Source organism: Elephas maximus, chromosome 10 (assembly GCF_024166365.1).
Source record: "Elephas maximus indicus isolate mEleMax1 chromosome 10, mEleMax1 primary haplotype, whole genome shotgun sequence".
In the NCBI taxonomy this organism is placed as follows: Eukaryota; Metazoa; Chordata; class Mammalia; order Proboscidea; family Elephantidae; genus Elephas; species Elephas maximus.
Window position 1 is genome coordinate 2061071 of NC_064828.1, and position 69123 is coordinate 2130193.

Sequence of the window (69123 nt, forward strand, 5' to 3'; positions counted from 1 at the left end):
GCTAGGATTTCTCTAGGCAGTGTGTTTTCCCTGGGCCTCACTGTAGCAACACTATCTCGCCTGGGCAACACTGCATGGCACTTCCTCTGCCAGGAGAGAGCTGCTGCTTTGTAGTTTGTGCTGGGAAACCTTGCTTTGGCAAGTGCCAATTGACCGCATTCAGGCAGAAAGAAAAGAGAATAGCAAGAGGCCTTTTCTCCCCGGCTGCTCTGCCAAGCCCTTCCAGCTCAAACTATGTCGTTGCTCCTCTGGAAGGATCCCTGCACCGCGGCGTAGTTTCTCAGAAGAAGAAGCCCTGCGTTTGCAAGAGCAAATGAGGAATTCGTGGCAGGAAAGAGGAAGGAAAGAAAGTTTCTCTCCCTCTGCCTGCTTTGCTCAGAGGACTGGATGAAGTCAGGGACTTCTCCCTTTCACTGAGAAACGTGCGGGCTGCTGTTGCCTGGGCGCTCTCTTCTTTGCAAAAGAGTCTGCAGTTCCACGCTTTGAACCGTGGAAAGGCGCCGGGCTCTGCTAAGATTTCCCCGGCGCTTCGTTTGCTCTGGGCCAAAGCGAGCCTTCACAATAGCTGAACCCTAACACTCCATACTCGTTCCACTTCCAGAACCGGGCTACGGCGAGGCAGTTCTCCAGGGGAAAACGGCCCTTCGCGAAGGGCAGATCTGCCGAGCTCCTTGCGGGAAAGCGAAAGCAAAGGACGCTTTTCTCCCTCTAACCGCTTTCGTCAGAGGAACGGGGGAAGTCACAGTGTTCTTCCTCTCCCTGAGATACACACAATCTGACGTTGCCTCTGAGCTCCGTTGCTGGCAAAGAACTGAAAGTGACATACATTCCTGTGGGGAAACACAGGGCTTTGCTAGGATTTCTCTAGGCAGTGTGTTTTCCCTGGGCCTCACTGTAGCAACACTATCTCGCCAGGGCAACACTGCATGGCACTTCCTCTGCCAGGAGAGAGCTGCTGCTTTGTAGTTTGTGCTGGGAAACCTTGCTTTGGCAAGTGCCAATTGACCGCATTCAGGCAGAAAGAAAAGAGAATAGCAAGAGGCCTTTTCTCCCCGGCTGCTCTGCCAAGCCCTTCCAGCTCAAACTATGTCGTTGCTCCTCTGGAAGGATCCCTGCACCGCGGCGTAGTTTCTCAGAAGAAGAAGCCCTGCGTTTGCAAGAGCAAATGAGGAATTCGTGGCAGGAAAGAGGAAGGAAAGAAAGTTTCTCTCCCTCTGCCTGCTTTGCTCAGAGGACTGGATGAAGTCAGGGACTTCTCCCTTTCACTGAGAAACGTGCGGGCTGCTGTTGCCTGGGCGCTCTCTTCTTTGCAAAAGAGTCTGCAGTTCCACGCTTTGAACCGTGGAAAGGCGCCGGGCTCTGCTAAGATTTCCCCCGGCGCTTCGTTTGCCCTGGGCCAAAGCGAGCCTTCACAATAGCTGAACCCTAACACTCCATACTCGTTCCACTTCCAGAACCGGGCTACGGCGAGGCAGTTCTCCGGGGGAAAACGGCCCTTCGCGAAGGGCAGATCTGCCGAGCTCCTTGCGGGAAAGCGAAAGCAAAGGACGCTTTTCTCCCTCTAACCGCTTTCGTCAGAGGAACGGGGGAAGTCACAGTGTTCTTCCTCTCCCTGAGATACACACAATCTGACGTTGCCTCTGAGCTCCGTTGCTGGCAAAGAACTGAAAGTGACATACATTCCTGTGGGGAAACACAGGGCTTTGCTAGGATTTCTCTAGGCAGTGTGTTTTCCCTGGGCCTCACTGTAGCAACACTATCTCGCCTGGGCAACACTGCATGGCACTTCCTCTGCCAGGAGAGAGCTGCTGCTTTGTAGTTTGTGCTGGGAAACCTTGCTTTGGCAAGTGCCAATTGACCGCATTCAGGCAGAAAGAAAAGAGAATAGCAAGAGGCCTTTTCTCCCCGGCTGCTCTGCCAAGCCCTTCCAGCTCAAACTATGTCGTTGCTCCTCTGGAAGGATCCCTGCACCGCGGCGTAGTTTCTCAGAAGAAGAAGCCCTGCGTTTGCAAGAGCAAATGAGGAATTCGTGGCAGGAAAGAGGAAGGAAAGAAAGTTTCTCTCCCTCTGCCTGCTTTGCTCAGAGGACTGGATGAAGTCAGGGACTTCTCCCTTTCACTGAGAAACGTGCGGGCTGCTGTTGCCTGGGCGCTCTCTTCTTTGCAAAAGAGTCTGCAGTTCCACGCTTTGAACCGTGGAAAGGCGCCGGGCTCTGCTAAGATTTCCCCGGCGCTTCGTTTGCTCTGGGCCAAAGCGAGCCTTCACAATAGCTGAACCCTAACACTCCATACTCGTTCCACTTCCAGAACCGGGCTACGGCGAGGCAGTTCTCCAGGGGAAAACGGCCCTTCGCGAAGGGCAGATCTGCCGAGCTCCTTGCGGGAAAGCGAAAGCAAAGGACGCTTTTCTCCCTCTAACCGCTTTCGTCAGAGGAACGGGGGAAGTCACAGTGTTCTTCCTCTCCCTGAGATACACACAATCTGACGTTGCCTCTGAGCTCCGTTGCTGGCAAAGAACTGAAAGTGACATACATTCCTGTGGGGAAACACAGGGCTTTGCTAGGATTTCTCTAGGCAGTGTGTTTTCCCTGGGCCTCACTGTAGCAACACTATCTCGCCAGGGCAACACTGCATGGCACTTCCTCTGCCAGGAGAGAGCTGCTGCTTTGTAGTTTGTGCTGGGAAACCTTGCTTTGGCAAGTGCCAATTGACCGCATTCAGGCAGAAAGAAAAGAGAATAGCAAGAGGCCTTTTCTCCCCGGCTGCTCTGCCAAGCCCTTCCAGCTCAAACTATGTCGTTGCTCCTCTGGAAGGATCCCTGCACCGCGGCGTAGTTTCTCAGAAGAAGAAGCCCTGCGTTTGCAAGAGCAAATGAGGAATTCGTGGCAGGAAAGAGGAAGGAAAGAAAGTTTCTCTCCCTCTGCCTGCTTTGCTCAGAGGACTGGATGAAGTCAGGGACTTCTCCCTTTCACTGAGAAACGTGCGGGCTGCTGTTGCCTGGGCGCTCTCTTCTTTGCAAAAGAGTCTGCAGTTCCACGCTTTGAACCGTGGAAAGGCGCCGGGCTCTGCTAAGATTTCTCCCGGCGCTTCGTTTGCCCTGGGCCAAAGCGAGCCTTCACAATAGCTGAACGCTAACACTGCATACTCGTTCCACTTCCAGAACCGGGCTACGGCGAGGCAGTTCTCTGGGGGAAAATGGCCCTTCGCGAAGGGCAGATCTGCCGAGCTCCTTGCGGGAAAGCGAAAGCAAAGGACGCTTTTCTCCCTCTAACCGCTTTCGTCAGAGGAACGGGGGAAGTCACAGTGTTCTTCCTCTCCCTGAGATACACACAATCTGACGTTGCCTCTGAGCTCCGTTGCTGGCAAAGAACTGAAAGTGACATACATTCCTGTGGGGAAACACAGGGCTTTGCTAGGATTTCTCTAGGCAGTGTGTTTTCCCTGGGCCTCACTGTAGCAACACTATCTCGCCTGGGCAACACTGCATGGCACCTCCTCTGCCAGGAGAGAGCTGCTGCTTTGTAGTTTGTGCTGGGAAACCTTGCTTTGGCAAGTGCCAATTGACCGCATTCAGGCAGAAAGAAAAGAGAATAGCAAGAGGCCTTTTCTCCCCGGCTGCTCTGCCAAGCCCTTCCAGCTCAAACTATGTCGTTGCTCCTCTGGAAGGATCCCTGCACCGCGGCGTAGTTTCTCAGAAGAAGAAGCCCTGCGTTTGCAAGAGCAAATGAGGAATTCGTGGCAGGAAAGAGGAAGGAAAGAAAGTTTCTCTCCCTCTGCCTGCTTTGCTCAGAGGACTGGATGAAGTCAGGGACTTCTCCCTTTCACTGAGAAACGTGCGGGCTGCTGTTGCCTGGGCGCTCTCTTCTTTGCAAAAGAGTCTGCAGTTCCACGCTTTGAACCGTGGAAAGGCGCCGGGCTCTGCTAAGATTTCCCCCGGCGCTTCGTTTGCCCTGGGCCAAAGCGAGCCTTCACAATAGCTGAACCCTAACACTCCATACTCGTTCCACTTCCAGAACCGGGCCACGGCGAGGCCGTTCTCCGGGGGAAAACGGCCCTTCGCGAAGGGCAGATCTGCCGAGCTCCTTGCGGGAAAGCGAAAGCAAAGGACGCTTTTCTCCCTCTAACCGCTTTCGTCAGAGGAACGGGGAAAGTCACAGTGTTCTTCCTCTCCCTGAGATACACACAATCTGACGTTGCCTCTGAGCTCCGTTGCTGGCAAAGAACTGAAAGTGACATACATTCCTGTGGGGAAACACAGGGCTTTGCTAGGATTTCTCTAGACAGTGTGTTTTCCCTGGGCCTCACTGTAGCAACACTATCTCGCCTGGGCAACACTGCATGGCACTTCCTCTGCCAGGAGAGAGCTGCTGCTTTGTAGTTTGTGCTGGGAAACCTTGCTTTGGCAAGTGCCAATTGACCGCATTCAGGCAGAAAGAAAAGAGAATAGCAAGAGGCCTTTTCTCCCCGGCTGCTCTGCCAAGCCCTTCCAGCTCAAACTATGTCGTTGCTCCTCTGGAAGGATCCCTGCACCGCGGCGTAGTTTCTCAGAAGAAGAAGCCCTGCGTTTGCAAGAGCAAATGAGGAATTCGTGGCAGGAAAGAGGAAGGAAAGAAAGTTTCTCTCCCTCTGCCTGCTTTGCTCAGAGGACTGGATGAAGTCAGGGACTTCTCCCTTTCACTGAGAAACGTGCGGGCTGCTGTTGCCTGGGCGCTCTCTTCTTTGCAAAAGAGTCTGCAGTTCCACGCTTTGAACCGTGGAAAGGCGCCGGGCTCTGCTAAGATTTCCCCCGGCGCTTCGTTTGCCCTGGGCCAAAGCGAGCCTTCACAATAGCTGAACCCTAACACTCCATACTCGTTCCACTTCCAGAACCGGGCTACGGCGAGGCAGTTCTCCGGGGGAAAACGGCCCTTCGCGAAGTGCAGATCTGCCGAGCTCCTTGCGGGAAAGCGAAAGCAAAGGACGCTTTTCTCCCTCTAACCGCTTTCGTCAGAGGAACGGGGGAAGTCACAGTGTTCTTCCTCTCCCTGAGATACACACAATCTGACGTTGCCTCTGAGCTCCGTTGCTGGCAAAGAACTGAAAGTGACATACATTCCTGTGGGGAAACACAGGGCTTTGCTAGGATTTCTCTAGGCAGTGTGTTTTCCCTGGGCCTCACTGTAGCAACACTATCTCGCCTGGGCAACACTGCATGGCACTTCCTCTGCCAGGAGAGAGCTGCTGCTTTGTAGTTTGTGCTGGGAAACCTTGCTTTGGCAAGTGCCAATTGACCGCATTCAGGCAGAAAGAAAAGAGAATAGCAAGAGGCCTTTTCTCCCCGGCTGCTCTGCCAAGCCCTTCCAGCTCAAACTATGTCGTTGCTCCTCTGGAAGGATCCCTGCACCGCGGCGTAGTTTCTCAGAAGAAGAAGCCCTGCGTTTGCAAGAGCAAATGAGGAATTCGTGGCAGGAAAGAGGAAGGAAAGAAAGTTTCTCTCCCTCTGCCTGCTTTGCTCAGAGGACTGGATGAAGTCAGGGACTTCTCCCTTTCACTGAGAAACGTGCGGGCTGCTGTTGCCTGGGCGCTCTCTTCTTTGCAAAAGAGTCTGCAGTTCCACGCTTTGAACCGTGGAAAGGCGCCGGGCTCTGCTAAGATTTCTCCCGGCGCTTCGTTTGCCCTGGGCCAAAGCGAGCCTTCACAATAGCTGAACCCTAACACTCCATACTCGTTCCACTTCCAGAACCGGGCTACGGCGAGGCAGTTCTCTGGGGGAAAATGGCCCTTCGCGAAGGGCAGATCTGCCGAGCTCCTTGCGGGAAAGCGAAAGCAAAGGACGCTTTTCTCCCTCTAACCGCTTTCGTCAGAGGAACGGGGGAAGTCACAGTGTTCTTCCTCTCCCTGAGATACACACAATCTGACGTTGCCTCTGAGCTCCGTTGCTGGCAAAGAACTGAAAGTGACATACATTCCTGTGGGGAAACACAGGGCTTTGCTAGGATTTCTCTAGGCAGTGTGTTTTCCCTGGGCCTCACTGTAGCAACACTATCTCGCCTGGGCAACACTGCATGGCACCTCCTCTGCCAGGAGAGAGCTGCTGCTTTGTAGTTTGTGCTGGGAAACCTTGCTTTGGCAAGTGCCAATTGACCGCATTCAGGCAGAAAGAAAAGAGAATAGCAAGAGGCCTTTTCTCCCCGGCTGCTCTGCCAAGCCCTTCCAGCTCAAACTATGTCGTTGCTCCTCTGGAAGGATCCCTGCACCGCGGCGTAGTTTCTCAGAAGAAGAAGCCCTGCGTTTGCAAGAGCAAATGAGGAATTCGTGGCAGGAAAGAGGAAGGAAAGAAAGTTTCTCTCCCTCTGCCTGCTTTGCTCAGAGGACTGGATGAAGTCAGGGACTTCTCCCTTTCACTGAGAAACGTGCGGGCTGCTGTTGCCTGGGCGCTCTCTTCTTTGCAAAAGAGTCTGCAGTTCCACGCTTTGAACCGTGGAAAGGCGCCGGGCTCTGCTAAGATTTCCCCCGGCGCTTCGTTTGCCCTGGGCCAAAGCGAGCCTTCACAATAGCTGAACCCTAACACTCCATACTCGTTCCACTTCCAGAACCGGGCCACGGCGAGGCCGTTCTCCGGGGGAAAACGGCCCTTCGCGAAGGGCAGATCTGCCGAGCTCCTTGCGGGAAAGCGAAAGCAAAGGACGCTTTTCTCCCTCTAACCGCTTTCGTCAGAGGAACGGGGAAAGTCACAGTGTTCTTCCTCTCCCTGAGATACACACAATCTGACGTTGCCTCTGAGCTCCGTTGCTGGCAAAGAACTGAAAGTGACATACATTCCTGTGGGGAAACACAGGGCTTTGCTAGGATTTCTCTAGACAGTGTGTTTTCCCTGGGCCTCACTGTAGCAACACTATCTCGCCTGGGCAACACTGCATGGCACTTCCTCTGCCAGGAGAGAGCTGCTGCTTTGTAGTTTGTGCTGGGAAACCTTGCTTTGGCAAGTGCCAATTGACCGCATTCAGGCAGAAAGAAAAGAGAATAGCAAGAGGCCTTTTCTCCCCGGCTGCTCTGCCAAGCCCTTCCAGCTCAAACTATGTCGTTGCTCCTCTGGAAGGATCCCTGCACCGCGGCGTAGTTTCTCAGAAGAAGAAGCCCTGCGTTTGCAAGAGCAAATGAGGAATTCGTGGCAGGAAAGAGGAAGGAAAGAAAGTTTCTCTCCCTCTGCCTGCTTTGCTCAGAGGACTGGATGAAGTCAGGGACTTCTCCCTTTCACTGAGAAACGTGCGGGCTGCTGTTGCCTGGGCGCTCTCTTCTTTGCAAAAGAGTCTGCAGTTCCACGCTTTGAACCGTGGAAAGGCGCCGGGCTCTGCTAAGATTTCCCCCGGCGCTTCGTTTGCCCTGGGCCAAAGCGAGCCTTCACAATAGCTGAACCCTAACACTCCATACTCGTTCCACTTCCAGAACCGGGCTACGGCGAGGCAGTTCTCCGGGGGAAAACGGCCCTTCGCGAAGGGCAGATCTGCCGAGCTCCTTGCGGGAAAGCGAAAGCAAAGGACGCTTTTCTCCCTCTAACCGCTTTCGTCAGAGGAACGGGGGAAGTCACAGTGTTCTTCCTCTCCCTGAGATACACACAATCTGACGTTGCCTCTGAGCTCCGTTGCTGGCAAAGAACTGAAAGTGACATACATTCCTGTGGGGAAACACAGGGCTTTGCTAGGATTTCTCTAGGCAGTGTGTTTTCCCTGGGCCTCACTGTAGCAACACTATCTCGCCTGGGCAACACTGCATGGCACCTCCTCTGCCAGGAGAGAGCTGCTGCTTTGTAGTTTGTGCTGGGAAACCTTGCTTTGGCAAGTGCCAATTGACCGCATTCAGGCAGAAAGAAAAGAGAATAGCAAGAGGCCTTTTCTCCCCGGCTGCTCTGCCAAGCCCTTCCAGCTCAAACTATGTCGTTGCTCCTCTGGAAGGATCCCTGCACCGCGGCGTAGTTTCTCAGAAGAAGAAGCCCTGCGTTTGCAAGAGCAAATGAGGAATTCGTGGCAGGAAAGAGGAAGGAAAGAAAGTTTCTCTCCCTCTGCCTGCTTTGCTCAGAGGACTGGATGAAGTCAGGGACTTCTCCCTTTCACTGAGAAACGTGCGGGCTGCTGTTGCCTGGGCGCTCTCTTCTTTGCAAAAGAGTCTGCAGTTCCACGCTTTGAACCGTGGAAAGGCGCCGGGCTCTGCTAAGATTTCCCCCGGCGCTTCGTTTGCCCTGGGCCAAAGCGAGCCTTCACAATAGCTGAACCCTAACACTCCATACTCGTTCCACTTCCAGAACCGGGCTACGGCGAGGCCATTCTCCGGGGGAAAACGGCCCTTCGCGAAGGGCAGATCTGCCGAGCTCCTTGCGGGAAAGCGAAAGCAAAGGACGCTTTTCTCCCTCTAACCGCTTTCGTCAGAGGAACGGGGGAAGTCACAGTGTTCTTCCTCTCCCTGAGATACACACAATCTGACGTTGCCTCTGAGCTCCGTTGCTGGCAAAGAACTGAAAGTGACATACATTCCTGTGGGGAAACACAGGGCTTTGCTAGGATTTCTCTAGGCAGTGTGTTTTCCCTGGGCCTCACTGTAGCAACACTATCTCGCCTGGGCAACACTGCATGGCACTTCCTCTGCCAGGAGAGAGCTGCTGCTTTGTAGTTTGTGCTGGGAAACCTTGCTTTGGCAAGTGCCAATTGACCGCATTCAGGCAGAAAGAAAAGAGAATAGCAAGAGGCCTTTTCTCCCCGGCTGCTCTGCCAAGCCCTTCCAGCTCAAACTATGTCGTTGCTCCTCTGGAAGGATCCCTGCACCGCGGCGTAGTTTCTCAGAAGAAGAAGCCCTGCGTTTGCAAGAGCAAATGAGGAATTCGTGGCAGGAAAGAGGAAGGAAAGAAAGTTTCTCTCCCTCTGCCTGCTTTGCTCAGAGGACTGGATGAAGTCAGGGACTTCTCCCTTTCACTGAGAAACGTGCGGGCTGCTGTTGCCTGGGCGCTCTCTTCTTTGCAAAAGAGTCTGCAGTTCCACGCTTTGAACCGTGGAAAGGCGCCGGGCTCTGCTAAGATTTCCCCCGGCGCTTCGTTTGCCCTGGGCCAAAGCGAGCCTTCACAATAGCTGAACCCTAACACTCCATACTCGTTCCACTTCCAGAACCGGGCTACGGCGAGGCAGTTCTCCGGGGGAAAACGGCCCTTCGCGAAGGGCAGATCTGCCGAGCTCCTTGCGGGAAAGCGAAAGCAAAGGACGCTTTTCTCCCTCTAACCGCTTTCGTCAGAGGAACGGGGGAAGTCACAGTGTTCTTCCTCTCCCTGAGATACACACAATCTGACGTTGCCTCTGAGCTCCGTTGCTGGCAAAGAACTGAAAGTGACATACATTCCTGTGGGGAAACACAGGGCTTTGCTAGGATTTCTCTAGGCAGTGTGTTTTCCCTGGGCCTCACTGTAGCAACACTATCTCGCCTGGGCAACACTGCATGGCACCTCCTCTGCCAGGAGAGAGCTGCTGCTTTGTAGTTTGTGCTGGGAAACCTTGCTTTGGCAAGTGCCAATTGACCGCATTCAGGCAGAAAGAAAAGAGAATAGCAAGAGGCCTTTTCTCCCCGGCTGCTCTGCCAAGCCCTTCCAGCTCAAACTATGTCGTTGCTCCTCTGGAAGGATCCCTGCACCGCGGCGTAGTTTCTCAGAAGAAGAAGCCCTGCGTTTGCAAGAGCAAATGAGGAATTCGTGGCAGGAAAGAGGAAGGAAAGAAAGTTTCTCTCCCTCTGCCTGCTTTGCTCAGAGGACTGGATGAAGTCAGGGACTTCTCCCTTTCACTGAGAAACGTGCGGGCTGCTGTTGCCTGGGCGCTCTCTTCTTTGCAAAAGAGTCTGCAGTTCCACGCTTTGAACCGTGGAAAGGCGCCGGGCTCTGCTAAGATTTCCCCGGCGCTTCGTTTGCCCTGGGCCAAAGCGAGCCTTCACAATAGCTGAACCCTAACACTCCATACTCGTTCCACTTCCAGAACCGGGCTACGGCGAGGCAGTTCTCCGGGGGAAAACGGCCCTTCGCGAAGGGCAGATCTGCCGAGCTCCTTGCGGGAAAGCGAAAGCAAAGGACGCTTTTCTCCCTCTAACCGCTTTCGTCAGAGGAACGGGGGAAGTCACAGTGTTCTTCCTCTCCCTGAGATACACACAATCTGACGTTGCCTCTGAGCTCCGTTGCTGGCAAAGAACTGAAAGTGACATACATTCCTGTGGGGAAACACAGGGCTTTGCTAGGATTTCTCTAGGCAGTGTGTTTTCCCTGGGCCTCACTGTAGCAACACTATCTCGCCAGGGCAACACTGCATGGCACTTCCTCTGCCAGGAGAGAGCTGCTGCTTTGTAGTTTGTGCTGGGAAACCTTGCTTTGGCAAGTGCCAATTGACCGCATTCAGGCAGAAAGAAAAGAGAATAGCAAGAGGCCTTTTCTCCCCGGCTGCTCTGCCAAGCCCTTCCAGCTCAAACTATGTCGTTGCTCCTCTGGAAGGATCCCTGCACCGCGGCGTAGTTTCTCAGAAGAAGAAGCCCTGCGTTTGCAAGAGCAAATGAGGAATTCGTGGCAGGAAAGAGGAAGGAAAGAAAGTTTCTCTCCCTCTGCCTGCTTTGCTCAGAGGACTGGATGAAGTCAGGGACTTCTCCCTTTCACTGAGAAACGTGCGGGCTGCTGTTGCCTGGGCGCTCTCTTCTTTGCAAAAGAGTCTGCAGTTCCACGCTTTGAACCGTGGAAAGGCGCCGGGCTCTGCTAAGATTTCCCCCGGCGCTTCGTTTGCCCTGGGCCAAAGCGAGCCTTCACAATAGCTGAACCCTAACACTCCATACTCGTTCCACTTCCAGAACCGGGCTACGGCGAGGCAGTTCTCCGGGGGAAAACGGCCCTTCGCGAAGGGCAGATCTGCCGAGCTCCTTGCGGGAAAGCGAAAGCAAAGGACGCTTTTCTCCCTCTAACCGCTTTCGTCAGAGGAACGGGGGAAGTCACAGTGTTCTTCCTCTCCCTGAGATACACACAATCTGACGTTGCGTCTGAGCTCCGTTGCTGGCAAAGAACTGAAAGTGACATACATTCCTGTGGGGAAACACAGGGCTTTGCTAGGATTTCTCTAGGCAGTGTGTTTTCCCTGGGCCTCACTGTAGCAACACTATCTCGCCTGGGCAACACTGCATGGCACTTCTTCTGCCAGGAGAGAGCTGCTGCTTTGTAGTTTGTGCTGGGAAACCTTGCTTTGGCAAGTGCCAATTGACCGCATTCAGGCAGAAAGAAAAGAGAATAGCAAGAGGCCTTTTCTCCCCGGCTGCTCTGCCAAGCCCTTCCAGCTCAAACTATGTCGTTGCTCCTCTGGAAGGATCCCTGCACCGCGGCGTAGTTTCTCAGAAGAAGAAGCCCTGCGTTTGCAAGAGCAAATGAGGAATTCGTGGCAGGAAAGAGGAAGGAAAGAAAGTTTCTCTCCCTCTGCCTGCTTTGCTCAGAGGACTGGATGAAGTCAGGGACTTCTCCCTTTCACTGAGAAACGTGCGGGCTGCTGTTGCCTGGGCGCTCTCTTCTTTGCAAAAGAGTCTGCAGTTCCACGCTTTGAACCGTGGAAAGGCGCCGGGCTCTGCTAAGATTTCCCCCGGCGCTTCGTTTGCCCTGGGCCAAAGCGAGCCTTCACAATAGCTGAACCCTAACACTCCATACTCGTTCCACTTCCAGAACCGGGCTACGGCGAGGCAGTTCTCCGGGGGAAAACGGCCCTTCGCGAAGGGCAGATCTGCCGAGCTCCTTGCGGGAAAGCGAAAGCAAAGTACGCTTTTCTCCCTCTAACCGCTTTCCTCAGAGGAACGGGGGAAGTCACAGTGTTCTTCCTCTCCCTGAGATACACACAATCTGACGTTGCGTCTGAGCTCCGTTGCTGGCAAAGAACTGAAAGTGACATACATTCCTGTGGGGAAACACAGGGCTTTGCTAGGATTTCTCTAGGCAGTGTGTTTTCCCTGGGCCTCACTGTAGCAACACTATCTCGCCTGGGCAACACTGCATGGCACTTCTTCTGCCAGGAGAGAGCTGCTGCTTTGTAGTTTGTGCTGGGAAACCTTGCTTTGGCAAGTGCCAATTGACCGCATTCAGGCAGAAAGAAAAGAGAATAGCAAGAGGCCTTTTCTCCCCGGCTGCTCTGCCAAGCCCTTCCAGCTCAAACTATGTCGTTGCTCCTCTGGAAGGATCCCTGCACCGCGGCGTAGTTTCTCAGAAGAAGAAGCCCTGCGTTTGCAAGAGCAAATGAGGAATTCGTGGCAGGAAAGAGGAAGGAAAGAAAGTTTCTCTCCCTCTGCCTGCTTTGCTCAGAGGACTGGATGAAGTCAGGGACTTCTCCCTTTCACTGAGAAACGTGCGGGCTGCTGTTGCCTGGGCGCTCTCTTCTTTGCAAAAGAGTCTGCAGTTCCACGCTTTGAACCGTGGAAAGGCGCCGGGCTCTGCTAAGATTTCCCCCGGCGCTTCGTTTGCCCTGGGCCAAAGCGAGCCTTCACAATAGCTGAACCCTAACACTCCATACTCGTTCCACTTCCAGAACCGGGCTACGGCGAGGCAGTTCTCCGGGGGAAAACGGCCCTTCGCGAAGGGCAGATCTGCCGAGCTCCTTGCGGGAAAGCGAAAGCAAAGGACGCTTTTCTCCCTCTAACCGCTTTCGTCAGAGGAACGGGGGAAGTCACAGTGTTCTTTCTCTCACTGAGATACACACAATCTGACGTTGCCTCTGAGCTCCGTTGCTGGCAAAGAACTGAAAGTGACATACATTCCTGTGGGGAAACACAGGGCTTTGCTAGGATTTCTCTAGGCAGTGTGTTTTCCCTGGACCTCTCTGCAGCAACACTATCTCGCCAGGGCAACACTGCGTGGGATTTCCTCTTCCAAGAGAGCTGCTGCTTTGTAGTTTGTGCTGGGAAACCTTGCTTTGGCAAGTGCGAATTCACCGCATTCAGGCAGAAAGAAAAGAGAACAGCAAGAGGCCTTTTTTCCCCGGCTGCTTTCCCAAGCCCTTCCAGCTCAAACTATGTCGTTGCTCCTCTGGAAGGATCCCTGCACCGCGACGTAGTTTCTCAGAAGAAACCCTGCGTTTGCAAGAGCAAAGGAGCAATTCGTTGCAGGAAAGAGGAAGGAAAGAAAGTTTCTCTCCCTCTGCCTGCTTTGCTCAGAGAACTGGATGAAGTCAGGGAGTTCTCCCTTTCACTGAGAAACGTGCGGGCTGCTGTTGCCTGTGCGCTCTCTTCTTTGCAAAAGAGTCTGCAGTTCCACGCTTTGAACCGTGGAAAGGCGCCGGGCTCTGCTAAGACTTCCCCCGGCGCTTCGTTTGCCCTGGGCCAAAGCGAGCCTTCACAATAGCTGAACGCTAACACTGCATACTCGTTCCACTTCCAGAACAGGGCTACCGCGAGGCAGTTCTCCGGGGGAAAACGGCCCTTCGCGAAGGGCAGATCTGCCGAGCTCCTTGCGGGAAAGCAAAAGCAAAGGACGCTTTTCTCCCTCTAACCGCTTTCGTCAGAGGAACGGGGGAAGTCACAGTGTTCTTCCTCTCCCTGAGATACACACAATCTGACGTTGCCTCTGAGCTCCGTTGCTGGCAAAGAACTGAAAGTGACATACATTCCTGTGGGGAAACACAGGGCTTTGCTAGGATTTCTCTAGGCAGTGTGTTTTCCCTGGGCCTCACTGTAGCAACACTATCTCGCCTGGGCAACACTGCATGGCACTTCCTCTGCCAGGAGAGAGCTGCTGCTTTGTAGTTTGTGCTGGGAAACCTTGCTTTGGCAAGTGCCAATTGACCGCATTCAGGCAGAAAGAAAAGAGAATAGCAAGAGGCCTTTTCTCCCCGGCTGCTCTGCCAAGCCCTTCCAGCTCAAACTATGTCGTTGCTCCTCTGGAAGGATCCCTGCACCGCGGCGTAGTTTCTCAGAAGAAGAAGCCCTGCGTTTGCAAGAGCAAATGAGGAATTCGTGGCAGGAAAGAGGAAGGAAAGAAAGTTTCTCTCCCTCTGCCTGCTTTGCTCAGAGGACTGGATGAAGTCAGGGACTTCTCCCTTTCACTGAGAAACGTGCGGGCTGCTGTTGCCTGGGCGCTCTCTTCTTTGCAAAAGAGTCTGCAGTTCCACGCTTTGAACCGTGGAAAGGCGCCGGGCTCTGCTAAGATTTCCCCCGGCGCTTCGTTTGCCCTGGGCCAAAGCGAGCCTTCACAATAGCTGAACCCTAACACTCCATACTCGTTCCACTTCCAGAACCGGGCTACGGCGAGGCAGTTCTCCGGGGGAAAACGGCCCTTCGCGAAGGGCAGATCTGCCGAGCTCCTTGCGGGAAAGCGAAAGCAAAGGACGCTTTTCTCCCTCTAACCGCTTTCGTCAGAGGAACGGGGGAAGTCACAGTGTTCTTCCTCTCCCTGAGATACACACAATCTGACGTTGCCTCTGAGCTCCGTTGCTGGCAAAGAACTGAAAGTGACATACATTCCTGTGGGGAAACACAGGGCTTTGCTAGGATTTCTCTAGGCAGTGTGTTTTCCCTGGGCCTCACTGTAGCAACACTATCTCGCCAGGGCAACACTGCATGGCACTTCCTCTGCCAGGAGAGAGCTGCTGCTTTGTAGTTTGTGCTGGGAAACCTTGCTTTGGCAAGTGCCAATTGACCGCATTCAGGCAGAAAGAAAAGAGAATAGCAAGAGGCCTTTTCTCCCCGGCTGCTCTGCCAAGCCCTTCCAGCTCAAACTATGTCGTTGCTCCTCTGGAAGGATCCCTGCACCGCGGCGTAGTTTCTCAGAAGAAGAAGCCCTGCGTTTGCAAGAGCAAATGAGGAATTCGTGGCAGGAAAGAGGAAGGAAAGAAAGTTTCTCTCCCTCTGCCTGCTTTGCTCAGAGGACTGGATGAAGTCAGGGACTTCTCCCTTTCACTGAGAAACGTGCGGGCTGCTGTTGCCTGGGCGCTCTCTTCTTTGCAAAAGAGTCTGCAGTTCCACGCTTTGAACCGTGGAAAGGCGCCGGGCTCTGCTAAGATTTCCCCCGGCGCTTCGTTTGCCCTGGGCCAAAGCGAGCCTTCACAATAGCTGAACCCTAACACTCCATACTCGTTCCACTTCCAGAACCGGGCTACGGCGAGGCAGTTCTCCGGGGGAAAACGGCCCTTCGCGAAGGGCAGATCTGCCGAGCTCCTTGCGGGAAAGCGAAAGCAAAGGACGCTTTTCTCCCTCTAACCGCTTTCGTCAGAGGAACGGGGGAAGTCACAGTGTTCTTCCTCTCCCTGAGATACACACAATCTGACGTTGCCTCTGAGCTCCGTTGCTGGCAAAGAACTGAAAGTGACATACATTCCTGTGGGGAAACACAGGGCTTTGCTAGGATTTCTCTAGGCAGTGTGTTTTCCCTGGGCCTCACTGTAGCAACACTATCTCGCCTGGGCAACACTGCATGGCACTTCTTCTGCCAGGAGAGAGCTGCTGCTTTGTAGTTTGTGCTGGGAAACCTTGCTTTGGCAAGTGCCAATTGACCGCATTCAGGCAGAAAGAAAAGAGAATAGCAAGAGGCCTTTTCTCCCCGGCTGCTCTGCCAAGCCCTTCCAGCTCAAACTATGTCGTTGCTCCTCTGGAAGGATCCCTGCACCGCGGCGTAGTTTCTCAGAAGAAGAAGCCCTGCGTTTGCAAGAGCAAATGAGGAATTCGTGGCAGGAAAGAGGAAGGAAAGAAAGTTTCTCTCCCTCTGCCTGCTTTGCTCAGAGGACTGGATGAAGTCAGGGACTTCTCCCTTTCACTGAGAAACGTGCGGGCTGCTGTTGCCTGGGCGCTCTCTTCTTTGCAAAAGAGTCTGCAGTTCCACGCTTTGAACCGTGGAAAGGCGCCGGGCTCTGCTAAGATTTCCCCCGGCGCTTCGTTTGCCCTGGGCCAAAGCGAGCCTTCACAATAGCTGAACCCTAACACTCCATACTCGTTCCACTTCCAGAACCGGGCTACGGCGAGGCAGTTCTCCGGGGGAAAACGGCCCTTCGCGAAGGGCAGATCTGCCGAGCTCCTTGCGGGAAAGCGAAAGCAAAGGACGCTTTTCTCCCTCTAACCGCTTTCGTCAGAGGAACGGGGGAAGTCACAGTGTTCTTCCTCTCCCTGAGATACACACAATCTGACGTTGCGTCTGAGCTCCGTTGCTGGCAAAGAACTGAAAGTGACATACATTCCTGTGGGGAAACACAGGGCTTTGCTAGGATTTCTCTAGGCAGTGTGTTTTCCCTGGGCCTCACTGTAGCAACACTATCTCGCCTGGGCAACACTGCATGGCACTTCCTCTGCCAGGAGAGAGCTGCTGCTTTGTAGTTTGTGCTGGGAAACCTTGCTTTGGCAAGTGCCAATTGACCGCATTCAGGCAGAAAGAAAAGAGAATAGCAAGAGGCCTTTTCTCCCCGGCTGCTCTGCCAAGCCCTTCCAGCTCAAACTATGTCGTTGCTCCTCTGGAAGGATCCCTGCACCGCGGCGTAGTTTCTCAGAAGAAGAAGCCCTGCGTTTGCAAGAGCAAATGAGGAATTCGTGGCAGGAAAGAGGAAGGAAAGAAAGTTTCTCTCCCTCTGCCTGCTTTGCTCAGAGGACTGGATGAAGTCAGGGACTTCTCCCTTTCACTGAGAAACGTGCGGGCTGCTGTTGCCTGGGCGCTCTCTTCTTTGCAAAAGTGTCTGCAGTTCCACGCTTTGAACCGTGGAAAGGCGCCGGGCTCTGCTAAGATTTCCCCCGGCGCTTCGTTTGCCCTGGGCCAAAGCGAGCCTTCACAATAGCTGAACCCTAACACTCCATACTCGTTCCACTTCCAGAACCGGGCTACGGCGAGGCAGTTCTACGGGGGAAAACGGCCCTTCGCGAAGGGCAGATCTGCCGAGCTCCTTGCGGGAAAGCGAAAGCAAAGTACGCTTTTCTCCCTCTAACCGCTTTCCTCAGAGGAACGGGGGAAGTCACAGTGTTCTTCCTCTCCCTGAGATACACACAATCTGACGTTGCGTCTGAGCTCCGTTGCTGGCAAAGAACTGAAAGTGACATACATTCCTGTGGGGAAACACAGGGCTTTGCTAGGATTTCTCTAGGCAGTGTGTTTTCCCTGGGCCTCACTGTAGCAACACTATCTCGCCTGGGCAACACTGCATGGCACTTCTTCTGCCAGGAGAGAGCTGCTGCTTTGTAGTTTGTGCTGGGAAACCTTGCTTTGGCAAGTGCCAATTGACCGCATTCAGGCAGAAAGAAAAGAGAATAGCAAGAGGCCTTTTCTCCCCGGCTGCTCTGCCAAGCCCTTCCAGCTCAAACTATGTCGTTGCTCCTCTGGAAGGATCCCTGCACCGCGGCGTAGTTTCTCAGAAGAAGAAGCCCTGCGTTTGCAAGAGCAAATGAGGAATTCGTGGCAGGAAAGAGGAAGGAAAGAAAGTTTCTCTCCCTCTGCCTGCTTTGCTCAGAGGACTGGATGAAGTCAGGGACTTCTCCCTTTCACTGAGAAACGTGCGGGCTGCTGTTGCCTGGGCGCTCTCTTCTTTGCAAAAGAGTCTGCAGTTCCACGCTTTGAACCGTGGAAAGGCGCCGGGCTCTGCTAAGATTTCCCCCGGCGCTTCGTTTGCCCTGGGCCAAAGCGAGCCTTCACAATAGCTGAACCCTAACACTCCATACTCGTTCCACTTCCAGAACCGGGCTACGGCGAGGCAGTTCTCCGGGGGAAAACGGCCCTTCGCGAAGGGCAGATCTGCCGAGCTCCTTGCGGGAAAGCGAAAGCAAAGGACGCTTTTCTCCCTCTAACCGCTTTCGTCAGAGGAACGGGGGAAGTCACAGTGTTCTTCCTCTCCCTGAGATACACACAATCTGACGTTGCCTCTGAGCTCCGTTGCTGGCAAAGAACTGAAAGTGACATACATTCCTGTGGGGAAACACAGGGCTTTGCTAGGATTTCTCTAGGCAGTGTGTTTTCCCTGGGCCTCACTGTAGCAACACTATCTCGCCTGGGCAACACTGCATGGCACTTCCTCTGCCAGGAGAGAGCTGCTGCTTTGTAGTTTGTGCTGGGAAACCTTGCTTTGGCAAGTGCCAATTGACCGCATTCAGGCAGAAAGAAAAGAGAATAGCAAGAGGCCTTTTCTCCCCGGCTGCTCTGCCAAGCCCTTCCAGCTCAAACTATGTCGTTGCTCCTCTGGAAGGATCCCTGCACCGCGGCGTAGTTTCTCAGAAGAAGAAGCCCTGCGTTTGCAAGAGCAAATGAGGAATTCGTGGCAGGAAAGAGGAAGGAAAGAAAGTTTCTCTCCCTCTGCCTGCTTTGCTCAGAGGACTGGATGAAGTCAGGGACTTCTCCCTTTCACTGAGAAACGTGCGGGCTGCTGTTGCCTGGGCGCTCTCTTCTTTGCAAAAGAGTCTGCAGTTCCACGCTTTGAACCGTGGAAAGGCGCCGGGCTCTGCTAAGATTTCTCCCGGCGCTTCGTTTGCCCTGGGCCAAAGCGAGCCTTCACAATAGCTGAACCCTAACACTCCATACTCGTTCCACTTCCAGAACCGGGCTACGGCGAGGCAGTTCTCTGGGGGAAAATGGACCTTCGCGAAGGGCAGATCTGCCGAGCTCCTTGCGGGAAAGCGAAAGCAAAGGACGCTTTTCTCCCTCTAACCGCTTTCGTCAGAGGAACGGGGGAAGTCACAGTGTTCTTTCTCTCACTGAGATACACACAATCTGACGTTGCCTCTGAGCTCCGTTGCTGGCAAAGAACTGAAAGTGACATACATTCCTGTGGGGAAACACAGGGCTTTGCTAGGATTTCTCTAGGCAGTGTGTTTTCCCTGGACCTCTCTGCAGCAACACTATCTCGCCAGGGCAACACTGCGTGGGATTTCCTCTTCCAAGAGAGCTGCTGCTTTGTAGTTTGTGCTGGGAAACCTTGCTTTGGCAAGTGCGAATTCACCGCATTCAGGCAGAAAGAAAAGAGAACAGCAAGAGGCCTTTTTTCCCCGGCTGCTTTCCCAAGCCCTTCCAGCTCAAACTATGTCGTTGCTCCTCTGGAAGGATCCCTGCACCGCGACGTAGTTTCTCAGAAGAAACCCTGCGTTTGCAAGAGCAAAGGAGCAATTCGTTGCAGGAAAGAGGAAGGAAAGAAAGTTTCTCTCCCTCTGCCTGCTTTGCTCAGAGAACTGGATGAAGTCAGGGAGTTCTCCCTTTCACTGAGAAACGTGCGGGCTGCTGTTGCCTGTGCGCTCTCTTCTTTGCAAAAGAGTCTGCAGTTCCACGCTTTGAACCGTGGAAAGGCGCCGGGCTCTGCTAAGACTTCCCCCGGCGCTTCGTTTGCCCTGGGCCAAAGCGAGCCTTCACAATAGCTGAACGCTAACACTGCATACTCGTTCCACTTCCAGAACAGGGCTACCGCGAGGCAGTTCTCCGGGGGAAAACGGCCCTTCGCGAAGGGCAGATCTGCCGAGCTCCTTGCGGGAAAGCAAAAGCAAAGGACGCTTTTCTCCCTCTAACCGCTTTCGTCAGAGGAACGGGGGAAGTCACAGTGTTCTTCCTCTCCCTGAGATACACACAATCTGACGTTGCCTCTGAGCTCCGTTGCTGGCAAAGAACTGAAAGTGACATACATTCCTGTGGGGAAACACAGGGCTTTGCTAGGATTTCTCTAGGCAGTGTGTTTTCCCTGGGCCTCACTGTAGCAACACTATCTCGCCTGGGCAACACTGCATGGCACTTCCTCTGCCAGGAGAGAGCTGCTGCTTTGTAGTTTGTGCTGGGAAACCTTGCTTTGGCAAGTGCCAATTGACCGCATTCAGGCAGAAAGAAAAGAGAATAGCAAGAGGCCTTTTCTCCCCGGCTGCTCTGCCAAGCCCTTCCAGCTCAAACTATGTCGTTGCTCCTCTGGAAGGATCCCTGCACCGCGGCGTAGTTTCTCAGAAGAAGAAGCCCTGCGTTTGCAAGAGCAAATGAGGAATTCGTGGCAGGAAAGAGGAAGGAAAGAAAGTTTCTCTCCCTCTGCCTGCTTTGCTCAGAGGACTGGATGAAGTCAGGGACTTCTCCCTTTCACTGAGAAACGTGCGGGCTGCTGTTGCCTGGGCGCTCTCTTCTTTGCAAAAGAGTCTGCAGTTCCACGCTTTGAACCGTGGAAAGGCGCCGGGCTCTGCTAAGATTTCCCCCGGCGCTTCGTTTGCCCTGGGCCAAAGCGAGCCTTCACAATAGCTGAACCCTAACACTCCATACTCGTTCCACTTCCAGAACCGGGCTACGGCGAGGCAGTTCTCCGGGGGAAAACGGCCCTTCGCGAAGGGCAGATCTGCCGAGCTCCTTGCGGGAAAGCGAAAGCAAAGGACGCTTTTCTCCCTCTAACCGCTTTCGTCAGAGGAACGGGGGAAGTCACAGTGTTCTTCCTCTCCCTGAGATACACACAATCTGACGTTGCCTCTGAGCTCCGTTGCTGGCAAAGAACTGAAAGTGACATACATTCCTGTGGGGAAACACAGGGCTTTGCTAGGATTTCTCTAGGCAGTGTGTTTTCCCTGGGCCTCACTGTAGCAACACTATCTCGCCAGGGCAACACTGCATGGCACTTCCTCTGCCAGGAGAGAGCTGCTGCTTTGTAGTTTGTGCTGGGAAACCTTGCTTTGGCAAGTGCCAATTGACCGCATTCAGGCAGAAAGAAAAGAGAATAGCAAGAGGCCTTTTCTCCCCGGCTGCTCTGCCAAGCCCTTCCAGCTCAAACTATGTCGTTGCTCCTCTGGAAGGATCCCTGCACCGCGGCGTAGTTTCTCAGAAGAAGAAGCCCTGCGTTTGCAAGAGCAAATGAGGAATTCGTGGCAGGAAAGAGGAAGGAAAGAAAGTTTCTCTCCCTCTGCCTGCTTTGCTCAGAGGACTGGATGAAGTCAGGGACTTCTCCCTTTCACTGAGAAACGTGCGGGCTGCTGTTGCCTGGGCGCTCTCTTCTTTGCAAAAGAGTCTGCAGTTCCACGCTTTGAACCGTGGAAAGGCGCCGGGCTCTGCTAAGATTTCCCCCGGCGCTTCGTTTGCCCTGGGCCAAAGCGAGCCTTCACAATAGCTGAACCCTAACACTCCATACTCGTTCCACTTCCAGAACCGGGCTACGGCGAGGCAGTTCTCCGGGGGAAAACGGCCCTTCGCGAAGGGCAGATCTGCCGAGCTCCTTGCGGGAAAGCGAAAGCAAAGGACGCTTTTCTCCCTCTAACCGCTTTCGTCAGAGGAACGGGGGAAGTCACAGTGTTCTTCCTCTCCCTGAGATACACACAATCTGACGTTGCCTCTGAGCTCCGTTGCTGGCAAAGAACTGAAAGTGACATACATTCCTGTGGGGAAACACAGGGCTTTGCTAGGATTTCTCTAGGCAGTGTGTTTTCCCTGGGCCTCACTGTAGCAACACTATCTCGCCTGGGCAACACTGCATGGCACTTCTTCTGCCAGGAGAGAGCTGCTGCTTTGTAGTTTGTGCTGGGAAACCTTGCTTTGGCAAGTGCCAATTGACCGCATTCAGGCAGAAAGAAAAGAGAATAGCAAGAGGCCTTTTCTCCCCGGCTGCTCTGCCAAGCCCTTCCAGCTCAAACTATGTCGTTGCTCCTCTGGAAGGATCCCTGCACCGCGGCGTAGTTTCTCAGAAGAAGAAGCCCTGCGTTTGCAAGAGCAAATGAGGAATTCGTGGCAGGAAAGAGGAAGGAAAGAAAGTTTCTCTCCCTCTGCCTGCTTTGCTCAGAGGACTGGATGAAGTCAGGGACTTCTCCCTTTCACTGAGAAACGTGCGGGCTGCTGTTGCCTGGGCGCTCTCTTCTTTGCAAAAGAGTCTGCAGTTCCACGCTTTGAACCGTGGAAAGGCGCCGGGCTCTGCTAAGATTTCCCCCGGCGCTTCGTTTGCCCTGGGCCAAAGCGAGCCTTCACAATAGCTGAACCCTAACACTCCATACTCGTTCCACTTCCAGAACCGGGCTACGGCGAGGCAGTTCTCCGGGGGAAAACGGCCCTTCGCGAAGGGCAGATCTGCCGAGCTCCTTGCGGGAAAGCGAAAGCAAAGGACGCTTTTCTCCCTCTAACCGCTTTCGTCAGAGGAACGGGGGAAGTCACAGTGTTCTTCCTCTCCCTGAGATACACACAATCTGACGTTGCCTCTGAGCTCCGTTGCTGGCAAAGAACTGAAAGTGACATACATTCCTGTGGGGAAACACAGGGCTTTGCTAGGATTTCTCTAGGCAGTGTGTTTTCCCTGGGCCTCACTGTAGCAACACTATCTCGCCTGGGCAACACTGCATGGCACTTCCTCTGCCAGGAGAGAGCTGCTGCTTTGTAGTTTGTGCTGGGAAACCTTGCTTTGGCAAGTGCCAATTGACCGCATTCAGGCAGAAAGAAAAGAGAATAGCAAGAGGCCTTTTCTCCCCGGCTGCTCTGCCAAGCCCTTCCAGCTCAAACTATGTCGTTGCTCCTCTGGAAGGATCCCTGCACCGCGGCGTAGTTTCTCAGAAGAAGAAGCCCTGCGTTTGCAAGAGCAAATGAGGAATTCGTGGCAGGAAAGAGGAAGGAAAGAAAGTTTCTCTCCCTCTGCCTGCTTTGCTCAGAGGACTGGATGAAGTCAGGGACTTCTCCCTTTCACTGAGAAACGTGCGGGCTGCTGTTGCCTGGGCGCTCTCTTCTTTGCAAAAGAGTCTGCAGTTCCACGCTTTGAACCGTGGAAAGGCGCCGGGCTCTGCTAAGATTTCCCCCGGCGCTTCGTTTGCCCTGGGCCAAAGCGAGCCTTCACAATAGCTGAACCCTAACACTCCATACTCGTTCCACTTCCAGAACCGGGCTACGGCGAGGCAGTTCTCCGGGGGAAAACGGCCCTTCGCGAAGGGCAGATCTGCCGAGCTCCTTGCGGGAAAGCGAAAGCAAAGTACGCTTTTCTCCCTCTAACCGCTTTCGTCAGAGGAACGGGGGAAGTCACAGTGTTCTTCCTCTCCCTGAGATACACACAATCTGACGTTGCCTCTGAGCTCCGTTGCTGGCAAAGAACTGAAAGTGACATACATTCCTGTGGGGAAACACAGGGCTTTGCTAGGATTTCTCTAGGCAGTGTGTTTTCCCTGGGCCTCACTGTAGCAACACTATCTCGCCTGGGCAACACTGCATGGCACTTCCTCTGCCAGGAGAGAGCTGCTGCTTTGTAGTTTGTGCTGGGAAACCTTGCTTTGGCAAGTGCCAATTGACCGCATTCAGGCAGAAAGAAAAGAGAATAGCAAGAGGCCTTTTCTCCCCGGCTGCTCTGCCAAGCCCTTCCAGCTCAAACTATGTCGTTGCTCCTCTGGAAGGATCCCTGCACCGCGGCGTAGTTTCTCAGAAGAAGAAGCCCTGCGTTTGCAAGAGCAAATGAGGAATTCGTGGCAGGAAAGAGGAAGGAAAGAAAGTTTCTCTCCCTCTGCCTGCTTTGCTCAGAGGACTGGATGAAGTCAGGGACTTCTCCCTTTCACTGAGAAACGTGCGGGCTGCTGTTGCCTGGGCGCTCTCTTCTTTGCAAAAGAGTCTGCAGTTCCACGCTTTGAACCGTGGAAAGGCGCCGGGCTCTGCTAAGATTTCCCCCGGCGCTTCGTTTGCCCTGGGCCAAAGCGAGCCTTCACAATAGCTGAACCCTAACACTCCATACTCGTTCCACTTCCAGAACCGGGCTACGGCGAGGCCATTCTCCGGGGGAAAACGGCCCTTCGCGAAGGGCAGATCTGCCGAGCTCCTTGCGGGAAAGCGAAAGCAAAGGACGCTTTTCTCCCTCTAACCGCTTTCGTCAGAGGAACGGGGGAAGTCACAGTGTTCTTCCTCTCCCTGAGATACACACAATCTGACGTTGCCTCTGAGCTCCGTTGCTGGCAAAGAACTGAAAGTGACATACATTCCTGTGGGGAAACACAGGGCTTTGCTAGGATTTCTCTAGGCAGTGTGTTTTCCCTGGGCCTCACTGTAGCAACACTATCTCGCCTGGGCAACACTGCATGGCACCTCCTCTGCCAGGAGAGAGCTGCTGCTTTGTAGTTTGTGCTGGGAAACCTTGCTTTGGCAAGTGCCAATTGACCGCATTCAGGCAGAAAGAAAAGAGAATAGCAAGAGGCCTTTTCTCCCCGGCTGCTCTGCCAAGCCCTTCCAGCTCAAACTATGTCGTTGCTCCTCTGGAAGGATCCCTGCACCGCGGCGTAGTTTCTCAGAAGAAGAAGCCCTGCGTTTGCAAGAGCAAATGAGGAATTCGTGGCAGGAAAGAGGAAGGAAAGAAAGTTTCTCTCCCTCTGCCTGCTTTGCTCAGAGGACTGGATGAAGTCAGGGACTTCTCCCTTTCACTGAGAAACGTGCGGGCTGCTGTTGCCTGGGCGCTCTCTTCTTTGCAAAAGAGTCTGCAGTTCCACGCTTTGAACCGTGGAAAGGCGCCGGGCTCTGCTAAGATTTCCCCCGGCGCTTCGTTTGCCCTGGGCCAAAGCGAGCCTTCACAATAGCTGAACCCTAACACTCCATACTCGTTCCACTTCCAGAACCGGGCTACGGCGAGGCCATTCTCCGGGGGAAAACGGCCCTTCGCGAAGGGCAGATCTGCCGAGCTCCTTGCGGGAAAGCGAAAGCAAAGGACGCTTTTCTCCCTCTAACCGCTTTCGTCAGAGGAACGGGGGAAGTCACAGTGTTCTTCCTCTCCCTGAGATACACACAATCTGACGTTGCCTCTGAGCTCCGTTGCTGGCAAAGAACTGAAAGTGACATACATTCCTGTGGGGAAACACAGGGCTTTGCTAGGATTTCTCTAGGCAGTGTGTTTTCCCTGGGCCTCACTGTAGCAACACTATCTCGCCTGGGCAACACTGCATGGCACTTCCTCTGCCAGGAGAGAGCTGCTGCTTTGTAGTTTGTGCTGGGAAACCTTGCTTTGGCAAGTGCCAATTGACCGCATTCAGGCAGAAAGAAAAGAGAATAGCAAGAGGCCTTTTCTCCCCGGCTGCTCTGCCAAGCCCTTCCAGCTCAAACTATGTCGTTGCTCCTCTGGAAGGATCCCTGCACCGCGGCGTAGTTTCTCAGAAGAAGAAGCCCTGCGTTTGCAAGAGCAAATGAGGAATTCGTGGCAGGAAAGAGGAAGGAAAGAAAGTTTCTCTCCCTCTGCCTGCTTTGCTCAGAGGACTGGATGAAGTCAGGGACTTCTCCCTTTCACTGAGAAACGTGCGGGCTGCTGTTGCCTGGGCGCTCTCTTCTTTGCAAAAGAGTCTGCAGTTCCACGCTTTGAACCGTGGAAATGCGCCGGGCTCTGCTAAGATTTCCCCCGGAGCTTCGTTTGCCCTGGACCAAAGCGAGCCTTCACAATAGCTGAACCCTAACACTCCATACTCGTTCCACTTCCAGAACCGGGCTACGGCGAGGCAGTTCTCCGGGGGAAAACGGCCCTTCGCGAAGGGCAGATCTGCCGAGCTCCTTGCGGGAAAGCGAAAGCAAAGTACGCTTTTCTCCCTCTAACCGCTTTCGTCAGAGGAACGGGGGAAGTCACAGTGTTCTTCCTCTCCCTGAGATACACACAATCTGACGTTGCCTCTGAGCTCCGTTGCTGGCAAAGAACTGAAAGTGACATACATTCCTGTGGGGAAACACAGGGCTTTGCTAGGATTTCTCTAGGCAGTGTGTTTTCCCTGGGCCTCACTGTAGCAACACTATCTCGCCTGGGCAACACTGCATGGCACTTCCTCTGCCAGGAGAGAGCTGCTGCTTTGTAGTTTGTGCTGGGAAACCTTGCTTTGGCAAGTGCCAATTGACCGCATTCAGGCAGAAAGAAAAGAGAATAGCAAGAGGCCTTTTCTCCCCGGCTGCTCTGCCAAGCCCTTCCAGCTCAAACTATGTCGTTGCTCCTCTGGAAGGATCCCTGCACTGCGGCGTAGTTTTTCCGAAGAAGCCCTGCGTTTGCAAGAGCAAATGAGGAATTCGTGGCAGGAAAGAGGAAGGAAAGAAAGTTTCTCTCCCTCTGCCTGCTTTGCTCAGAGGCCTGGATGAAGTCAGGGACTTCTCCCTTTCACTGAGAAACGTGCGGGCTGCTGTTGCCTGGGCGCTCTCTTCTTTGCAAAAGAGTCTGCAGTTCCACGCTTTGAACCGTGGAAAGGCGCCGGGCTCTGCTAAGATTTCCCCCGGCGCTTCGTTTGCCCTGGGCCAAAGCGAGCCTTCACAATAGCTGAACCCTAACACTCCATACTCGTTCCACTTCCAGAACCGGGCTACGGCGAGGCAGTTCTCCGGGGGAAAACGGCCCTTCGCGAAGGGCAGATCTGCCGAGCTCCTTGCGGGAAAGCGAAAGCAAAGGACGCTTTTCTCCCTCTAACCGCTTTCGTCAGAGGAACGGGGGAAGTCACAGTGTTCTTCCTCTCCCTGAGATACACACAATCTGACGTTGCCTCTGAGCTCCGTTGCTGGCAAAGAACTGAAAGTGACATACATTCCTGTGGGGAAATACAGGGCTTTGCTAGGATTTCTCTAGGCAGTGTGTTTTCCCTGGGCCTCACTGTAGCAACACTATCTCGCCTGGGCAACACTGCATGGCACTTCCTCTGCCAGGAGAGAGCTGCTGCTTTGTAGTTTGTGCTGGGAAACCTTGCTTTGGCAAGTGCCAATTGACCGCATTCAGGCAGAAAGAAAAGAGAATAGCAAGAGGCCTTTTCTCCCCGGCTGCTCTGCCAAGCCCTTCCAGCTCAAACTATGTCGTTGCTCCTCTGGAAGGATCCCTGCACCGCGGCGTAGTTTCTCAGAAGAAGAAGCCCTGCGTTTGCAAGAGCAAATGAGGAATTCGTGGCAGGAAAGAGGAAGGAAAGAAAGTTTCTCTCCCTCTGCCTGCTTTGCTCAGAGGACTGGATGAAGTCAGGGACTTCTCCCTTTCACTGAGAAACGTGCGGGCTGCTGTTGCCTGGGCGCTCTCTTCTTTGCAAAAGAGTCTGCAGTTCCACGCTTTGAACCGTGGAAAGGCGCCGGGCTCTGCTAAGATTTCCCCCGGCGCTTCGTTTGCCCTGGGCCAAAGCAAGCCTTCACAATAGCTGAACCCTAACACTCCATACTCGTTCCACTTCCAGAACCGGGCTACGGCGAGGCCATTCTCCGGGGGAAAACGGCCCTTCGCGAAGGGCAGATCTGCCGAGCTCCTTGCGGGAAAGCGAAAGCAAAGGACGCTTTTCTCCCTCTAACCGCTTTCGTCAGAGGAACGGGGGAAGTCACAGTGTTCTTCCTCTCCCTGAGATACACACAATCTGACGTTGCCTCTGAGCTCCGTTGCTGGCAAAGAACTGAAAGTGACATACATTCCTGTGGGGAAACACAGGGCTTTGCTAGGATTTCTCTAGGCAGTGTGTTTTCCCTGGGCCTCACTGTAGAAACACTATCTCGCCTGGGCAACACTGCATGGCACTTCCTCTGCCAGGAGAGAGCTGCTGCTTTGTAGTTTGTGCTGGGAAACCTTGCTTTGGCAAGTGCCAATTGACCGCATTCAGGCAGAAAGAAAAGAGAATAGCAAGAGGCCTTTTCTCCCCGGCTGCTCTGCCAAGCCCTTCCAGCTCAAACTATGTCGTTGCTCCTCTGGAAGGATCCCTGCACCGCGGCGTAGTTTCTCAGAAGAAGAAGCCCTGCGTTTGCAAGAGCAAATGAGGAATTCGTGGCAGGAAAGAGGAAGGAAAGAAAGTTTCTCTCCCTCTGCCTGCTTTGCTCAGAGGACTGGATGAAGTCAGGGACTTCTCCCTTTCACTGAGAAACGTGCGGGCTGCTGTTGCCTGGGCGCTCTCTTCTTTGCAAAAGAGTCTGCAGTTCCACGCTTTGAACCGTGGAAAGGCGCCGGGCTCTGCTAAGATTTCCCCCGGCGCTTCGTTTGCCCTGGGCCAAAGCGAGCCTTCACAATAGCTGAACCCTAACACTCCATACTCGTTCCACTTCCAGAACCGGGCTACGGCGAGGCCATTCTCCGGGGGAAAACGGCCCTTCGCGAAGGGCAGATCTGCCGAGCTCCTTGCGGGAAAGCGAAAGCAAAGGACGCTTTTCTCCCTCTAACCGCTTTCGTCAGAGGAACGGGGGAAGTCACAGTGTTCTTCCTCTCCCTGAGATACACACAATCTGACGTTGCCTCTGAGCTCCGTTGCTGGCAAAGAACTGAAAGTGACATACATTCCTGTGGGGAAACACAGGGCTTTGCTAGGATTTCTCTAGGCAGTGTGTTTTCCCTGGGCCTCACTGTAGCAACACTATCTCGCCTGGGCAACACTGCATGGCACTTCCTCTGCCAGGAGAGAGCTGCTGCTTTGTAGTTTGTGCTGGGAAACCTTGCTTTGGCAAGTGCCAATTGACCGCATTCAGGCAGAAAGAAAAGAGAATAGCAAGAGGCCTTTTCTCCCCGGCTGCTCTGCCAAGCCCTTCCAGCTCAAACTATGTCGTTGCTCCTCTGGAAGGATCCCTGCACCGCGGCGTAGTTTCTCAGAAGAAGAAGCCCTGCGTTTGCAAGAGCAAATGAGGAATTCGTGGCAGGAAAGAGGAAGGAAAGAAAGTTTCTCTCCCTCTGCCTGCTTTGCTCAGAGGACTGGATGAAGTCAGGGACTTCTCCCTTTCACTGAGAAACGTGCGGGCTGCTGTTGCCTGGGCGCTCTCTTCTTTGCAAAAGAGTCTGCAGTTCCACGCTTTGAACCGTGGAAAGGCGCCGGGCTCTGCTAAGATTTCCCCCGGCGCTTCGTTTGCCCTGGGCCAAAGCGAGCCTTCACAATAGCTGAACCCTAACACTCCATACTCGTTCCACTTCCAGAACCGGGCCACGGCGAGGCCGTTCTCCGGGGGAAAACGGCCCTTCGCGAAGGGCAGATCTGCCGAGCTCCTTGCGGGAAAGCGAAAGCAAAGGACGCTTTTCTCCCTCTAACCGCTTTCGTCAGAGGAACGGGGGAAGTCACAGTGTTCTTCCTCTCCCTGAGATACACACAATCTGACGTTGCCTCTGAGCTCCGTTGCTGGCAAAGAACTGAAAGTGACATACATTCCTGTGGGGAAACACAGGGCTTTGCTAGGATTTCTCTAGGCAGTGTGTTTTCCCTGGGCCTCACTGTAGCAACACTATCTCGCCTGGGCAACACTGCATGGCACCTCCTCTGCCAGGAGAGAGCTGCTGCTTTGTAGTTTGTGCTGGGAAACCTTGCTTTGGCAAGTGCCAATTGACCGCATTCAGGCAGAAAGAAAAGAGAATAGCAAGAGGCCTTTTCTCCCCGGCTGCTCTGCCAAGCCCTTCCAGCTCAAACTATGTCGTTGCTCCTCTGGAAGGATCCCTGCACCGCGGCGTAGTTTCTCAGAAGAAGAAGCCCTGCGTTTGCAAGAGCAAATGAGGAATTCGTGGCAGGAAAGAGGAAGGAAAGAAAGTTTCTCTCCCTCTGCCTGCTTTGCTCAGAGGACTGGATGAAGTCAGGGACTTCTCCCTTTCACTGAGAAAGGTGCGGGCTGCTGTTGCCTGGGCGCTCTCTTCTTTGCAAAAGAGTCTGCAGTTCCACGCTTTGAACCGTGGAAAGGCGCCGGGCTCTGCTAAGATTTCCCCCGGCGCTTCGTTTGCCCTGGGCCAAAGCGAGCCTTCACAATAGCTGAACCCTAACACTCCATACTCGTTCCACTTCCAGAACCGGGCTACGGCGAGGCCATTCTCCGGGGGAAAACGGCCCTTCGCAAAGGGCAGATCTGCCGAGCTCCTTGCGGGAAAGCGAAAGCAAAGGACGCTTTTCTCCCTCTAACCGCTTTCGTCAGAGGAACGGGGGAAGTCACAGTGTTCTTCCTCTCCCTGAGATACACACAATCTGACGTTGCCTCTGAGCTCCGTTGCTGGCAAAGAACTGAAAGTGACATACATTCCTGTGGGGAAACACAGGGCTTTGCTAGGATTTCTCTAGGCAGTGTGTTTTCCCTGGGCCTCACTGTAGCAACACTATCTCGCCTGGGCAACACTGCATGGCACCTCCTCTGCCAGGAGAGAGCTGCTGCTTTGTAGTTTGTGCTGGGAAACCTTGCTTTGGCAAGTGCCAATTGACCGCATTCAGGCAGAAAGAAAAGAGAATAGCAAGAGGCCTTTTCTCCCCGGCTGCTCTGCCAAGCCCTTCCAGCTCAAACTATGTCGTTGCTCCTCTGGAAGGATCCCTGCACCGCGGCGTAGTTTCTCAGAAGAAGAAGCCCTGCGTTTGCAAGAGCAAATGAGGAATTCGTGGCAGGAAAGAGGAAGGAAAGAAAGTTTCTCTCCCTCTGCCTGCTTTGCTCAGAGGACTGGATGAAGTCAGGGACTTCTCCCTTTCACTGAGAAACGTGCGGGCTGCTGTTGCCTGGGCGCTCTCTTCTTTGCAAAAGAGTCTGCAGTTCCACGCTTTGAACCGTGGAAATGCGCCGGGCTCTGCTAAGATTTCCCCCGGAGCTTCGTTTGCCCTGGACCAAAGCGAGCCTTCACAATAGCTGAACCCTAACACTCCATACTCGTTCCACTTCCAGAACCGGGCTACGGCGAGGCAGTTCTCCGGGGGAAAACGGCCCTTCGCGAAGGGCAGATCTGCCGAGCTCCTTGCGGGAAAGCGAAAGCAAAGTACGCTTTTCTCCCTCTAACCGCTTTCGTCAGAGGAACGGGGGAAGTCACAGTGTTCTTCCTCTCCCTGAGATACACACAATCTGACGTTGCCTCTGAGCTCCGTTGCTGGCAAAGAACTGAAAGTGACATACATTCCTGTGGGGAAACACAGGGCTTTGCTAGGATTTCTCTAGGCAGTGTGTTTTCCCTGGGCCTCACTGTAGCAACACTATCTCGCCTGGGCAACACTGCATGGCACTTCCTCTGCCAGGAGAGAGCTGCTGCTTTGTAGTTTGTGCTGGGAAACCTTGCTTTGGCAAGTGCCAATTGACCGCATTCAGGCAGAAAGAAAAGAGAATAGCAAGAGGCCTTTTCTCCCCGGCTGCTCTGCCAAGCCCTTCCAGCTCAAACTATGTCGTTGCTCCTCTGGAAGGATCCCTGCACCGCGGCGTAGTTTCTCAGAAGAAGAAGCCCTGCGTTTGCAAGAGCAAATGAGGAATTCGTGGCAGGAAAGAGGAAGGAAAGAAAGTTTCTCTCCCTCTGCCTGCTTTGCTCAGAGGACTGGATGAAGTCAGGGACTTCTCCCTTTCACTGAGAAACGTGCGGGCTGCTGTTGCCTGGGCGCTCTCTTCTTTGCAAAAGAGTCTGCAGTTCCACGCTTTGAACCGTGGAAATGCGCCGGGCTCTGCTAAGATTTCCCCCGGAGCTTCGTTTGCCCTGGACCAAAGCGAGCCTTCACAATAGCTGAACCCTAACACTCCATACTCGTTCCACTTCCAGAACCGGGCTACGGCGAGGCAGTTCTCCGGGGGAAAACGGCCCTTCGCGAAGGGCAGATCTGCCGAGCTCCTTGCGGGAAAGCGAAAGCAAAGTACGCTTTTCTCCCTCTAACCGCTTTCGTCAGAGGAACGGGGGAAGTCACAGTGTTCTTCCTCTCCCTGAGATACACACAATCTGACGTTGCCTCTGAGCTCCGTTGCTGGCAAAGAACTGAAAGTGACATACATTCCTGTGGGGAAACACAGGGCTTTGCTAGGATTTCTCTAGGCAGTGTGTTTTCCCTGGGCCTCACTGTAGCAACACTATCTCGCCTGGGCAACACTGCATGGCACTTCCTCTGCCAGGAGAGAGCTGCTGCTTTGTAGTTTGTGCTGGGAAACCTTGCTTTGGCAAGTGCCAATTGACCGCATTCAGGCAGAAAGAAAAGAGAATAGCAAGAGGCCTTTTCTCCCCGGCTGCTCTGCCAAGCCCTTCCAGCTCAAACTATGTCGTTGCTCCTCTGGAAGGATCCCTGCACCGCGGCGTAGTTTCTCAGAAGAAGAAGCCCTGCGTTTGCAAGAGCAAATGAGGAATTCGTGGCAGGAAAGAGGAAGGAAAGAAAGTTTCTCTCCCTCTGCCTGCTTTGCTCAGAGGACTGGATGAAGTCAGGGACTTCTCCCTTTCACTGAGAAACGTGCGGGCTGCTGTTGCCTGGGCGCTCTCTTCTTTGCAAAAGAGTCTGCAGTTCCACGCTTTGAACCGTGGAAAGGCGCCGGGCTCTGCTAAGATTTCCCCCGGCGCTTCGTTTGCCCTGGGCCAAAGCGAGCCTTCACAATAGCTGAACCCTAACACTCCATACTCGTTCCACTTCCAGAACCGGGCTACGGCGAGGCAGTTCTCCGGGGGAAAACGGCCCTTCGCGAAGGGCAGATCTGCCGAGCTCCTTGCGGGAAAGCGAAAGCAAAGTACGCTTTTCTCCCTCTAACCGCTTTCGTCAGAGGAACGGGGGAAGTCACAGTGTTCTTCCTCTCCCTGAGATACACACAATCTGACGTTGCCTCTGAGCTCCGTTGCTGGCAAAGAACTGAAAGTGACATACATTCCTGTGGGGAAACACAGGGCTTTGCTAGGATTTCTCTAGGCAGTGTGTTTTCCCTGGGCCTCACTGTAGCAACACTATCTCGCCAGGGCAACACTGCATGGCACTTCCTCTGCCAGGAGAGAGCTGCTGCTTTGTAGTTTGTGCTGGGAAACCTTGCTTTGGCAAGTGCCAATTGACCGCATTCAGGCAGAAAGAAAAGAGAATAGCAAGAGGCCTTTTCTCCCCGGCTGCTCTGCCAAGCCCTTCCAGCTCAAACTATGTCGTTGCTCCTCTGGAAGGATCCCTGCACTGCGGCGTAGTTTTTCCGAAGAAGCCCTGCGTTTGCAAGAGCAAATGAGGAATTCGTGGCAGGAAAGAGGAAGGAAAGAAAGTTTCTCTCCCTCTGCCTGCTTTGCTCAGAGGCCTGGATGAAGTCAGGGACTTCTCCCTTTCACTGAGAAACGTGCGGGCTGCTGTTGCCTGGGCGCTCTCTTCTTTGCAAAAGAGTCTGCAGTTCCACGCTTTGAACCGTGGAAAGGCGCCGGGCTCTGCTAAGATTTCCCCCGGCGCTTCGTTTGCCCTGGGCCAAAGCGAGCCTTCACAATAGCTGAACCCTAACACTCCATACTCGTTCCACTTCCAGAACCGGGCTACGGCGAGGCAGTTCTCCGGGGGAAAACGGCCCTTCGCGAAGGGCAGATCTGCCGAGCTCCTTGCGGGAAAGCGAAAGCAAAGGACGCTTTTCTCCCTCTAACCGCTTTCGTCAGAGGAACGGGGGAAGTCACAGTGTTCTTCCTCTCCCTGAGATACACACAATCTGACGTTGCCTCTGAGCTCCGTTGCTGGCAAAGAACTGAAAGTGACATACATTCCTGTGGGGAAACACAGGGCTTTGCTAGGATTTCTCTAGGCAGTGTGTTTTCCCTGGGCCTCACTGTAGCAACACTATCTCGCCTGGGCAACACTGCATGGCACTTCCTCTGCCAGGAGAGAGCTGCTGCTTTGTAGTTTGTGCTGGGAAACCTTGCTTTGGCAAGTGCCAATTGACCGCATTCAGGCAGAAAGAAAAGAGAATAGCAAGAGGCCTTTTCTCCCCGGCTGCTCTGCCAAGCCCTTCCAGCTCAAACTATGTCGTTGCTCCTCTGGAAGGATCCCTGCACCGCGGCGTAGTTTCTCAGAAGAAGAAGCCCTGCGTTTGCAAGAGCAAATGAGGAATTCGTGGCAGGAAAGAGGAAGGAAAGAAAGTTTCTCTCCCTCTGCCTGCTTTGCTCAGAGGACTGGATGAAGTCAGGGACTTCTCCCTTTCACTGAGAAACGTGCGGGCTGCTGTTGCCTGGGCGCTCTCTTCTTTGCAAAAGAGTCTGCAGTTCCACGCTTTGAACCGTGGAAAGGCGCCGGGCTCTGCTAAGATTTCCCCCGGCGCTTCGTTTGCCCTGGGCCAAAGCGAGCCTTCACAATAGCTGAACCCTAACACTCCATACTCGTTCCACTTCCAGAACCGGGCTACGGCGAGGCCATTCTCCGGGGGAAAACGGCCCTTCGCAAAGGGCAGATCTGCCGAGCTCCTTGCGGGAAAGCGAAAGCAAAGGACGCTTTTCTCCCTCTAACCGCTTTCGTCAGAGGAACGGGGGAAGTCACAGTGTTCTTCCTCTCCCTGAGATACACACAATCTGACGTTGCCTCTGAGCTCCGTTGCTGGCAAAGAACTGAAAGTGACATACATTCCTGTGGGGAAACACAGGGCTTTGCTAGGATTTCTCTAGGCAGTGTGTTTTCCCTGGGCCTCACTGTAGCAACACTATCTCGCCAGGGCAACACTGCATGGCACTTCCTCTGCCAGGAGAGAGCTGCTGCTTTGTAGTTTGTGCTGGGAAACCTTGCTTTGGCAAGTGCCAATTGACCGCATTCAGGCAGAAAGAAAAGAGAATAGCAAGAGGCCTTTTCTCCCCGGCTGCTCTGCCAAGCCCTTCCAGCTCAAACTATGTCGTTGCTCCTCTGGAAGGATCCCTGCACTGCGGCGTAGTTTTTCCGAAGAAGCCCTGCGTTTGCCAGAGCAAATGAGGAATTCGTGGCAGGAAAGAGGAAGGAAAGAAAGTTTCTCTCCCTCTGCCTGCTTTGCTCAGAGGCCTGGATGAAGTCAGGGACTTCTCCCTTTCACTGAGAAACGTGCGGGCTGCTGTTGCCTGGGCGCTCTCTTCTTTGCAAAAGAGTCTGCAGTTCCACGCTTTGAACCGTGGAAAGGCGCCGGGCTCTGCTAAGATTTCCCCCGGCGCTTCGTTTGCCCTGGGCCAAAGCGAGCCTTCACAATAGCTGAACCCTAACACTCCATACTCGTTCCACTTCCAGAACCGGGCTACGGCGAGGCAGTTCTCCGGGGGAAAACGGCCCTTCGCGAAGGGCAGATCTGCCGAGCTCCTTGCGGGAAAGCGAAAGCAAAGTACGCTTTTCTCCCTCTAACCGCTTTCGTCAGAGGAACGGGGAAAGTCACAGTGTTCTTCCTCTCCCTGAGATACACACAATCTGACGTTGCCTCTGAGCTCCGTTGCTGGCAAAGAACTGAAAGTGACATACATTCCTGTGGGGAAACACAGGGCTTTGCTAGGATTTCTCTAGGCAGTGTGTTTTCCCTGGGCCTCACTGTAGCAACACTATCTCGCCTGGGCAACACTGCATGGCACTTCCTCTGCCAGGAGATAGCTGCTGCTTTGTAGATTGTGCTGGGAAACCTTGCTTTGGCAAGTGCCAATTGACCGCATTCAGGCAGAAAGAAAAGAGAATAGCAAGAGGCCTTTTCTCCCCGGCTGCTCTGCCAAGCCCTTCCAGCTCAAACTATGTCGTTGCTCCTCTGGAAGGATCCCTGCACCGCGGCGTAGTTTCTCAGAAGAAGAAGCCCTGCGTTTGCAAGAGCAAATGAGGAATTCGTGGCAGGAAAGAGGAAGGAAAGAAAGTTTCTCTCCCTCTGCCTGCTTTGCTCAGAGGACTGGATGAAGTCAGGGACTTCTCCCTTTCACTGAGAAACGTGCGGGCTGCTGTTGCCTGGGCGCTCTCTTCTTTGCAAAAGAGTCTGCAGTTCCACGCTTTGAACCGTGGAAAGGCGCCGGGCTCTGCTAAGATTTCCCCCGGAGCTTCGTTTGCCCTGGACCAAAGCGAGCCTTCACAATAGCTGAACCCTAACACTCCATACTCGTTCCACTTCCAGAACCGGGCTACGGCGAGGCAGTTCTCCGGGGGAAAACGGCCCTTCGCGAAGGGCAGATCTGCCGAGCTCCTTGCGGGAAAGCGAAAGCAAAGTACGCTTTTCTCCCTCTAACCGCTTTCGTCAGAGGAACGGGGGAAGTCACAGTGTTCTTCCTCTCCCTGAGATACACACAATCTGACGTTGCCTCTGAGCTCCGTTGCTGGCAAAGAACTGAAACGGACATACATTCCTGTGGGGAAACACACGGCTTTGCTAGGATTTCCCTAGGCAGTGTGTTTTCCCTGCGCCTCACTGTAGCAACACTATCTCGCCAGGGCAACACTGCATGGGATTTCCTCTGCCAGGAAAGAGCTGCTGCTTTGTAGTTTGTGCTGGGAAACCTTGCTTTGGCAAGTGCCAATTGACCGCATTCGGGCAGAAAGAAAAAAGAACAGCCAGAGGCCTTTTCTCCCCGGCTGCTCTGCCAAGTCCTTCCAGCTAAAACTATGTCGTTGCTCCTCTGGAAGGATCCCTGCACCGTGACGTAGTTTTTCAGAAGAAGCCTTGCGTTTGCAAGAGCAAATGAGGAATTCGTTGCAGGAAAGAGGAAGGAAAGAAAGTTTCTCTCCCTCTGCCTGCTTTGCTCAGAGGACTGGATGAAGTCAGGGAGTTCTCCCTTTCACTGAGAAACGTGCGGGCTGCTGTTGCCTGGGCGCTCTCTTCTTTGCAAAAGAGTCTGCAGTTCCACGCTTTGAACCGTGGAAAGGCGCCGGGCTCTGCTAAGATTTCCCCCGGCGCTTCGTTTGCCCTGGGCCAAAGCGAGCCTTCACAATAGCTGAACCCTAACACTCCATACTCGTTCCACTTCCAGAACCGGGCTACGGCGAGGCAGTTCTCCGGGGGAAAACGGCCCTTCGCGAAGGGCAGATCTGCCGAGCTCCTTGCGGGAAAGCGAAAGCAAAGGACGCTTTTCTCCCTCTAACCGCTTTCGTCAGAGGAACGGGGGAAGTCACAGTGTTCTTCCTCTCCCTGAGATACACACAATCTGACGTTGCCTCTGAGCTCCGTTGCTGGCAAAGAACTGAAAGTGACATACATTCCTGTGGGGAAACACAGGGCTTTGCTAGGATTTCTCTAGGCAGTGTGTTTTCCCTGGGCCTCACTGTAGCAACACTATCTCGCCAGGGCAACACTGCCTGGCACTTCCTCTGCCAGGAGAGAGCTGCTGCTTTGTAGTTTGTGCTGGGAAACCTTGCTTTGGCAAGTGCCAATTGACCGCATTCAGGCAGAAAGAAAAGAGAATAGCAAGAGGCCTTTTCTCCCCGGCTGCTCTGCCAAGCCCTTCCAGCTCAAACTATGTCGTTGCTCCTCTGGAAGGATCCCTGCACCGCGGCGTAGTTTCTCAGAAGAAGAAGCCCTGCGTTTGCAAGAGCAAATGAGGAATTCGTGGCAGGAAAGAGGAAGGAAAGAAAGTTTCTCTCCCTCTGCCTGCTTTGCTCAGAGGACTGGATGAAGTCAGGGACTTCTCCCTTTCACTGAGAAACGTGCGGGCTGCTGTTGCCTGGGCGCTCTCTTCTTTGCAAAAGAGTCTGCAGTTCCACGCTTTGAACCGTGGAAATGCGCCGGGCTCTGCTAAGATTTCCCCCGGAGCTTCGTTTGCCCTGGACCAAAGCGAGCCTTCACAATAGCTGAACCCTAACACTCCATACTCGTTCCACTTCCAGAACCGGGCTACGGCGAGGCAGTTCTCCGGGGGAAAACGGCCCTTCGCGAAGGGCAGATCTGCCGAGCTCCTTGCGGGAAAGCGAAAGCAAAGTACGCTTTTCTCCCTCTAACCGCTTTCGTCAGAGGAACGGGGGAAGTCACAGTGTTCTTCCTCTCCCTGAGATACACACAATCTGACGTTGCCTCTGAGCTCCGTTGCTGGCAAAGAACTGAAAGTGACATACATTCCTGTGGGGAAACACAGGGCTTTGCTAGGATTTCTCTAGGCAGTGTGTTTTCCCTGGGCCTCACTGTAGCAACACTATCTCGCCTGGGCAACACTGCATGGCACTTCCTCTGCCAGGAGAGAGCTGCTGCTTTGTAGTTTGTGCTGGGAAACCTTGCTTTGGCAAGTGCCAATTGACCGCATTCAGGCAGAAAGAAAAGAGAATAGCAAGAGGCCTTTTCTCCCCGGCTGCTCTGCCAAGCCCTTCCAGCTCAAACTATGTCGTTGCTCCTCTGGAAGGATCCCTGCACCGCGGCGTAGTTTCTCAGAAGAAGAAGCCCTGCGTTTGCAAGAGCAAATGAGGAATTCGTGGCAGGAAAGAGGAAGGAAAGAAAGTTTCTCTCCCTCTGCCTGCTTTGCTCAGAGGACTGGATGAAGTCAGGGACTTCTCCCTTTCACTGAGAAACGTGCGGGCTGCTGTTGCCTGGGCGCTCTCTTCTTTGCAAAAGAGTCTGCAGTTCCACGCTTTGAACCGTGGAAAGGCGCCGGGCTCTGCTAAGATTTCCCCCGGCGCTTCGTTTGCCCTGGGCCAAAGCGAGCCTTCACAATAGCTGAACCCTAACACTCCATACTCGTTCCACTTCCAGAACCGGGCTACGGCGAGGCAGTTCTCCGGGGGAAAACGGCCCTTCGCGAAGGGCAGATCTGCCGAGCTCCTTGCGGGAAAGCGAAAGCAAAGTACGCTTTTCTCCCTCTAACCGCTTTCGTCAGAGGAACGGGGGAAGTCACAGTGTTCTTCCTCTCCCTGAGATACACACAATCTGACGTTGCCTCTGAGCTCCGTTGCTGGCAAAGAACTGAAAGTGACATACATTCCTGTGGGGAAACACAGGGCTTTGCTAGGATTTCTCTAGGCAGTGTGTTTTCCCTGGGCCTCACTGTAGCAACACTATCTCGCCAGGGCAACACTGCATGGCACTTCCTCTGCCAGGAGAGAGCTGCTGCTTTGTAGTTTGTGCTGGGAAACCTTGCTTTGGCAAGTGCCAATTGACCGCATTCAGGCAGAAAGAAAAGAGAATAGCAAGAGGCCTTTTCTCCCCGGCTGCTCTGCCAAGCCCTTCCAGCTCAAACTATGTCGTTGCTCCTCTGGAAGGATCCCTGCACTGCGGCGTAGTTTTTCCGAAGAAGCCCTGCGTTTGCAAGAGCAAATGAGGAATTCGTGGCAGGAAAGAGGAAGGAAAGAAAGTTTCTCTCCCTCTGCCTGCTTTGCTCAGAGGCCTGGATGAAGTCAGGGACTTCTCCCTTTCACTGAGAAACGTGCGGGCTGCTGTTGCCTGGGCGCTCTCTTCTTTGCAAAAGAGTCTGCAGTTCCACGCTTTGAACCGTGGAAAGGCGCCGGGCTCTGCTAAGATTTCCCCCGGCGCTTCGTTTGCCCTGGGCCAAAGCGAGCCTTCACAATAGCTGAACCCTAACACTCCATACTCGTTCCACTTCCAGAACCGGGCTACGGCGAGGCAGTTCTCCGGGGGAAAACGGCCCTTCGCGAAGGGCAGATCTGCCGAGCTCCTTGCGGGAAAGCGAAAGCAAAGGACGCTTTTCTCCCTCTAACCGCTTTCGTCAGAGGAACGGGGGAAGTCACAGTGTTCTTCCTCTCCCTGAGATACACACAATCTGACGTTGCCTCTGAGCTCCGTTGCTGGCAAAGAACTGAAAGTGACATACATTCCTGTGGGGAAACACAGGGCTTTGCTAGGATTTCTCTAGGCAGTGTGTTTTCCCTGGGCCTCACTGTAGCAACACTATCTCGCCTGGGCAACACTGCATGGCACTTCCTCTGCCAGGAGAGAGCTGCTGCTTTGTAGTTTGTGCTGGGAAACCTTGCTTTGGCAAGTGCCAATTGACCGCATTCAGGCAGAAAGAAAAGAGAATAGCAAGAGGCCTTTTCTCCCCGGCTGCTCTGCCAAGCCCTTCCAGCTCAAACTATGTCGTTGCTCCTCTGGAAGGATCCCTGCACCGCGGCGTAGTTTCTCAGAAGAAGAAGCCCTGCGTTTGCAAGAGCAAATGAGGAATTCGTGGCAGGAAAGAGGAAGGAAAGAAAGTTTCTCTCCCTCTGCCTGCTTTGCTCAGAGGACTGGATGAAGTCAGGGACTTCTCCCTTTCACTGAGAAACGTGCGGGCTGCTGTTGCCTGGGCGCTCTCTTCTTTGCAAAAGAGTCTGCAGTTCCACGCTTTGAACCGTGGAAAGGCGCCGGGCTCTGCTAAGATTTCCCCCGGCGCTTCGTTTGCCCTGGGCCAAAGCGAGCCTTCACAATAGCTGAACCCTAACACTCCATACTCGTTCCACTTCCAGAACCGGGCTACGGCGAGGCAGTTCTCCGGGGGAAAACGGCCCTTCGCGAAGGGCAGATCTGCCGAGCTCCTTGCGGGAAAGCGAAAGCAAAGTACGCTTTTCTCCCTCTAACCGCTTTCGTCAGAGGAACGGGGGAAGTCACAGTGTTCTTCCTCTCCCTGAGATACACACAATCTGACGTTGCCTCTGAGCTCCGTTGCTGGCAAAGAACTGAAAGTGACATACATTCCTGTGGGGAAACACAGGGCTTTGCTAGGATTTCTCTAGGCAGTGTGTTTTCCCTGGGCCTCACTGTAGCAACACTATCTCGCCAGGGCAACACTGCATGGCACTTCCTCTGCCAGGAGAGAGCTGCTGCTTTGTAGTTTGTGCTGGGAAACCTTGCTTTGGCAAGTGCCAATTGACCGCATTCAGGCAGAAAGAAAAGAGAATAGCAAGAGGCCTTTTCTCCCCGGCTGCTCTGCCAAGCCCTTCCAGCTCAAACTATGTCGTTGCTCCTCTGGAAGGATCCCTGCACTGCGGCGTAGTTTTTCCGAAGAAGCCCTGCGTTTGCCAGAGCAAATGAGGAATTCGTGGCAGGAAAGAGGAAGGAAAGAAAGTTTCTCTCCCTCTGCCTGCTTTGCTCAGAGGCCTGGATGAAGTCAGGGACTTCTCCCTTTCACTGAGAAACGTGCGGGCTGCTGTTGCCTGGGCGCTCTCTTCTTTGCAAAAGAGTCTGCAGTTCCACGCTTTGAACCGTGGAAAGGCGCCGGGCTCTGCTAAGATTTCCCCCGGCGCTTCGTTTGCCCTGGGCCAAAGCGAGCCTTCACAATAGCTGAACCCTAACACTCCATACTCGTTCCACTTCCAGAACCGGGCTACGGCGAGGCAGTTCTCCGGGGGAAAACGGCCCTTCGCGAAGGGCAGATCTGCCGAGCTCCTTGCGGGAAAGCGAAAGCAAAGTACGCTTTTCTCCCTCTAACCGCTTTCGTCAGAGGAACGGGGAAAGTCACAGTGTTCTTCCTCTCCCTGAGATACACACAATCTGACGTTGCCTCTGAGCTCCGTTGCTGGCAAAGAACTGAAAGTGACATACATTCCTGTGGGGAAACACAGGGCTTTGCTAGGATTTCTCTAGGCAGTGTGTTTTCCCTGGGCCTCACTGTAGCAACACTATCTCGCCTGGGCAACACTGCATGGCACTTCCTCTGCCAGGAGATAGCTGCTGCTTTGTAGATTGTGCTGGGAAACCTTGCTTTGGCAAGTGCCAATTGACCGCATTCAGGCAGAAAGAAAAGAGAATAGCAAGAGGCCTTTTCTCCCCGGCTGCTCTGCCAAGCCCTTCCAGCTCAAACTATGTCGTTGCTCCTCTGGAAGGATCCCTGCACCGCGGCGTAGTTTCTCAGAAGAAGAAGCCCTGCGTTTGCAAGAGCAAATGAGGAATTCGTGGCAGGAAAGAGGAAGGAAAGAAAGTTTCTCTCCCTCTGCCTGCTTTGCTCAGAGGACTGGATGAAGTCAGGGACTTCTCCCTTTCACTGAGAAACGTGCGGGCTGCTGTTGCCTGGGCGCTCTCTTCTTTGCAAAAGAGTCTGCAGTTCCACGCTTTGAACCGTGGAAAGGCGCCGGGCTCTGCTAAGATTTCCCCCGGAGCTTCGTTTGCCCTGGACCAAAGCGAGCCTTCACAATAGCTGAACCCTAACACTCCATACTCGTTCCACTTCCAGAACCGGGCTACGGCGAGGCAGTTCTCCGGGGGAAAACGGCCCTTCGCGAAGGGCAGATCTGCCGAGCTCCTTGCGGGAAAGCGAAAGCAAAGTACGCTTTTCTCCCTCTAACCGCTTTCGTCAGAGGAACGGGGGAAGTCACAGTGTTCTTCCTCTCCCTGAGATACACACAATCTGACGTTGCCTCTGAGCTCCGTTGCTGGCAAAGAACTGAAACGGACATACATTCCTGTGGGGAAACACACGGCTTTGCTAGGATTTCCCTAGGCAGTGTGTTTTCCCTGCGCCTCACTGTAGCAACACTATCTCGCCAGGGCAACACTGCATGGGATTTCCTCTGCCAGGAAAGAGCTGCTGCTTTGTAGTTTGTGCTGGGAAACCTTGCTTTGGCAAGTGCCAATTGACCGCATTCGGGCAGAAAGAAAAAAGAACAGCCAGAGGCCTTTTCTCCCCGGCTGCTCTGCCAAGTCCTTCCAGCTAAAACTATGTCGTTGCTCCTCTGGAAGGATCCCTGCACCGTGACGTAGTTTTTCAGAAGAAGCCTTGCGTTTGCAAGAGCAAATGAGGAATTCGTTGCAGGAAAGAGGAAGGAAAGAAAGTTTCTCTCCCTCTGCCTGCTTTGCTCAGAGGACTGGATGAAGTCAGGGAGTTCTCCCTTTCACTGAGAAACGTGCGGGCTGCTGTTGCCTGGGCGCTCTCTTCTTTGCAAAAGAGTCTGCAGTTCCACGCTTTGAACCGTGGAAAGGCGCCGGGCTCTGCTAAGATTTCCCCCGGCGCTTCGTTTGCCCTGGGCCAAAGCGAGCCTTCACAATAGCTGAACCCTAACACTCCATACTCGTTCCACTTCCAGAACCGGGCTACGGCGAGGCAGTTCTCCGGGGGAAAACGGCCCTTCGCGAAGGGCAGATCTGCCGAGCTCCTTGCGGGAAAGCGAAAGCAAAGGACGCTTTTCTCCCTCTAACCGCTTTCGTCAGAGGAACGGGGGAAGTCACAGTGTTCTTCCTCTCCCTGAGATACACACAATCTGACGTTGCCTCTGAGCTCCGTTGCTGGCAAAGAACTGAAAGTGACATACATTCCTGTGGGGAAACACAGGGCTTTGCTAGGATTTCTCTAGGCAGTGTGTTTTCCCTGGGCCTCACTGTAGCAACACTATCTCGCCAGGGCAACACTGCCTGGCACTTCCTCTGCCAGGAGAGAGCTGCTGCTTTGTAGTTTGTGCTGGGAAACCTTGCTTTGGCAAGTGCCAATTGACCGCATTCAGGCAGAAAGAAAAGAGAATAGCAAGAGGCCTTTTCTCCCCGGCTGCTCTGCCAAGCCCTTCCAGCTCAAACTATGTCGTTGCTCCTCTGGAAGGATCCCTGCACCGCGGCGTAGTTTCTCAGAAGAAGAAGCCCTGCGTTTGCAAGAGCAAATGAGGAATTCGTGGCAGGAAAGAGGAAGGAAAGAAAGTTTCTCTCCCTCTGCCTGCTTTGCTCAGAGGACTGGATGAAGTCAGGGACTTCTCCCTTTCACTGAGAAACGTGCGGGCTGCTGTTGCCTGGGCGCTCTCTTCTTTGCAAAAGAGTCTGCAGTTCCACGCTTTGAACCGTGGAAAGGCGCCGGGCTCTGCTAAGATTTCCCCCGGCGCTTCGTTTGCCCTGGACCAAAGCGAGCCTTCACAATAGCTGAACCCTAACACTCCATACTCGTTCCACTTCCAGAACCGGGCTACGGCGAGGCAGTTCTCCGGGGGAAAACGGCCCTTCGCGAAGGGCAGATCTGCCGAGCTCCTTGCGGGAAAGCGAAAGCAAAGTACGCTTTTCTCCCTCTAACCGCTTTCGTCAGAGGAACGGGGAAAGTCACAGTGTTCTTCCTCTCCCTGAGATACACACAATCTGACGTTGCCTCTGAGCTCCGTTGCTGGCAAAGAACTGAAAGTGACATACATTCCTGTGGGGAAACACAGGGCTTTGCTAGGATTTCTCTAGGCAGTGTGTTTTCCCTGGGCCTCACTGTAGCAACACTATCTCGCCAGGGCAACACTGCATGGCACTTCCTCTGCCAGGAGAGAGCTGCTGCTTTGTAGTTTGTGCTGGGAAACCTTGCTTTGGCAAGTGCCAATTGACCGCATTCAGGCAGAAAGAAAAGAGAATAGCAAGAGGCCTTTTCTCCCCGGCTGCTCTGCCAAGCCCTTCCAGCTCAAACTATGTCGTTGCTCCTCTGGAAGGATCCCTGCACCGCGGCGTAGTTTCTCAGAAGAAGAAGCCCTGCGTTTGCAAGAGCAAATGAGGAATTCGTGGCAGGAAAGAGGAAGGAAAGAAAGTTTCTCTCCCTCTGCCTGCTTTGCTCAGAGGACTGGATGAAGTCAGGGACTTCTCCCTTTCACTGAGAAACGTGCGGGCTGCTGTTGCCTGGGCGCTCTCTTCTTTGCAAAAGAGTCTGCAGTTCCACGCTTTGAACCGTGGAAATGCGCCGGGCTCTGCTAAGATTTCCCCCGGAGCTTCGTTTGCCCTGGACCAAAGCGAGCCTTCACAATAGCTGAACCCTAACACTCCATACTCGTTCCACTTCCAGAACCGGGCTACGGCGAGGCAGTTCTCCGGGGGAAAACGGCCCTTCGCGAAGGGCAGATCTGCCGAGCTCCTTGCGGGAAAGCGAAAGCAAAGTACGCTTTTCTCCCTCTAACCGCTTTCGTCAGAGGAACGGGGGAAGTCACAGTGTTCTTCCTCTCCCTGAGATACACACAATCTGACGTTGCCTCTGAGCTCCGTTGCTGGCAAAGAACTGAAAGTGACATACATTCCTGTGGGGAAACACAGGGCTTTGCTAGGATTTCTCTAGGCAGTGTGTTTTCCCTGGGCCTCACTGTAGCAACACTATCTCGCCAGGGCAACACTGCATGGCACTTCCTCTGCCAGGAGAGAGCTGCTGCTTTGTAGTTTGTGCTGGGAAACCTTGCTTTGGCAAGTGCCAATTGACCGCATTCAGGCAGAAAGAAAAGAGAATAGCAAGAGGCCTTTTCTCCCCGGCTGCTCTGCCAAGCCCTTCCAGCTCAAACTATGTCGTTGCTCCTCTGGAAGGATCCCTGCACCGCGGCGTAGTTTCTCAGAAGAAGAAGCCCTGCGTTTGCAAGAGCAAATGAGGAATTCGTGGCAGGAAAGAGGAAGGAAAGAAAGTTTCTCTCCCTCTGCCTGCTTTGCTCAGAGGACTGGATGAAGTCAGGGACTTCTCCCTTTCACTGAGAAACGTGCGGGCTGCTGTTGCCTGGGCGCTCTCTTCTTTGCAAAAGAGTCTGCAGTTCCACGCTTTGAACCGTGGAAAGGCGCCGGGCTCTGCTAAGATTTCCCCCGGCGCTTCGTTTGCCCTGGACCAAAGCGAGCCTTCACAATAGCTGAACCCTAACACTCCATACTCGTTCCACTTCCAGAACCGGGCTACGGCGAGGCAGTTCTCCGGGGGAAAACGGCCCTTCGCGAAGGGCAGATCTGCCGAGCCCCTTGCGGGAAAGCGAAAGCAAAGTACGCTTTTCTCCCTCTAACCGCTTTCGTCAGAGGAACGGGGAAAGTCACAGTGTTCTTCCTCTCCCTGAGATACACACAATCTGACGTTGCCTCTGAGCTCCGTTGCTGGCAAAGAACTGAAAGTGACATACATTCCTGTGGGGAAACACAGGGCTTTGCTAGGATTTCTCTAGGCAGTGTGTTTTCCCTGGGCCTCACTGTAGCAACACTATCTCGCCAGGGCAACACTGCATGGCACTTCCTCTGCCAGGAGAGAGCTGCTGCTTTGTAGTTTGTGCTGGGAAACCTTGCTTTGGCAAGTGCCAATTGACCGCATTCAGGCAGAAAGAAAAGAGAATAGCAAGAGGCCTTTTCTCCCCGGCTGCTCTGCCAAGCCCTTCCAGCTCAAACTATGTCGTTGCTCCTCTGGAAGGATCCCTGCACCGCGGCGTAGTTTCTCAGAAGAAGAAGCCCTGCGTTTGCAAGAGCAAATGAGGAATTCGTGGCAGGAAAGAGGAAGGAAAGAAAGTTTCTCTCCCTCTGCCTGCTTTGCTCAGAGGACTGGATGAAGTCAGGGACTTCTCCCTTTCACTGAGAAACGTGCGGGCTGCTGTTGCCTGGGCGCTCTCTTCTTTGCAAAAGAGTCTGCAGTTCCACGCTTTGAACCGTGGAAAGGCGCCGGGCTCTGCTAAGATTTCCCCCGGCGCTTCGTTTGCCCTGGGCCAAAGCGAGCCTTCACAATAGCTGAACCCTAACACTCCATACTCGTTCCACTTCCAGAACCGGGCTACGGCGAGGCAGTTCTCCGGGGGAAAACGGCCCTTCGCGAAGGGCAGATCTGCCGAGCTCCTTGCGGGAAAGCGAAAGCAAAGTACGCTTTTCTCCCTCTAACCGCTTTCGTCAGAGGAACGGGGAAAGTCACAGTGTTCTTCCTCTCCCTGAGATACACACAATCTGACGTTGCCTCTGAGCTCCGTTGCTGGCAAAGAACTGAAAGTGACATACATTCCTGTGGGGAAACACAGGGCTTTGCTAGGATTTCTCTAGGCAGTGTGTTTTCCCTGGGCCTCACTGTAGCAACACTATCTCGCCTGGGCAACACTGCATGGCACTTCCTCTGCCAGGAGAGAGCTGCTGCTTTGTAGTTTGTGCTGGGAAACCTTGCTTTGGCAAGTGCCAATTGACCGCATTCAGGCAGAAAGAAAAGAGAATAGCAAGAGGCCTTTTCTCCCCGGCTGCTCTGCCAAGCCCTTCCAGCTCAAACTATGTCGTTGCTCCTCTGGAAGGATCCCTGCACCGCGGCGTAGTTTCTCAGAAGAAGAAGCCCTGCGTTTGCAAGAGCAAATGAGGAATTCGTGGCAGGAAAGAGGAAGGAAAGAAAGTTTCTCTCCCTCTGCCTGCTTTGCTCAGAGGACTGGATGAAGTCAGGGAGTTCTCCCTTTCACTGAGAAACGTGCGGGCTGCTGTTGCCTGGGCGCTCTCTTCTTTGCAAAAGAGTCTGCAGTTCCACGCTTTGAACCGTGGAAAGGCGCCGGGCTCTGCTAAGATTTCCCCCGGCGCTTCGTTTGCCCTGGGCCAAAGCGAGCCTTCACAATAGCTGAACCCTAACACTCCATACTCGTTCCACTTCCAGAACCGGGCTACGGCGAGGCAGTTCTCCGGGGGAAAACGGCCCTTCGCGAAGGGCAGATCTGCCGAGCTCCTTGCGGGAAAGCGAAAGCAAAGGACGCTTTTCTCCCTCTAACCGCTTTCGTCAGAGGAACGGGGGAAGTCACAGTGTTCTTCCTCTCCCTGAGATACACACAATCTGACGTTGCCTCTGAGCTCCGTTGCTGGCAAAGAACTGAAAGTGACATACATTCCTGTGGGGAAACACAGGGCTTTGCTAGGATTTCTCTAGGCAGTGTGTTTTCCCTGGGCCTCACTGTAGCAACACTATCTCGCCAGGGCAACACTGCATGGCACTTCCTCTGCCAGGAGAGAGCTGCTGCTTTGTAGTTTGTGCTGGGAAACCTTGCTTTGGCAAGTGCCAATTGACCGCATTCAGGCAGAAAGAAAAGAGAATAGCAAGAGGCCTTTTCTCCCCGGCTGCTCTGCCAAGCCCTTCCAGCTCAAACTATGTCGTTGCTCCTCTGGAAGGATCCCTGCACCGCGGCGTAGTTTCTCAGAAGAAGAAGCCCTGCGTTTGCAAGAGCAAATGAGGAATTCGTGGCAGGAAAGAGGAAGGAAAGAAAGTTTCTCTCCCTCTGCCTGCTTTGCTCAGAGGACTGGATGAAGTCAGGGACTTCTCCCTTTCACTGAGAAACGTGCGGGCTGCTGTTGCCTGGGCGCTCTCTTCTTTGCAAAAGAGTCTGCAGTTCCACGCTTTGAACCGTGGAAAGGCGCCGGGCTCTGCTAAGATTTCCCCCGGCGCTTCGTTTGCCCTGGGCCAAAGCGAGCCTTCACAATAGCTGAACCCTAACACTCCATACTCGTTCCACTTCCAGAACCGGGCTACGGCGAGGCAGTTCTCCGGGGGAAAACGGCCCTTCGCGAAGGGCAGATCTGCCGAGCTCCTTGCGGGAAAGCGAAAGCAAAGTACGCTTTTCTCCCTCTAACCGCTTTCGTCAGAGGAACGGGGAAAGTCACAGTGTTCTTCCTCTCCCTGAGATACACACAATCTGACGTTGCCTCTGAGCTCCGTTGCTGGCAAAGAACTGAAAGTGACATACATTCCTGTGGGGAAACACAGGGCTTTGCTAGGATTTCTCTAGGCAGTGTGTTTTCCCTGGGCCTCACTGTAGCAACACTATCTCGCCAGGGCAACACTGCATGGCACTTCCTCTGCCAGGAGAGAGCTGCTGCTTTGTAGTTTGTGCTGGGAAACCTTGCTTTGGCAAGTGCCAATTGACCGCATTCAGGCAGAAAGAAAAGAGAATAGCAAGAGGCCTTTTCTCCCCGGCTGCTCTGCCAAGCCCTTCCAGCTCAAACTATGTCGTTGCTCCTCTGGAAGGATCCCTGCACCGCGGCGTAGTTTCTCAGAAGAAGAAGCCCTGCGTTTGCAAGAGCAAATGAGGAATTCGTGGCAGGAAAGAGGAAGGAAAGAAAGTTTCTCTCCCTCTGCCTGCTTTGCTCAGAGGACTGGATGAAGTCAGGGACTTCTCCCTTTCACTGAGAAACGTGCGGGCTGCTGTTGCCTGGGCGCTCTCTTCTTTGCAAAAGAGTCTGCAGTTCCACGCTTTGAACCGTGGAAAGGCGCCGGGCTCTGCTAAGATTTCCCCCGGCGCTTCGTTTGCCCTGGGCCAAAGCGAGCCTTCACAATAGCTGAACGCTAACACTGCATACTCGTTCCACTTCCAGAACCGGGCTACGGCGAGGCAGTTCTCCGGGGGAAAACGGCCCTTCGCGAAGGGCAGATCTGCCGAGCTCCTTGCGGGAAAGCGAAAGCAAAGGACGCTTTTCTCCCTCTAACCGCTTTCGTCAGAGGAACGGGGGAAGTCACAGTGTTCTTCCTCTCCCTGAGATACACACAATCTGACGTTGCCTCTGAGCTCCGTTGCTGGCAAAGAACTGAAAGTGACATACATTCCTGTGGGGAAACACAGGGCTTTGCTAGGATTTCTCTAGGCAGTGTGTTTTCCCTGGGCCTCACTGTAGCAACACTATCTCGCCAGGGCAACACTGCATGGCACTTCCTCTGCCAGGAGAGAGCTGCTGCTTTGTAGTTTGTGCTGGGAAACCTTGCTTTGGCAAGTGCCAATTGACCGCATTCAGGCAGAAAGAAAAGAGAATAGCAAGAGGCCTTTTCTCCCCGGCTGCTCTGCCAAGCCCTTCCAGCTCAAACTATGTCGTTGCTCCTCTGGAAGGATCCCTGCACCGCGGCGTAGTTTCTCAGAAGAAGAAGCCCTGCGTTTGCAAGAGCAAATGAGGAATTCGTGGCAGGAAAGAGGAAGGAAAGAAAGTTTCTCTCCCTCTGCCTGCTTTGCTCAGAGGACTGGATGAAGTCAGGGACTTCTCCCTTTCACTGAGAAACGTGCGGGCTGCTGTTGCCTGGGCGCTCTCTTCTTTGCAAAAGAGTCTGCAGTTCCACGCTTTGAACCGTGGAAAGGCGCCGGGCTCTGCTAAGATTTCCCCCGGCGCTTCGTTTGCCCTGGGCCAAAGCGAGCCTTCACAATAGCTGAACCCTAACACTCCATACTCGTTCCACTTCCAGAACCGGGCTACGGCGAGGCAGTTCTCCGGGGGAAAACGGCCCTTCGCGAAGGGCAGATCTGCCGAGCTCCTTGCGGGAAAGCGAAAGCAAAGTACGCTTTTCTCCCTCTAACCGCTTTCGTCAGAGGAACGGGGAAAGTCACAGTGTTCTTCCTCTCCCTGAGATACACACAATCTGACGTTGCCTCTGAGCTCCGTTGCTGGCAAAGAACTGAAAGTGACATACATTCCTGTGGGGAAACACAGGGCTTTGCTAGGATTTCTCTAGGCAGTGTGTTTTCCCTGGGCCTCACTGTAGCAACACTATCTCGCCAGGGCAACACTGCATGGCACTTCCTCTGCCAGGAGAGAGCTGCTGCTTTGTAGTTTGTGCTGGGAAACCTTGCTTTGGCAAGTGCCAATTGACCGCATTCAGGCAGAAAGAAAAGAGAATAGCAAGAGGCCTTTTCTCCCCGGCTGCTCTGCCAAGCCCTTCCAGCTCAAACTATGTCGTTGCTCCTCTGGAAGGATCCCTGCACCGCGGCGTAGTTTCTCAGAAGAAGAAGCCCTGCGTTTGCAAGAGCAAATGAGGAATTCGTGGCAGGAAAGAGGAAGGAAAGAAAGTTTCTCTCCCTCTGCCTGCTTTGCTCAGAGGACTGGATGAAGTCAGGGACTTCTCCCTTTCACTGAGAAACGTGCGGGCTGCTGTTGCCTGGGCGCTCTCTTCTTTGCAAAAGAGTCTGCAGTTCCACGCTTTGAACCGTGGAAAGGCGCCGGGCTCTGCTAAGATTTCCCCCGGCGCTTCGTTTGCCCTGGGCCAAAGCGAGCCTTCACAATAGCTGAACCCTAACACTCCATACTCGTTCCACTTCCAGAACCGGGCTACGGCGAGGCAGTTCTCCGGGGGAAAACGGCCCTTCGCGAAGGGCAGATCTGCCGAGCTCCTTGCGGGAAAGCGAAAGCAAAGGACGCTTTTCTCCCTCTAACCGCTTTCGTCAGAGGAACGGGGGAAGTCACAGTGTTCTTCCTCTCCCTGAGATACACACAATCTGACGTTGCCTCTGAGCTCCGTTGCTGGCAAAGAACTGAAAGTGACATACATTCCTGTGGGGAAACACAGGGCTTTGCTAGGATTTCTCTAGGCAGTGTGTTTTCCCTGGGCCTCACTGTAGCAACACTATCTCGCCAGGGCAACACTGCATGGCACTTCCTCTGCCAGGAGAGAGCTGCTGCTTTGTAGTTTGTGCTGGGAAACCTTGCTTTGGCAAGTGCCAATTGACCGCATTCAGGCAGAAAGAAAAGAGAATAGCAAGAGGCCTTTTCTCCCCGGCTGCTCTGCCAAGCCCTTCCAGCTCAAACTATGTCGTTGCTCCTCTGGAAGGATCCCTGCACCGCGGCGTAGTTTCTCAGAAGAAGAAGCCCTGCGTTTGCAAGAGCAAATGAGGAATTCGTGGCAGGAAAGAGGAAGGAAAGAAAGTTTCTCTCCCTCTGCCTGCTTTGCTCAGAGGACTGGATGAAGTCAGGGAGTTCTCCCTTTCACTGAGAAACGTGCGGGCTGCTGTTGCCTGGGCGCTCTCTTCTTTGCAAAAGAGTCTGCAGTTCCACGCTTTGAACCGTGGAAAGGCGCCGGGCTCTGCTAAGATTTCCCCCGGCGCTTCGTTTGCCCTGGGCCAAAGCGAGCCTTCACAATAGCTGAACCCTAACACTCCATACTCGTTCCACTTCCAGAACCGGGCTACGGCGAGGCAGTTCTCCGGGGGAAAACGGCCCTTCGCGAAGGGCAGATCTGCCGAGCTCCTTGCGGGAAAGCGAAAGCAAAGTACGCTTTTCTCCCTCTAACCGCTTTCGTCAGAGGAACGGGGAAAGTCACAGTGTTCTTCCTCTCCCTGAGATACACACAATCTGACGTTGCCTCTGAGCTCCGTTGCTGGCAAAGAACTGAAAGTGACATACATTCCTGTGGGGAAACACAGGGCTTTGCTAGGATTTCTCTAGGCAGTGTGTTTTCCCTGGGCCTCACTGTAGCAACACTATCTCGCCAGGGCAACACTGCATGGCACTTCCTCTGCCAGGAGAGAGCTGCTGCTTTGTAGTTTGTGCTGGGAAACCTTGCTTTGGCAAGTGCCAATTGACCGCATTCAGGCAGAAAGAAAAGAGAATAGCAAGAGGCCTTTTCTCCCCGGCTGCTCTGCCAAGCCCTTCCAGCTCAAACTATGTCGTTGCTCCTCTGGAAGGATCCCTGCACCGCGGCGTAGTTTCTCAGAAGAAGAAGCCCTGCGTTTGCAAGAGCAAATGAGGAATTCGTGGCAGGAAAGAGGAAGGAAAGAAAGTTTCTCTCCCTCTGCCTGCTTTGCTCAGAGGACTGGATGAAGTCAGGGACTTCTCCCTTTCACTGAGAAACGTGCGGGCTGCTGTTGCCTGGGCGCTCTCTTCTTTGCAAAAGAGTCTGCAGTTCCACGCTTTGAACCGTGGAAAGGCGCCGGGCTCTGCTAAGATTTCCCCCGGCGCTTCGTTTGCCCTGGGCCAAAGCGAGCCTTCACAATAGCTGAACGCTAACACTGCATACTCGTTCCACTTCCAGAACCGGGCTACGGCGAGGCAGTTCTCCGGGGGAAAACGGCCCTTCGCGAAGGGCAGATCTGCCGAGCTCCTTGCGGGAAAGCGAAAGCAAAGGACGCTTTTCTCCCTCTAACCGCTTTCGTCAGAGGAACGGGGGAAGTCACAGTGTTCTTCCTCTCCCTGAGATACACACAATCTGACGTTGCCTCTGAGCTCCGTTGCTGGCAAAGAACTGAAAGTGACATACATTCCTGTGGGGAAACACAGGGCTTTGCTAGGATTTCTCTAGGCAGTGTGTTTTCCCTGGGCCTCACTGTAGCAACACTATCTCGCCAGGGCAACACTGCATGGCACTTCCTCTGCCAGGAGAGAGCTGCTGCTTTGTAGTTTGTGCTGGGAAACCTTGCTTTGGCAAGTGCCAATTGACCGCATTCAGGCAGAAAGAAAAGAGAATAGCAAGAGGCCTTTTCTCCCCGGCTGCTCTGCCAAGCCCTTCCAGCTCAAACTATGTCGTTGCTCCTCTGGAAGGATCCCTGCACCGCGGCGTAGTTTCTCAGAAGAAGAAGCCCTGCGTTTGCAAGAGCAAATGAGGAATTCGTGGCAGGAAAGAGGAAGGAAAGAAAGTTTCTCTCCCTCTGCCTGCTTTGCTCAGAGGACTGGATGAAGTCAGGGACTTCTCCCTTTCACTGAGAAACGTGCGGGCTGCTGTTGCCTGGGCGCTCTCTTCTTTGCAAAAGAGTCTGCAGTTCCACGCTTTGAACCGTGGAAAGGCGCCGGGCTCTGCTAAGATTTCCCCCGGCGCTTCGTTTGCCCTGGGCCAAAGCGAGCCTTCACAATAGCTGAACCCTAACACTCCATACTCGTTCCACTTCCAGAACCGGGCTACGGCGAGGCAGTTCTCCGGGGGAAAACGGCCCTTCGCGAAGGGCAGATCTGCCGAGCTCCTTGCGGGAAAGCGAAAGCAAAGTACGCTTTTCTCCCTCTAACCGCTTTCGTCAGAGGAACGGGGAAAGTCACAGTGTTCTTCCTCTCCCTGAGATACACACAATCTGACGTTGCCTCTGAGCTCCGTTGCTGGCAAAGAACTGAAAGTGACATACATTCCTGTGGGGAAACACAGGGCTTTGCTAGGATTTCTCTAGGCAGTGTGTTTTCCCTGGGCCTCACTGTAGCAACACTATCTCGCCAGGGCAACACTGCATGGCACTTCCTCTGCCAGGAGAGAGCTGCTGCTTTGTAGTTTGTGCTGGGAAACCTTGCTTTGGCAAGTGCCAATTGACCGCATTCAGGCAGAAAGAAAAGAGAATAGCAAGAGGCCTTTTCTCCCCGGCTGCTCTGCCAAGCCCTTCCAGCTCAAACTATGTCGTTGCTCCTCTGGAAGGATCCCTGCACCGCGGCGTAGTTTCTCAGAAGAAGAAGCCCTGCGTTTGCAAGAGCAAATGAGGAATTCGTGGCAGGAAAGAGGAAGGAAAGAAAGTTTCTCTCCCTCTGCCTGCTTTGCTCAGAGGACTGGATGAAGTCAGGGACTTCTCCCTTTCACTGAGAAACGTGCGGGCTGCTGTTGCCTGGGCGCTCTCTTCTTTGCAAAAGAGTCTGCAGTTCCACGCTTTGAACCGTGGAAAGGCGCCGGGCTCTGCTAAGATTTCCCCCGGCGCTTCGTTTGCCCTGGGCCAAAGCGAGCCTTCACAATAGCTGAACCCTAACACTCCATACTCGTTCCACTTCCAGAACCGGGCTACGGCGAGGCAGTTCTCCGGGGGAAAACGGCCCTTCGCGAAGGGCAGATCTGCCGAGCTCCTTGCGGGAAAGCGAAAGCAAAGGACGCTTTTCTCCCTCTAACCGCTTTCGTCAGAGGAACGGGGGAAGTCACAGTGTTCTTCCTCTCCCTGAGATACACACAATCTGACGTTGCCTCTGAGCTCCGTTGCTGGCAAAGAACTGAAAGTGACATACATTCCTGTGGGGAAACACAGGGCTTTGCTAGGATTTCTCTAGGCAGTGTGTTTTCCCTGGGCCTCACTGTAGCAACACTATCTCGCCAGGGCAACACTGCATGGCACTTCCTCTGCCAGGAGAGAGCTGCTGCTTTGTAGTTTGTGCTGGGAAACCTTGCTTTGGCAAGTGCCAATTGACCGCATTCAGGCAGAAAGAAAAGAGAATAGCAAGAGGCCTTTTCTCCCCGGCTGCTCTGCCAAGCCCTTCCAGCTCAAACTATGTCGTTGCTCCTCTGGAAGGATCCCTGCACCGCGGCGTAGTTTCTCAGAAGAAGAAGCCCTGCGTTTGCAAGAGCAAATGAGGAATTCGTGGCAGGAAAGAGGAAGGAAAGAAAGTTTCTCTCCCTCTGCCTGCTTTGCTCAGAGGACTGGATGAAGTCAGGGAGTTCTCCCTTTCACTGAGAAACGTGCGGGCTGCTGTTGCCTGGGCGCTCTCTTCTTTGCAAAAGAGTCTGCAGTTCCACGCTTTGAACCGTGGAAAGGCGCCGGGCTCTGCTAAGATTTCCCCCGGCGCTTCGTTTGCCCTGGGCCAAAGCGAGCCTTCACAATAGCTGAACCCTAACACTCCATACTCGTTCCACTTCCAGAACCGGGCTACGGCGAGGCAGTTCTCCGGGGGAAAACGGCCCTTCGCGAAGGGCAGATCTGCCGAGCTCCTTGCGGGAAAGCGAAAGCAAAGGACGCTTTTCTCCCTCTAACCGCTTTCGTCAGAGGAACGGGGGAAGTCACAGTGTTCTTCCTCTCCCTGAGATACACACAATCTGACGTTGCCTCTGAGCTCCGTTGCTGGCAAAGAACTGAAAGTGACATACATTCCTGTGGGGAAACACAGGGCTTTGCTAGGATTTCTCTAGGCAGTGTGTTTTCCCTGGGCCTCACTGTAGCAACACTATCTCGCCAGGGCAACACTGCATGGCACTTCCTCTGCCAGGAGAGAGCTGCTGCTTTGTAGTTTGTGCTGGGAAACCTTGCTTTGGCAAGTGCCAATTGACCGCATTCAGGCAGAAAGAAAAGAGAATAGCAAGAGGCCTTTTCTCCCCGGCTGCTCTGCCAAGCCCTTCCAGCTCAAACTATGTCGTTGCTCCTCTGGAAGGATCCCTGCACCGCGGCGTAGTTTCTCAGAAGAAGAAGCCCTGCGTTTGCAAGAGCAAATGAGGAATTCGTGGCAGGAAAGAGGAAGGAAAGAAAGTTTCTCTCCCTCTGCCTGCTTTGCTCAGAGGACTGGATGAAGTCAGGGACTTCTCCCTTTCACTGAGAAACGTGCGGGCTGCTGTTGCCTGGGCGCTCTCTTCTTTGCAAAAGAGTCTGCAGTTCCACGCTTTGAACCGTGGAAAGGCGCCGGGCTCTGCTAAGATTTCCCCCGGAGCTTCGTTTGCCCTGGACCAAAGCGAGCCTTCACAATAGCTGAACCCTAACACTCCATACTCGTTCCACTTCCAGAACCGGGCTACGGCGAGGCAGTTCTCCGGGGGAAAACGGCCCTTCGCGAAGGGCAGATCTGCCGAGCTCCTTGCGGGAAAGCGAAAGCAAAGTACGCTTTTCTCCCTCTAACCGCTTTCGTCAGAGGAACGGGGGAAGTCACAGTGTTCTTCCTCTCCCTGAGATACACACAATCTGACGTTGCCTCTGAGCTCCGTTGCTGGCAAAGAACTGAAACGGACATACATTCCTGTGGGGAAACACACTGCTTTGCTAGGATTTCCCTAGGCAGTGTGTTTTCCCTGCGCCTCACTGTAGCAACACTATCTCGCCAGGGCAACACTGCATGGGATTTCCTCTGCCAGGAAAGAGCTGCTGCTTTGTAGTTTGTGCTGGGAAACCTTGCTTTGGCAAGTGCCAATTGACCGCATTCGGGCAGAAAGAAAAAAGAACAGCCAGAGGCCTTTTCTCCCCGGCTGCTCTGCCAAGTCCTTCCAGCTAAAACTATGTCGTTGCTCCTCTGGAAGGATCCCTGCACCGTGACGTAGTTTTGAAGAAGAAGCCTTGCGTTTGCAAGAGCAAATGAGGAATTCGTTGCAGGAAAGAGGAAGGAAAGAAAGTTTCTCTCCTTCTGCCTGCTTTGCTCAGAGGACTGGATGAAGTCAGGGAGTTCTCCCTTTCACTGAGAAATTGCAGGCTGCTGTTGCCTGGGCGCTCTATTCTTTGCAAAAGAGTCTGCAGTTCCACGCTTTGAACCGTGGAAAGGCGCCGGGCTCTGCTAAGATTTCCCCCGGCGCTTCGTTTGCCCTGGGCCAAAGCGAGCCTTCACAATAGCTGAACCCTAACACTCCATACTCGTTCCACTTCCAGAACCGGGCTACGGCGAGGCAGTTCTCCGGGGGAAAACGGCCCTTCGCGAAGGGCAGATCTGCCGAGCTCCTTGCGGGAAAGCGAAAGCAAAGTACGCTTTTCTCCCTCTAACCGCTTTCGTCAGAGGAACGGGGAAAGTCACAGTGTTCTTCCTCTCCCTGAGATACACACAATCTGACGTTGCCTCTGAGCTCCGTTGCTGGCAAAGAACTGAAAGTGACATACATTCCTGTGGGGAAACACAGGGCTTTGCTAGGATTTCTCTAGGCAGTGTGTTTTCCCTGGGCCTCACTGTAGCAACACTATCTCGCCAGGGCAACACTGCATGGCACTTCCTCTGCCAGGAGAGAGCTGCTGCTTTGTAGTTTGTGCTGGGAAACCTTGCTTTGGCAAGTGCCAATTGACCGCATTCAGGCAGAAAGAAAAGAGAATAGCAAGAGGCCTTTTCTCCCCGGCTGCTCTGCCAAGCCCTTCCAGCTCAAACTATGTCGTTGCTCCTCTGGAAGGATCCCTGCACCGCGGCGTAGTTTCTCAGAAGAAGAAGCCCTGCGTTTGCAAGAGCAAATGAGGAATTCGTGGCAGGAAAGAGGAAGGAAAGAAAGTTTCTCTCCCTCTGCCTGCTTTGCTCAGAGGACTGGATGAAGTCAGGGACTTCTCCCTTTCACTGAGAAACGTGCGGGCTGCTGTTGCCTGGGCGCTCTCTTCTTTGCAAAAGAGTCTGCAGTTCCACGCTTTGAACCGTGGAAAGGCGCCGGGCTCTGCTAAGATTTCCCCCGGCGCTTCGTTTGCCCTGGGCCAAAGCGAGCCTTCACAATAGCTGAACCCTAACACTCCATACTCGTTCCACTTCCAGAACCGGGCTACGGCGAGGCAGTTCTCCGGGGGAAAACGGCCCTTCGCGAAGGGCAGATCTGCCGAGCTCCTTGCGGGAAAGCGAAAGCAAAGGACGCTTTTCTCCCTCTAACCGCTTTCGTCAGAGGAACGGGGGAAGTCACAGTGTTCTTCCTCTCCCTGAGATACACACAATCTGACGTTGCCTCTGAGCTCCGTTGCTGGCAAAGAACTGAAAGTGACATACATTCCTGTGGGGAAACACAGGGCTTTGCTAGGATTTCTCTAGGCAGTGTGTTTTCCCTGGGCCTCACTGTAGCAACACTATCTCGCCAGGGCAACACTGCATGGCACTTCCTCTGCCAGGAGAGAGCTGCTGCTTTGTAGTTTGTGCTGGGAAACCTTGCTTTGGCAAGTGCCAATTGACCGCATTCAGGCAGAAAGAAAAGAGAATAGCAAGAGGCCTTTTCTCCCCGGCTGCTCTGCCAAGCCCTTCCAGCTCAAACTATGTCGTTGCTCCTCTGGAAGGATCCCTGCACCGCGGCGTAGTTTCTCAGAAGAAGAAGCCCTGCGTTTGCAAGAGCAAATGAGGAATTCGTGGCAGGAAAGAGGAAGGAAAGAAAGTTTCTCTCCCTCTGCCTGCTTTGCTCAGAGGACTGGATGAAGTCAGGGAGTTCTCCCTTTCACTGAGAAACGTGCGGGCTGCTGTTGCCTGGGCGCTCTCTTCTTTGCAAAAGAGTCTGCAGTTCCACGCTTTGAACCGTGGAAAGGCGCCGGGCTCTGCTAAGATTTCCCCCGGCGCTTCGTTTGCCCTGGGCCAAAGCGAGCCTTCACAATAGCTGAACCCTAACACTCCATACTCGTTCCACTTCCAGAACCGGGCTACGGCGAGGCAGTTCTCCGGGGGAAAACGGCCCTTCGCGAAGGGCAGATCTGCCGAGCTCCTTGCGGGAAAGCGAAAGCAAAGGACGCTTTTCTCCCTCTAACCGCTTTCGTCAGAGGAACGGGGGAAGTCACAGTGTTCTTCCTCTCCCTGAGATACACACAATCTGACGTTGCCTCTGAGCTCCGTTGCTGGCAAAGAACTGAAAGTGACATACATTCCTGTGGGGAAACACAGGGCTTTGCTAGGATTTCTCTAGGCAGTGTGTTTTCCCTGGGCCTCACTGTAGCAACACTATCTCGCCAGGGCAACACTGCATGGCACTTCCTCTGCCAGGAGAGAGCTGCTGCTTTGTAGTTTGTGCTGGGAAACCTTGCTTTGGCAAGTGCCAATTGACCGCATTCAGGCAGAAAGAAAAGAGAATAGCAAGAGGCCTTTTCTCCCCGGCTGCTCTGCCAAGCCCTTCCAGCTCAAACTATGTCGTTGCTCCTCTGGAAGGATCCCTGCACCGCGGCGTAGTTTCTCAGAAGAAGAAGCCCTGCGTTTGCAAGAGCAAATGAGGAATTCGTGGCAGGAAAGAGGAAGGAAAGAAAGTTTCTCTCCCTCTGCCTGCTTTGCTCAGAGGACTGGATGAAGTCAGGGACTTCTCCCTTTCACTGAGAAACGTGCGGGCTGCTGTTGCCTGGGCGCTCTCTTCTTTGCAAAAGAGTCTGCAGTTCCACGCTTTGAACCGTGGAAAGGCGCCGGGCTCTGCTAAGATTTCCCCCGGAGCTTCGTTTGCCCTGGACCAAAGCGAGCCTTCACAATAGCTGAACCCTAACACTCCATACTCGTTCCACTTCCAGAACCGGGCTACGGCGAGGCAGTTCTCCGGGGGAAAACGGCCCTTCGCGAAGGGCAGATCTGCCGAGCTCCTTGCGGGAAAGCGAAAGCAAAGTACGCTTTTCTCCCTCTAACCGCTTTCGTCAGAGGAACGGGGGAAGTCACAGTGTTCTTCCTCTCCCTGAGATACACACAATCTGACGTTGCCTCTGAGCTCCGTTGCTGGCAAAGAACTGAAACGGACATACATTCCTGTGGGGAAACACACTGCTTTGCTAGGATTTCCCTAGGCAGTGTGTTTTCCCTGCGCCTCACTGTAGCAACACTATCTCGCCAGGGCAACACTGCATGGGATTTCCTCTGCCAGGAAAGAGCTGCTGCTTTGTAGTTTGTGCTGGGAAACCTTGCTTTGGCAAGTGCCAATTGACCGCATTCGGGCAGAAAGAAAAAAGAACAGCCAGAGGCCTTTTCTCCCCGGCTGCTCTGCCAAGTCCTTCCAGCTAAAACTATGTCGTTGCTCCTCTGGAAGGATCCCTGCACCGTGACGTAGTTTTGAAGAAGAAGCCTTGCGTTTGCAAGAGCAAATGAGGAATTCGTTGCAGGAAAGAGGAAGGAAAGAAAGTTTCTCTCCTTCTGCCTGCTTTGCTCAGAGGACTGGATGAAGTCAGGGAGTTCTCCCTTTCACTGAGAAATTGCAGGCTGCTGTTGCCTGGGCGCTCTGTTCTTTGCAAAAGAGTCTGCAGTTCCACGCTTTGAACCGTGGAAAGGCGCCGGGCTCTGCTAAGATTTCCCCCGGCGCTTCGTTTGCCCTGGGCCAAAGCGAGCCTTCACAATAGCTGAACCCTAACACTCCATACTCGTTCCACTTCCAGAACCGGGCTACAGCGAGGCAGTTCTCCGGGGGAAAACGGCCCTTCGCGAAGGGCAGATCTGCCGAGCTCCTTGCGGGAAAGCGAAAGCAAAGTACGCTTTTCTCCCTCTAACCGCTTTCGTCAGAGGAACGGGGGAAGTCACAGTGTTCTTCCTCTCCCTGAGATACACACAATCTGACGTTGCCTCTGAGCTCCGTTGCTGGCAAAGAACTGAAAGTGACATACATTCCTGTGGGGAAACACAGGGCTTTGCTAGGATTTCTCTAGGCAGTGTGTTTTCCCTGGGCCTCACTGTAGCAACACTATCTCGCCTGGGCAACACTGCATGGCACTTCCTCTGCCAGGAGAGAGCTGCTGCTTTGTAGTTTGTGCTGGGAAACCTTGCTTTGGCAAGTGCCAATTGACCGCATTCAGGCAGAAAGAAAAGAGAATAGCAAGAGGCCTTTTCTCCCCGGCTGCTCTGCCAAGCCCTTCCAGCTCAAACTATGTCGTTGCTCCTCTGGAAGGATCCCTGCACCGCGGCGTAGTTTCTCAGAAGAAGAAGCCCTGCGTTTGCAAGAGCAAATGAGGAATTCGTGGCAGGAAAGAGGAAGGAAAGAAAGTTTCTCTCCCTCTGCCTGCTTTGCTCAGAGGACTGGATGAAGTCAGGGACTTCTCCCTTTCACTGAGAAACGTGCGGGCTGCTGTTGCCTGGGCGCTCTCTTCTTTGCAAAAGAGTCTGCAGTTCCACGCTTTGAACCGTGGAAAGGCGCCGGGCTCTGCTAAGATTTCCCCCGGCGCTTCGTTTGCCCTGGGCCAAAGCGAGCCTTCACAATAGCTGAACCCTAACACTCCATACTCGTTCCACTTCCAGAACCGGGCTACGGCGAGGCAGTTCTCCGGGGGAAAACGGCCCTTCGCGAAGGGCAGATCTGCCGAGCTCCTTGCGGGAAAGCGAAAGCAAAGGACGCTTTTCTCCCTCTAACCGCTTTCGTCAGAGGAACGGGGAAAGTCACAGTGTTCTTCCTCTCCCTGAGATACACACAATCTGACGTTGCCTCTGAGCTCCGTTGCTGGCAAAGAACTGAAAGTGACATACATTCCTGTGGGGAAACACAGGGCTTTGCTAGGATTTCTCTAGGCAGTGTGTTTTCCCTGGGCCTCACTGTAGCAACACTATCTCGCCAGGGCAACACTGCATGGCACTTCCTCTGCCAGGAGAGAGCTGCTGCTTTGTAGTTTGTGCTGGGAAACCTTGCTTTGGCAAGTGCCAATTGACCGCATTCAGGCAGAAAGAAAAGAGAATAGCAAGAGGCCTTTTCTCCCCGGCTGCTCTGCCAAGCCCTTCCAGCTCAAACTATGTCGTTGCTCCTCTGGAAGGATCCCTGCACCGCGGCGTAGTTTCTCAGAAGAAGAAGCCCTGCGTTTGCAAGAGCAAATGAGGAATTCGTGGCAGGAAAGAGGAAGGAAAGAAAGTTTCTCTCCCTCTGCCTGCTTTGCTCAGAGGACTGGATGAAGTCAGGGACTTCTCCCTTTCACTGAGAAACGTGCGGGCTGCTGTTGCCTGGGCGCTCTCTTCTTTGCAAAAGAGTCTGCAGTTCCACGCTTTGAACCGTGGAAATGCGCCGGGCTCTGCTAAGATTTCCCCCGGAGCTTCGTTTGCCCTGGACCAAAGCGAGCCTTCACAATAGCTGAACCCTAACACTCCATACTCGTTCCACTTCCAGAACCGGGCTACGGCGAGGCAGTTCTCCGGGGGAAAACGGCCCTTCGCGAAGGGCAGATCTGCCGAGCTCCTTGCGGGAAAGCGAAAGCAAAGTACGCTTTTCTCCCTCTAACCGCTTTCGTCAGAGGAACGGGGGAAGTCACAGTGTTCTTCCTCTCCCTGAGATACACACAATCTGACGTTGCCTCTGAGCTCCGTTGCTGGCAAAGAACTGAAAGTGACATACATTCCTGTGGGGAAACACAGGGCTTTGCTAGGATTTCTCTAGGCAGTGTGTTTTCCCTGGGCCTCACTGTAGCAACACTATCTCGCCAGGGCAACACTGCATGGCACTTCCTCTGCCAGGAGAGAGCTGCTGCTTTGTAGTTTGTGCTGGGAAACCTTGCTTTGGCAAGTGCCAATTGACCGCATTCAGGCAGAAGAGAATAGCAAGAGGCCTTTTCTCCCCGGCTGCTCTGCCAAGCCCTTCCAGCTCAAACTATGTCGTTGCTCCTCTGGAAGGATCCCTGCACCGCGGCGTAGTTTCTCAGAAGAAGAAGCCCTGCGTTTGCAAGAGCAAATGAGGAATTCGTGGCAGGAAAGAGGAAGGAAAGAAAGTTTCTCTCCCTCTGCCTGCTTTGCTCAGAGGACTGGATGAAGTCAGGGACTTCTCCCTTTCACTGAGAAACGTGCGGGCTGCTGTTGCCTGGGCGCTCTCTTCTTTGCAAAAGAGTCTGCAGTTCCACGCTTTGAACCGTGGAAAGGCGCCGGGCTCTGCTAAGATTTCCCCCGGCGCTTCGTTTGCCCTGGGCCAAAGCGAGCCTTCACAATAGCTGAACCCTAACACTCCATACTCGTTCCACTTCCAGAACCGGGCTACGGCGAGGCAGTTCTCCGGGGGAAAACGGCCCTTCGCGAAGGGCAGATCTGCCGAGCTCCTTGCGGGAAAGCGAAAGCAAAGGACGCTTTTCTCCCTCTAACCGCTTTCGTCAGAGGAACGGGGAAGTCACAGTGTTCTTCCTCTCCCTGAGATACACACAATCTGACGTTGCCTCTGAGCTCCGTTGCTGGCAAAGAACTGAAAGTGACATACATTCCTGTGGGGAAACACAGGGCTTTGCTAGGATTTCTCTAGGCAGTGTGTTTTCCCTGGGCCTCACTGTAGCAACACTATCTCGCCAGGGCAACACTGCATGGCACTTCCTCTGCCAGGAGAGAGCTGCTGCTTTGTAGTTTGTGCTGGGAAACCTTGCTTTGGCAAGTGCCAATTGACCGCATTCAGGCAGAAAGAAAAGAGAATAGCAAGAGGCCTTTTCTCCCCGGCTGCTCTGCCAAGCCCTTCCAGCTCAAACTATGTCGTTGCTCCTCTGGATGGATCCCTGCACTGCGGCGTAGTTTTTCCGAAGAAGCCCTGCGTTTGCAAGAGCAAATGAGGAATTCGTGGCAGGAAAGAGGAAGGAAAGAAAGTTTCTCTCCCTCTGCCTGCTTTGCTCAGAGGCCTGGATGAAGTCAGGGACTTCTCCCTTTCACTGAGAAACGTGCGGGCTGCTGTTGCCTGGGCGCTCTCTTCTTTGCAAAAGAGTCTGCAGTTGCACGCTTTGAACCGTGGAAAGGCGCCGGGCTCTGCTAAGATTTCCCCCGGCGCTTCGTTTGCCCTGGGCCAAAGCGAGCCTTCACAATAGCTGAACCCTAACACTCCATACTCGTTCCACTTCCAGAACCGGGCTACGGCGAGGCAGTTCTCCGGGGGAAAACGGCCCTTCGCGAAGGGCAGATCTGCCGAGCTCCTTGCGGGAAAGCGAAAGCAAAGGACGCTTTTCTCCCTCTAACCGCTTTCGTCAGAGGAACGGGGGAAGTCACAGTGTTCTTCCTCTCCCTGAGATACACACAATCTGACGTTGCCTCTGAGCTCCGTTGCTGGCAAAGAACTGAAAGTGACATACATTCCTGTGGGGAAATACAGGGCTTTGCTAGGATTTCTCTAGGCAGTGTGTTTTCCCTGGGCCTCACTGTAGCAACACTATCTCGCCTGGGCAACACTGCATGGCACTTCCTCTGCCAGGAGAGAGCTGCTGCTTTGTAGTTTGTGCTGGGAAACCTTGCTTTGGCAAGTGCCAATTGACCGCATTCAGGCAGAAAGAAAAGAGAATAGCAAGAGGCCTTTTCTCCCCGGCTGCTCTGCCAAGCCCTTCCAGCTCAAACTATGTCGTTGCTCCTCTGGAAGGATCCCTGCACCGCGGCGTAGTTTCTCAGAAGAAGAAGCCCTGCGTTTGCAAGAGCAAATGAGGAATTCGTGGCAGGAAAGAGGAAGGAAAGAAAGTTTCTCTCCCTCTGCCTGCTTTGCTCAGAGGACTGGATGAAGTCAGGGACTTCTCCCTTTCACTGAGAAAGGTGCGGGCTGCTGTTGCCTGGGCGCTCTCTTCTTTGCAAAAGAGTCTGCAGTTCCACGCTTTGAACCGTGGAAAGGCGCCGGGCTCTGCTAAGATTTCCCCCGGCGCTTCGTTTGCCCTGGGCCAAAGCGAGCCTTCACAATAGCTGAACCCTAACACTCCATACTCGTTCCACTTCCAGAACCGGGCTACGGCGAGGCAGTTCTCCGGGGGAAAACGGCCCTTCGCGAAGGGCAGATCTGCCGAGCTCCTTGCGGGAAAGCGAAAGCAAAGGACGCTTTTCTCCCTCTAACCGCTTTCGTCAGAGGAACGGGGGAAGTCACAGTGTTCTTCCTCTCCCTGAGATACACACAATCTGACGTTGCCTCTGAGCTCCGTTGCTGGCAAAGAACTGAAAGTGACATACATTCCTGTGGGGAAACACAGGGCTTTGCTAGGATTTCTCTAGGCAGTGTGTTTTCCCTGGGCCTCACTGTAGCAACACTATCTCGCCAGGGCAACACTGCATGGCACTTCCTCTGCCAGGAGAGAGCTGCTGCTTTGTAGTTTGTGCTGGGAAACCTTGCTTTGGCAAGTGCCAATTGACCGCATTCAGGCAGAAAGAAAAGAGAATAGCAAGAGGCCTTTTCTCCCCGGCTGCTCTGCCAAGCCCTTCCAGCTCAAACTATGTCGTTGCTCCTCTGGAAGGATCCCTGCACCGCGGCGTAGTTTCTCAGAAGAAGAAGCCCTGCGTTTGCAAGAGCAAATGAGGAATTCGTGGCAGGAAAGAGGAAGGAAAGAAAGTTTCTCTCCCTCTGCCTGCTTTGCTCAGAGGACTGGATGAAGTCAGGGACTTCTCCCTTTCACTGAGAAAGGTGCGGGCTGCTGTTGCCTGGGCGCTCTCTTCTTTGCAAAAGAGTCTGCAGTTCCACGCTTTGAACCGTGGAAAGGCGCCGGGCTCTGCTAAGATTTCCCCCGGCGCTTCGTTTGCCCTGGGCCAAAGCGAGCCTTCACAATAGCTGAACCCTAACACTCCATACTCGTTCCACTTCCAGAACCGGGCTACGGCGAGGCAGTTCTCCGGGGGAAAACGGCCCTTCGCGAAGGGCAGATCTGCCGAGCTCCTTGCGGGAAAGCGAAAGCAAAGGACGCTTTTCTCCCTCTAACCGCTTTCGTCAGAGGAACGGGGGAAGTCACAGTGTTCTTCCTCTCCCTGAGATACACACAATCTGACGTTGCCTCTGAGCTCCGTTGCTGGCAAAGAACTGAAAGTGACATACATTCCTGTGGGGAAACACAGGGCTTTGCTAGGATTTCTCTAGGCAGTGTGTTTTCCCTGGGCCTCACTGTAGCAACACTATCTCGCCAGGGCAACACTGCATGGCACTTCCTCTGCCAGGAGAGAGCTGCTGCTTTGTAGTTTGTGCTGGGAAACCTTGCTTTGGCAAGTGCCAATTGACCGCATTCAGGCAGAAAGAAAAGAGAATAGCAAGAGGCCTTTTCTCCCCGGCTGCTCTGCCAAGCCCTTCCAGCTCAAACTATGTCGTTGCTCCTCTGGAAGGATCCCTGCACCGCGGCGTAGTTTCTCAGAAGAAGAAGCCCTGCGTTTGCAAGAGCAAATGAGGAATTCGTGGCAGGAAAGAGGAAGGAAAGAAAGTTTCTCTCCCTCTGCCTGCTTTGCTCAGAGGACTGGATGAAGTCAGGGACTTCTCCCTTTCACTGAGAAACGTGCGGGCTGCTGTTGCCTGGGCGCTCTCTTCTTTGCAAAAGAGTCTGCAGTTCCACGCTTTGAACCGTGGAAAGGCGCCGGGCTCTGCTAAGATTTCCCCCGGAGCTTCGTTTGCCCTGGACCAAAGCGAGCCTTCACAATAGCTGAACCCTAACACTCCATACTCGTTCCACTTCCAGAACCGGGCTACGGCGAGGCAGTTCTCCGGGGGAAAACGGCCCTTCGCGAAGGGCAGATCTGCCGAGCTCCTTGCGGGAAAGCGAAAGCAAAGTACGCTTTTCTCCCTCTAACCGCTTTCGTCAGAGGAACGGGGGAAGTCACAGTGTTCTTCCTCTCCCTGAGATACACACAATCTGACGTTGCCTCTGAGCTCCGTTGCTGGCAAAGAACTGAAACGGACATACATTCCTGTGGGGAAACACACGGCTTTGCTAGGATTTCCCTAGGCAGTGTGTTTTCCCTGCGCCTCACTGTAGCAACACTATCTCGCCAGGGCAACACTGCATGGGATTTCCTCTGCCAGGAAAGAGCTGCTGCTTTGTAGTTTGTGCTGGGAAACCTTGCTTTGGCAAGTGCCAATTGACCGCATTCGGGCAGAAAGAAAAAAGAACAGCCAGAGGCCTTTTCTCCCCGGCTGCTCTGCCAAGTCCTTCCAGCTAAAACTATGTCGTTGCTCCTCTGGAAGGATCCCTGCACCGTGACGTAGTTTTTCAGAAGAAGCCTTGCGTTTGCAAGAGCAAATGAGGAATTCGTTGCAGGAAAGAGGAAGGAAAGAAAGTTTCTCTCCTTCTGCCTGCTTTGCTCAGAGGACTGGATGAAGTCAGGGAGTTCTCCCTTTCACTGAGAAATTGCAGGCTGCTGTTGCCTGGGCGCTCTGTTCTTTGCAAAAGAGTCTGCAGTTCCACGCTTTGAACCGTGGAAAGGCGCCGGGCTCTGCTAAGATTTCCCCCGGCGCTTCGTTTGCCCTGGGCCAAAGCGAGCCTTCACAATAGCTGAACCCTAACACTCCATACTCGTTCCACTTCCAGAACCGGGCTACAGCGAGGCAGTTCTCCGGGGGAAAACGGCCCTTCGCGAAGGGCAGATCTGCCGAGCTCCTTGCGGGAAAGCGAAAGCAAAGGACGCTTTTCTCCCTCTAACCGCTTTCGTCAGAGGAACGGGGGAAGTCACAGTGTTCTTCCTCTCCCTGAGATACACACAATCTGACGTTGCCTCTGAGCTCCGTTGCTGGCAAAGAACTGAAAGTGACATACATTCCTGTGGGGAAACACAGGGCTTTGCTAGGATTTCTCTAGGCAGTGTGTTTTCCCTGGGCCTCACTGTAGCAACACTATCTCGCCAGGGCAACACTGCATGGCACTTCCTCTGCCAGGAGAGAGCTGCTGCTTTGTAGTTTGTGCTGGGAAACCTTGCTTTGGCAAGTGCCAATTGACCGCATTCAGGCAGAAAGAAAAGAGAATAGCAAGAGGCCTTTTCTCCCCGGCTGCTCTGCCAAGCCCTTCCAGCTCAAACTATGTCGTTGCTCCTCTGGAAGGATCCCTGCACCGCGGCGTAGTTTCTCAGAAGAAGAAGCCCTGCGTTTGCAAGAGCAAATGAGGAATTCGTGGCAGGAAAGAGGAAGGAAAGAAAGTTTCTCTCCCTCTGCCTGCTTTGCTCAGAGGACTGGATGAAGTCAGGGACTTCTCCCTTTCACTGAGAAACGTGCGGGCTGCTGTTGCCTGGGCGCTCTCTTCTTTGCAAAAGAGTCTGCAGTTCCACGCTTTGAACCGTGGAAAGGCGCCGGGCTCTGCTAAGATTTCCCCCGGCGCTTCGTTTGCCCTGGGCCAAAGCGAGCCTTCACAATAGCTGAACCCTAACACTCCATACTCGTTCCACTTCCAGAACCGGGCTACGGCGAGGCAGTTCTCCGGGGGAAAACGGCCCTTCGCGAAGGGCAGATCTGCCGAGCTCCTTGCGGGAAAGCGAAAGCAAAGTACGCTTTTCTCCCTCTAACCGCTTTCGTCAGAGGAACGGGGAAAGTCACAGTGTTCTTCCTCTCCCTGAGATACACACAATCTGACGTTGCCTCTGAGCTCCGTTGCTGGCAAAGAACTGAAAGTGACATACATTCCTGTGGGGAAACACAGGGCTTTGCTAGGATTTCTCTAGGCAGTGTGTTTTCCCTGGGCCTCACTGTAGCAACACTATCTCGCCAGGGCAACACTGCATGGCACTTCCTCTGCCAGGAGAGAGCTGCTGCTTTGTAGTTTGTGCTGGGAAACCTTGCTTTGGCAAGTGCCAATTGACCGCATTCAGGCAGAAAGAAAAGAGAATAGCAAGAGGCCTTTTCTCCCCGGCTGCTCTGCCAAGCCCTTCCAGCTCAAACTATGTCGTTGCTCCTCTGGAAGGATCCCTGCACCGCGGCGTAGTTTCTCAGAAGAAGAAGCCCTGCGTTTGCAAGAGCAAATGAGGAATTCGTGGCAGGAAAGAGGAAGGAAAGAAAGTTTCTCTCCCTCTGCCTGCTTTGCTCAGAGGACTGGATGAAGTCAGGGACTTCTCCCTTTCACTGAGAAACGTGCGGGCTGCTGTTGCCTGGGCGCTCTCTTCTTTGCAAAAGAGTCTGCAGTTCCACGCTTTGAACCGTGGAAAGGCGCCGGGCTCTGCTAAGATTTCCCCCGGAGCTTCGTTTGCCCTGGACCAAAGCGAGCCTTCACAATAGCTGAACCCTAACACTCCATACTCGTTCCACTTCCAGAACCGGGCTACGGCGAGGCAGTTCTCCGGGGGAAAACGGCCCTTCGCGAAGGGCAGATCTGCCGAGCTCCTTGCGGGAAAGCGAAAGCAAAGTACGCTTTTCTCCCTCTAACCGCTTTCGTCAGAGGAACGGGGGAAGTCACAGTGTTCTTCCTCTCCCTGAGATACACACAAACTGACGTTGCCTCTGAGCTCCGTTGCTGGCAAAGAACTGAAAGTGACATACATTCCTGTGGGGAAACACAGGGCTTTGCTAGGATTTCTCTAGGCAGTGTGTTTTCCCTGGGCCTCACTGTAGCAACACTATCTCGCCTGGGCAACACTGCATGGCACTTCCTCTGCCAGGAGAGAGCTGCTGCTTTGTAGTTTGTGCTGGGAAACCTTGCTTTGGCAAGTGCCAATTGACCGCATTCAGGCAGAAAGAAAAGAGAATAGCAAGAGGCCTTTTCTCCCCGGCTGCTCTGCCAAGCCCTTCCAGCTCAAACTATGTCGTTGCTCCTCTGGAAGGATCCCTGCACCGCGGCGTAGTTTCTCAGAAGAAGAAGCCCTGCGTTTGCAAGAGCAAATGAGGAATTCGTGGCAGGAAAGAGGAAGGAAAGAAAGTTTCTCTCCCTCTGCCTGCTTTGCTCAGAGGACTGGATGAAGTCAGGGAGTTCTCCCTTTCACTGAGAAACGTGCGGGCTGCTGTTGCCTGGGCGCTCTCTTCTTTGCAAAAGAGTCTGCAGTTCCACGCTTTGAACCGTGGAAAGGCGCCGGGCTCTGCTAAGATTTCCCCCGGCGCTTCGTTTGCCCTGGGCCAAAGCGAGCCTTCACAATAGCTGAACCCTAACACTCCATACTCGTTCCACTTCCAGAACCGGGCTACGGCGAGGCAGTTCTCCGGGGGAAAACGGCCCTTCGCGAAGGGCAGATCTGCCGAGCTCCTTGCGGGAAAGCGAAAGCAAAGGACGCTTTTCTCCCTCTAACCGCTTTCGTCAGAGGAACGGGGGAAGTCACAGTGTTCTTCCTCTCCCTGAGATACACACAATCTGACGTTGCCTCTGAGCTCCGTTGCTGGCAAAGAACTGAAAGTGACATACATTCCTGTGGGGAAACACAGGGCTTTGCTAGGATTTCTCTAGGCAGTGTGTTTTCCCTGGGCCTCACTGTAGCAACACTATCTCGCCAGGGCAACACTGCATGGCACTTCCT